The 62875-nt window shown below is 48.8% G+C and overlaps 3 protein-coding genes across 15 annotated transcripts in view; all 3 read right to left on the bottom strand.

Moving 5' to 3' along the window:
• Window positions 1-15070: 15070 nt before the first annotated feature.
• On the bottom strand, window positions 15071-36362 carry ST14 (suppression of tumorigenicity 14). 7 transcript variants are annotated; one of them, XM_027655761.1, is made up of 20 exons: window positions 36232-36362; window positions 35848-35996; window positions 25447-25606; window positions 25091-25218; window positions 24458-24528; window positions 23868-24028; window positions 23404-23439; window positions 22759-22996; window positions 22491-22630; window positions 21974-22071; window positions 21393-21502; window positions 20458-20588; window positions 20105-20209; window positions 18935-19042; window positions 18425-18538; window positions 18104-18232; window positions 17567-17753; window positions 17154-17428; window positions 16738-16874; window positions 15071-16247 (listed from the first exon to the last, which is right to left on the bottom strand). In XM_027655761.1, exons 2-20 carry the CDS (start codon window positions 35851-35853, stop codon window positions 16086-16088), a joined length of 2496 nt encoding a protein of 831 aa, XP_027511562.1. In that variant the 5' UTR covers window positions 35854-35996; window positions 36232-36362; the 3' UTR covers window positions 15071-16085. The 7 variants fall into 7 exon arrangements, with proteins under 7 accessions (XP_027511562.1, XP_027511561.1, XP_027511559.1 ...); XM_027655760.1 differs by having other exon boundaries at window positions 35848-36362; XM_027655758.1 differs by lacking the exons at window positions 35848-35996; window positions 36232-36362 and adding an exon at window positions 33705-34007.
• Window positions 36363-42681: 6319 nt separating this feature from the next.
• Window positions 42682-62875, bottom strand: part of NFRKB (nuclear factor related to kappaB binding protein) — a 22291-nt gene continuing 2097 nt past the window's right edge. Inside the window, exons 1-26 of one of the 4 annotated variants that reach the window (XM_027655363.1) lie at window positions 60395-60445; window positions 59607-59748; window positions 58999-59200; window positions 58792-58919; window positions 57575-57749; window positions 57277-57378; window positions 56683-56756; window positions 56223-56307; window positions 55803-55983; window positions 55494-55602; window positions 54914-55040; window positions 54008-54058; window positions 52980-53059; window positions 52855-52895; window positions 52369-52429; window positions 51462-51636; window positions 51030-51136; window positions 50464-50587; window positions 50070-50164; window positions 49231-49451; window positions 48440-48722; window positions 47549-47767; window positions 46321-47100; window positions 45376-45482; window positions 44490-44625; window positions 42682-43805 (exon numbers count right to left, since the gene is read on the bottom strand). In XM_027655363.1, coding sequence (XP_027511164.1) covers window positions 43680-43805; window positions 44490-44625; window positions 45376-45482; window positions 46321-47100; window positions 47549-47767; window positions 48440-48722; window positions 49231-49451; window positions 50070-50164; window positions 50464-50587; window positions 51030-51136; window positions 51462-51636; window positions 52369-52429; window positions 52855-52895; window positions 52980-53059; window positions 54008-54058; window positions 54914-55040; window positions 55494-55602; window positions 55803-55983; window positions 56223-56307; window positions 56683-56756; window positions 57277-57378; window positions 57575-57749; window positions 58792-58919; window positions 58999-59200; window positions 59607-59729 — 3912 coding nt within the window. In that variant the 5' untranslated portion in view covers window positions 59730-59748; window positions 60395-60445 and the 3' untranslated portion in view covers window positions 42682-43679. Of the gene's footprint in view, window positions 43806-44489; window positions 44626-45375; window positions 45483-46320; window positions 47101-47548; window positions 47768-48439; window positions 48723-49230; window positions 49452-50069; window positions 50165-50463; window positions 50588-51029; window positions 51137-51461; window positions 51637-52368; window positions 52430-52854; window positions 52896-52979; window positions 53060-54007; window positions 54059-54913; window positions 55041-55493; window positions 55603-55802; window positions 55984-56222; window positions 56308-56682; window positions 56757-57276; window positions 57379-57574; window positions 57750-58791; window positions 58920-58998; window positions 59201-59606; window positions 59749-60394; window positions 60446-62875 lie in introns of those variants that run through there. The other 3 variants (XM_027655366.1, XM_027655365.1, XM_027655364.1) reach the window with 3 other exon arrangements.
• PRDM10 (PR/SET domain 10) overlaps window positions 61692-62875 on the bottom strand; it is a 44139-nt gene continuing 42955 nt past the window's right edge. For all 4 annotated transcript variants that reach the window (XM_027655367.1, XM_027655369.1, XM_027655370.1 and 1 more), the window contains one exon: window positions 61692-62875. This exon is cut by the window's right edge and continues 2150 nt beyond it. The gene's annotated coding sequence lies outside the window, so the exon portion shown is untranslated.

Here is a 62875-nt window from a genome sequence, read left to right as displayed (position 1 = left end):
TTCCCTTCCCTTCCCTTCCCTTCCCTTCCCTTCCCTTCCCTTCCCCTTGGGGAGATTCTTCAGCCCTTCCTGCAGAGCTGGAAGCTTTAAGGAGAAGGTGAGGAGCTCTAAATGAGAATATGGTTTTGCAGGAGATTGATGTTGGAGAGCCTGGCTAAAAACCCATCTTATCAGATCCAGGAGACACAACTGTGCTGCTTTCAGGATCCAACACGCAGCAAAAACAAGGTGGGATGTGAGTAGTACAGCATAATGCTCAGGTACAAATGCTGTTGAAATTGGGGTAAGGGGGTGAAGCTATGCAGTGTCTTTATTTCTTCTTAATCACTCTCTGGGTAATGGAGAGTTGGGGATGCAGCTGATAGAGGAGGCAAGGTTATGTGTGTTTTTGAAAAAGCCCTCTTTTTGAGACGGCAAAGATCATCCAGAAAAAAAGCTGAGTTGAGGCTAAGCTCTAAAAAACTTGTAAAAGTAATGCAGGGCTTCCCCTCTCTCCTTAGTTTCCATTTCCACCTCATCCAGCTGTTTGAGCCCTTCCTTGGGTGGCCAAGGATCTGGAAACTTTTTTCTCCCCTAAAGCAGGGTCAGAAACCAACAAAAAAATGTGTGTCCTGATGAACTGGAGCTTTTCTGGAAGCAGCTCTGTTTGTATCTGGATAAGCACGTTGAGAGGACAAGACAACCAGGAGGTGCTTGAAGTGCTGGGGAGAAGCAGCAGGAAGGCAGTGAGGGGCAGGAGTGAGAACTTAGCAGTGTGAGCTGTTTCAGATGCCAGGGCTGGGAGGATGAGGGGGCTCTTAGTTCAGTGCCTTTTGCCTGCAGTATTGAAGTCTGAAGAATTTTAATTTTATTCTGAACTTTATGTGTGTGCACAGCTCATAAAACCAATGATGTAGGTGCCCAGTGGAGGTGCAAGCTGCTCACCTGACGTGTACAGTGAATAACAATGAGACTTAAGTTGCACATTTTAGAGTTGTTCCTGCTGTTTCAGACAGATGAAGCTCTCCCATGAAATGGTGGGTTTCCTTAAGCTTTTGCTCTTTCTTAGCACCCGTGTTAATTTTCGTATAGTCTCTCCATTTGTTTTTCTCAGGTTTTTGGAAACCAAGTGCTCGAAGGCGGCTGCCTGGCACCTATGTCAGCTGGGAAATAAGGAAGATTGTGACCCAAATTTTGACTCAGGGGCACGAAATTGGGCAGATTCCTCTGCATGTGCTGAGCAGAGGTACAATATTGGGGATCTCTGAATTAAGGGTGAGTTGGAGTTCTGTTCCCAGGTATAATTCTGTGCATGGCAAAAATAATGCAGAGCCCTCCCAGGATAGATGGAAACAGGTGGTGGTTGTGGGACCTGTGTCTTCAGGAGTCATTTTTGTTGTCTGCTACTAAGAAATGAGTGGTTGTCATGGTTACCTGCCTCCCTTTCCTGGTCTTGCCAAATGTCTTCTCTAGAGCCTCGGGCTTGGAGCAGGATTCAGTGTTTCTCTTCGGTTGAGATCACACTCTGATCCAAGCACCTTGAATTTCAAATGTGCTGCTTTGTAACACTGGTGTAACTTTTATGTGCCTGAGTACCTGGAGAGCCTTTGGTACTCTTCTTACTGAACCTTCAGAACAAGGAAGAAGTGACTGAAATAAAGTCACCTATGGGTTTATTTAGTGGTGCAGCCCCTGGGCAAGCTGGGCAGAGGTATGGGGTCTCTGAGCGAGGGTCTCCGTTCATAGCACCATCCATGGGTTCAGTACAACCAGTGCCTCCTGCGGAAACTCTCTAAGGGATCAGCCAAGCTCTATCTTCTCTCTGTCTTGTCTTCTATTATCAAACCACAGTGTGTCTAGTTATGAAGTGACCTGAATATGGAAACTCCACAAACCTTCTGTCTTGAATCTGACTTTTTAGCCCCCTCTTAATATCTTTTTTTCTTCAATGCCAGAAGAGGACGATTGAATGAGAAGGGACCAGGTTAACAAATTGTCTCTTTGGGAGTTTTTTGAGCTGGGTTTGGTTGGCATTGCCCTAGAGAGTGAACTGAGCTCTGAAAAATGGCTCATTGAAGTTGTGCAGCAAGGAGATGGTAGGGATTGCAGCAAGCCATGCTGTAGAAATTCTTGGAGCAGCAGGAAGGTGAAGAGTCTCCAAGGAAACATGAGGTCATTTCCCTTTTAGCATAGTACATTTCGGAGATACTTTAACAATTAATCAATATCTAAATGTGCAGTCCATTATAGGGCTTGGCAATGGGTTGTTTCATAGTCTAACAACTGGGAGCCTGCCTGTGCTAACAGGGCTGAATCCCTGAGCTCCAGGGAAGGTGACTACTACATGGAGAGGCATAACTCGCTCCTCCTGGCCTCTTTTGAGATGAGGTCAATGATATTTACCATTTAAGGAAGATATCCCTCCAATTAAAGTGATGAGGGTACAAGGAATCCACTTTGATGTTCTTTATTTTCAGCCTTTATAGCAATAATCTTCACCAAAAATCTGGTAATGAGGGGCAGGGGAATCTCTGTGTGTGGACAGCCAAGTGTTACAACACAGCTCTGGCCTCAGGCTGCTGCTGAGCCCCTTGTAGCCCATGCTGGAACATCTGGTCCATCTCAGGATGGAAGGTCAGCCTGGACAGCTGAGTCTGGTCCCAACTGCTGCATGAGGGGCTGGATTTGGAGGCTGGAGAGCTGTGTCTGGGCAGCTGTGTCTGGGCTGCAAGGCCCAGAGCTCCAATTTGCATTGCTGGAGATGCTCCTGGGGAAACAGCTCGGCTTGTGAGGTCGTGCAGGCCGTGATCCACCATCCACCTGCCTCGTGGATGGATTCAGTGCCTCCCAGCAGAGTGGCTTCCCCAGCCCTCCCAGCAGGGTCCTGCTGAGGTGTTTTTGGCATGACATGTGCTTGTAAGGAGGTGTTGTGGCTAGGATAGGGATTCCTTCCTCCTTTGGCCACTCCCCAGCTATAGAGCCAGCAATGGTTCCTGCTCTGCCCTACTTACCTGGCGAGAAACAAGCCAGGGTCTCTCTTCCTCTGCATTAACTACAGCTGCCCATCATTTTTCAGGAAGGCATCCATTTTTTTGCCCCACTCACTTTACTCTTCCCCAAACCACATCACACTTCTCTAACATCTGCCTGGGAGCTTATTTGGAGCAGTGGACAGTGAGCAACTCGTGTCCTGTGAACTGTCCCGGACCCCTCTGGAAATGGAGGGAATCAGTGCTGCGTGTGGTTTAGGGGTTATTGGTGAGCAGAGTCACAGGACTCTGAAGGCATTAGTCATTTAATTAGCATTAATAGGGCAATTATTATCTTAATAAAATGACTGATTATGACACTGAAGTTGTATTTGAGGTTTAACAGCTGCAGCAGTCTGACTGAATTGTGTATTTGTTAATCCTCAGTGAGGGTGTTCTATTTCACTGAGTGATGTTTATTTAACATGCAATAAGTGTCTTAGTGAATCTCTATTAAAGGCATATGTGGAAACCTTAATTTGAAGCATTACAGAAAAGAGTGAGACTGTTCAATTCACAGAATCCTATTTAAACACTGTGAGCTCCAAAACCAGTCCAGTGCCAAAGCAAACTGTGTCCTGTAAGCTCTGTGCCAGATGTCTCATGTGGGGTGTGCTCAGGGTCCAAAGAAAATAAGGTCTGAAGGGAACAGTTTGGCCATTGACTCTCCAATCCAGCCTATATAAAGGAGTATCGTTTCCATTCAGGAAATAGAAACCTCTTTGAGATGGATCCTATTCAAAGAGTGTTTGCTGAACAAACCTTCCCAGCAGCAGCGATTCTTAGCAACATCTCTGCCTGCGAGCAGGAACGATCTGGTGGTAAGGGTTGGCAAGCATCCTAAACCTCTCTTAAGTTTGAGAAAGAAGAGATAGCAAAACAGTTAGAGGTGTCTCTGGGTGCTTGTTGTGGCCCCAACTAGTGCCTGGTGTCGGACACCCTGACTATCCTCATGGGTGAGATGTGAGATGAAGTCTTGGCCAACCTGAGTTTGTCTTTCTTGTGTCCTATGACTTGAGGTATCATAGCTCATTGTGCTCTGGACAGGGCACTCCAGGATATTGTGGAACTAACCTCTGGCAGACTGGGATGATGTCCCTGGAGAGCCCAACTCTGCTCTGAACCCAACCTGTTTCCTTCTGAGTGCATCTAAAAGGTGTTTTGCAGGTAAATAACATGTTCATTTTGTCTATGTTCAGGGACATTTGAGCGTGAACCATCTGTGAACTGACCCTGCTGTGTCCTCAGGTGAGGAACACCATCTCTGTGGAACATTCTTGCTGGGGTGAAGTCTTCTCCATGGTTGTATGAGGTCACCTGCTATAGCAGTCATGTGTGTTTTCTCATCACTCACGTGGTTCTGAACTCAGCTAAGAGGTGGGAGCTTGAGTGCTGTCTTGGCACTGGGATAATGCAGCCCCAGGACTTGGAGTTGGCTCAGCCACAGGCACAGCACGTGTACAAACATGGTGCAGGCTGCATCTTCCCTGAGGTTTGTGGCAATCCAGTTCCAAATCCAAACGTGAACTCCCTCTGGACCAGGACATGTGCTCAGCTTTCCTTTCACCTATCCCTGAACCCATTCTGGGCGAGGGAAGGATGGGCAGCCTTGGCAGCCCTTCCCAGAGTGAACTGTGTTTGCTTTGGGTGAAATGCAGAAACTGGAGAGGGATGAACTCTTCAGGCTCCTGGGAGCTCCTGCCAGCTCTGTGCTGTGACCCCAGGTGAGGAACATCATCCCTATGGAACATTCTTGCTGGGGTGAAGCCTTCTGTGTGTCTGTATGAGGTCACCTGCTGTATCAACCTGTCTTGTGTGCTTTCTCCTTACAAAGGTGATTCTGGAGCATTGTTCTACCTTGGAGAAGGAAATGGAAGGGCTGAGAGGATCGATCACCTGAGGATATTCCACAAGGCAGCAGCAGGCTGGGATGGAAACTGCCTCTTGTCTATTTGGATCCTGTATAGACTTCTCCCCTTCTGTATCTAACTCATGTTTTTTGGTGTAAGGTATGGTTGGACAAGCTTTTCCAGCTTGCTGAGCTCTCATTGCTGCCCTAGCCTAGGTGCTGTCAGGTCACACTGCTCTGTCCCAGCTTTCCTTGGAGTGGGAGTCTTGCTGGACACATCCTAGGTGCTGTGTGGGGCTGGAAACCTTGCCACTCTTGGATATAAATTTACCCTTCCTTGCTTGTCATCTTTTCAGGGCAATGAGCCCAGCAGCCCCACAGGCATGGCTGAAGCATGGGATCAATGTTCCCAGTGGTTGATCTACAGGAACAAGCACATGGGGAGGGAATGAGTTCATCTCCTCCATGCTCTTGGCCGTGGCAGGGCTGTTCCTATATTCCTGCCGTACTGGGGCGATAAGCTCGTTGCAGGGAGAACACTATCCCTTCCCTGGAAGAAGAGTTTCATCCGAACCTTCCTCCTGGGAGCAGTCCTTGGTAGGCAGCTGAAATTTTCCTTTTCCTCTCATCCCATGACTGCTAGGGAATATCCAGCCCATTGCATTGTCCATATTTCCATGGTCCAGAGATGTTTCAGGATCTGTCAGCTGGTTCTTTCCGTTATTGCAACTTTTTAGCTGCTTTCTCATAGGTTGGTGCTTTAACCCTTAATTTCTCCTGGTTTTGGTACAGCAGGTGATTGCGGTTTGGCTGAACGAATGAATCTAAAATGAACCAACATCTCTGCTCCTTCACTGTAGTTGTGCTCTGGAAGATGCAGCCCCTCTAAAACACCTCTGGTAACAGAAAAAACTGAAGTGGATCCAAATGACTCTGGTTTCAAAGGAGATTTAATTTGGTGACTAAACCAGGCTGCAGGCTTTCCAGTCCTATCAATCCCATTAAAAAGCAAAAAAAACCAAACAAAAAAACCCAAACAAACAAACAAAAAACAAACAAACAAACAAACAAAAACCAACAAAAGATCACAAAAATGCTCAAAATCTTAACAATAGCAGAAGTCATAACTATAATTTTACTGTGTACTGTTGTTTTAACAGGTGGGGTGTAATTGGAGTGAACTTGTGTGCAGCACGTTGGATTGAGTGGCGTAAAAGTCACGGTAAAGTCTTGGATTTCTGGCACGGAGATGTGGGTAGAAGGGTGAGTGAGAGCTGTGTTTGAGGGATTGGGGTGAGGTGTTATGTTTGAGAAGGAAAAAACTTAATTTCTGATGAGAAGTGTTTTAAGTTTCACTTGATGTCCTCCACCTGTTTCCAGCTCAGACCACTCCTCTCTTCCTCCTTGTGCTTGCCCAGGGCTGTTGTATGTGACTGTTCAAACAGCCCTAAGTCTGTTTATTTACTGAGGCTGAAAATCATCTTGCAATCAGAATTCTTCATGGTGCAAATACCTTGTTTTAACAGCCAGGCTGGTTCTCTGCTGCAATAACAGTAACAGACCTCTTGGCTCACCTTTCAAGTCTCTGTCAAGGGCAGGTGTCCTTGCACGGGCAGTTGCTGCCTTCCAGAGATCCAGGCAGGCTCAGAGGGTTGGTTTTTCTCTGTGTTGGAGACAGCAGCCAGGGCGGGTCTCTGATGGACGAACCGTGTGTTCCAGTTATCTTGTGCGTGCTGGGATTTGCCAGGAAACTAATGATCTGTCTGGTCCAGAGTCTTACAGGCACCAGCAGCAGTTGTCTCCTAAGGAAAGCACCAGAGGCAGATATTAATCAAAGAATGAGCTTTTCCTGGCTTTTCTTCCTCACCCCAGCTCAGGTAAGGCTGTTTCTCAAGCATGTGGCTCTCAAACAACATCCAAACCAGCAGTGTGGAGGTACTGTTTCTTGACTATTAGTTTTCCTGAGGTTTCAGACTTAATGAATAACTGTAAGAACTTGCCTGAAAACATATAAACCTCACACTTACACTATGTGAAGTGTGAATTCCTTGTCAAATAACTTCTGTCTGAAGTGTTTGAGCTTGGAGATTTAACCAGCCAAGGCTAAAGGCCACCAAGGTGCCTGCTGCTGTCCTGGCTATTGCACAGGCTGTGGGTTTTCTTGCAGATGCTCACATTTCTCCTCTCCTCAGAAGCTGCTCCTCACCTGAGTGCAGCCCCAGCAGCCCAAATGCTGTTGTGTGAAGTGTGTTGGTAGGGTTGACTCACTCTGGCAGGTTTGGTAGCAACTGTATATTATCTGCCTTACCTGTGCTGTGTGAACCATCGCCTCTGCAAACTTCTGGAACAGCAAAAACTGGAGATGGGATGACCTCAGATCTTTCCAATTCTCCATTTTCCCCCTGTGGAGGAAGGCTTGCTCTCTCCACTAGATTTTCCTGTACTGGCTCCAGTTTTCAATGACTCAAGGCCAGGGTTTTCATTGTTTCCCTCAGGAGCCTGGCAGATTGCTCACCATGAGAGATGCTTTCCTAAGCCTCCACCTGATCTGTTCCCCTCTTTGATTTCAGCCTTGAATTGAAAGAGTGGTCAGCAAAAAGTTACAGTGAGTTAATGCCGATCAAATGAAGTACTTGAGTACCAGTAACTCTTTCTGGGTCACTTTGATGCAGGTCCTGAATAAAAACAATTGAAACAAAGCTGTCATGGTGTCACTTGAAGGCTGACAAGCACTGAAAAGCACGGACAGTGTAGGTAGTGAGGTCCTTCTAGGAGTTACAGGTTAGTGGAAGGTTTTAGTCTATAGAATATAAATGTACCTGCAACTGGTAGAAACTGGAAAGATTACCCCTGAAATATTGAACTACGTGGCCAACTGCACACGTGGTAATTGCTGGTTTTATTCTAGGCTTTGCTTGTGCCTAGTACTTAGTCAAGAAGCTTGACTTTTTTTCTTAACAAGCTGAGGATTTTCCCATGCAATGCTTTCTGTTATGCTGCCTGTGCTGTCAGTGCTGTGCAACCAGTAGCTTGACTGTAATGCTGAAGTAATTCTTAAAATATCATCTGTGAAACAGATCAGGCATGACGGGATAAAGCTCTTTTCCATGAATGATGAGTGGGACCAGACCCTGGATTCACTCTCAAACGGGAGCCCGCACAAGAAGGGAGAAATAAATTCTAAAGCATGGCCATACAAGGGACAAAACTAGAAGTAAATCCAATGTCCACCACTGAGAATTCCAGAAATATTTAGGGCAGGATGGAAAGCCGGTAGTGGTTAAGAGGTCTGTGGTAGGATGATACATCATGGGATGGGAAGCTCTGTCTTTTGGTTAGATTGCTTGGGAAGCTGGTTTGTGGTTTATCTGAAATGAGCGGTGGGCTCTTCAAACAAGGTTAGGGAACAAGGATTGAGTAGGAACAGGGGATGATGCTGCACTTGCACCTCTGCCAGGGAGATGGAGGGGGGTTAGTTAATGCTTCCTCACAGGCCCGTGCCACACACCAGTCCTGCCAACCTCTGTGTGCCAAGGGAGGGACTGCTGCTTCCTTGGGGAGAAGGGGTTTTTGTGCTCTGACAGCACTGGCTGTGCTGGGGGGGCAAAGAGCGTGACTAAGGATAAGATACAGAACCAAGCTCTGCACCTTGATTCACCCCATCCCTGTACAGCTTCGCTCTTCCCCTCCAGGAATGTCTGATAATGCAACACACAGGGCCGAGATCACCCTTCTGGCAAGTGCCTGCTGTGGTGTGAGACCAGTCATCTGACAGCATGGTGTTACTGCAGTCTCCAAGGCAACCCTCCATGCCGTTCCCCTTTGGAAGCTCTGTGTATTCCTGAAGAAGCTGCAAGTGCAGGAGATGTGAAAGACCTTACCTGTGCTAGTGAGCTCTAGACCAGGAGGCTGTTTCTGCCTTGGGTATTTCCTACTGGAAGATACTGCCTGTCCACCCTTCATGTCACACAGTCTTTTTCTCCTGCTTTTTCTTCCCTCCTCTGTGTGCTGTGTGTGCACCCAGCTGTGCTTGCACAAAGTCCGGGCTGCCATGAGGATCACTGGAGATCTCTGCTGAGGTGAGACCTTGCATCATTGGCATGTGCCGGAAAGAGAATTCCAGAGGAGGGTCCCAATTTCCCAGCTCTGCAGTTCTTTGCAGCACTAAAATACTCCTGGTGTAGTGGGTTTCTGTGGCTGGGTTTTGGTAGCGGGGGACTACGGGGTGGCTTCTGTTAGAAGCTGCCAGAAGCTTCCCCTGTCCCGTGGAGCCAATGCCAGCCGGCTCCAGGATGGAATTCCTGCCTCTGGCCAAGGCCAAGCCAGTCAGGAGCGACAGTAACACCTCTGGGATAACACATTTAGGAACAGAAGTGTTGCACAGAAAGAATTCCAGCCAGGGAAGAGCAGAGTGAGAACATGGGAACAGCACTGCAGACCCCAAGGGCAGTGCAGAAGGAGGGGCAGGAGGTGCTCCAGGTCCCTGCAGCCCGTGGGGCAGAGCGGGGGGGGGGAGCTGTGCCCCTGCAGCCCCTGGAGGAGCCCACACTGGAGCAGGGGGATGCAGGAAGGAGGCTGTGACTCCATGGGAGGCCCAGGATGGAGCAGGGTCCTGGTAGGGACCTGCAGCCCGTGGAGAGGGAAGCCCAGGCCCCGGAGCAGGGCTTTCCCGGGCAGGACTCGTGGCCCCTGTGGGGGACCCACGTCAGTACAGCTCATTCCTGAAGGACTGACCCCACGGAGGAGTGACCCACAGGACAGCAGGTTGGGAAGAGCTGCTGCCCGAGGGATGGACTCACGCTGAGAGGTCCATCGAGGACTGTCTGCCCACGGGAGCAGGGGAAGGACTCCAACTCCTCTCCCTGAGCAGCAGCAGAAACAACAACTGACCGTGACCCCCATTCCTGTCCCCCTGCACTGCTGGGGGGGAGGAGGGAGAACATGGAAGGAAGGAGGGGTGGGGGGAAGCTGTTTTCAAGACTGTTTTATTTCTCACTCTTTGGCTCTTATCCTGTTAGTAGTAAATATAAGTACTGTCCTCACTTTGAGTCTGTTTTGCCCGTGAAGGTGATCAGTAAGTGACCTCTCCCAGCTCTTACCTCTACTCAGGAGTTCTTAGCTGGTTTTTTTTCTCTCTCCTCTGTCCAATTGCAGAGGGAGGGTGAGAGAGTGGCTTTAGTGGGTACCTGGTAGCTGGCCAGGGTCAACCCACTACACCTGGTAAGGAATCTCATCTGCAATTCACCATCATGTCCCAGAGTGTCTTCTCTGGGCTTCTCTTCAGCAGTTAGTGTTTTCTTTTGAAGAGGTGAGGAAGGTCAGGGGAAAACTCCTTTGCTATTTGCATGGAAGAACCTCCCCCCGTCAGGTTGTACATGGAGCTGAGACCAGCTTTGTCTAATTAAAAATGGGCATTTCCTGAACATTCCTGATCTTGGGGTCACTGGTGTGCAGTGAGGGACTCCCATCTCTCAGGAGAAAGTCAGAGCTGCTCTCCTGGCACAGCTGAACCATCTGAGAGCAGGAGAGAAGTGAGGTGATGGGAAGAGCTGGCTCAGTCCAAGCATCTCATGTTCCCTGGGGGTGACAGTGCTGCTGATTTATAGAAGCTGCTGTCCCTTTTGTCCCCCACTGTGAGCCCTGGGAAAGTGCTGGATTAGGTGCAAGCTCTGCTTTAGCAGGCAAGTGGTTTGTTTGTCTGCTGTGTGTCAAGTGGAAGCTGCTGGAAACTTGCTCCCCTGGAGCACTTCTACTACAGCCTTTCTGTCAAAGTCTGTGCTCCCAAACCTGGCCAGAGTCTCCATCCAGCACCCCTCAGCCCCCACTTGGCTCTCTCAGCCCTGGGTTTCTCCTGAGATGTCTCTCAGCTGCACCACACAGTTGCTGGCATGTGTTGGATCAGGTGCTTTCCAGGAACTCTGGCAGCTGCCACGTCTGTAAATAGTGTCACTTGATGGCCCCGAGGGCTGGAGGGGAGAAAAGGTGTTTCCCTCTGGCTCTCGGGTTGATGCTGCAGCACTCAGGACATGGGAGCTGGTTCACCCAGTGACTCCAGGGTCTGGGGTGACCTGCCCTCACAGGCTGTGGAGCCGCAGATTAGCAGCACAACCTAGACTAGAGTCACTGAGCAGAGAAACCAAGCAGGGCTGAGGCATTCAGCATTTAGTGAGCCTTCAGCCCTGACAAGAGTTGGAGTAACTGAGAGGCAGAATCTGCCTGGTGGATTGAGATCATTGCTGTTGAAGGATATGACGGAGACAATCCACTTACAGGCTTGGCTGCTGTGCTGGTTTTAACTCTTTCTTTATCTCCCCAGTAGCAAGTTGGGGAATACGTGTGGGAAACAAATCAGCAGCAGACAGTGGCATGTGAAGTGATTCTCCTCACTGGCACAGATGGGGCTGGAGAGCAGAAATACCCGTGCTGATTTAAATGGCAAAGATAACTTGCTGCTTTCTCACTTGCAAGGCCTAAAATGGTTTGGAGGAAGGAAGAGAGAACCTGAGCCTGCTGGTTTGTGAGAGATGTTGGATACTGTACAGATGGGGTTTTTATGTACTTGATTTCTTCAGAGCTCATGAGTAGTGGGGGACAGGCTGTTACTGGCGGGAACTGGTGCTGAACTGGTCAACAGGTACAGGTGTCTGTGTGAAAGGCTCTTGTCTCCCAGATAAGACAAGCCCCAAAATGACTGTAGAGGGTTTTTCCTCCCCTCTTTAGCACTTATCAGGCAACATTCAGGCTCTCCAGCCCCACTGGCTTGGCTATGCATGTGTTGGATAGCAAAGTGAGGTCTAAACCTTGCCATGCTCAGCTGCAGGAGTGAACAACACCTGGTGTAATGAATGTGAGGAAAGATGTGATTCAGGATGGTAGTGGAGGCTGGTTTTGCGAGCACAAAGGAGATCTGCTGGTGGAAGGGCCAAGAGTGAGTGCAGGAGCCAGGGACTCACAGGGAGCATCGATGCCTGGGGCCAGCCAAGAAGGGCAGGGGGCAGAGAAGTGGGGACTGGCAGAAGAGGAGACAATCCTTGATGCCAAAAGGACTTTTTAAGCACCCGAAACTGCTGTGGGTGTAAAGGTGCCTGGAGTAGCCTGTGGTATCCAAAAGAGAAGGGATGTGGAGCAGGATGGTCTGTGGGGCTCAGGGTGCAGAAGCAGAGCCCCAGCCTGATCCTTTTGCTGCCATTCCTTGGGAGCAGCCAGGGGGTGTGAAAGGTTCTCCAAGCAATGTGTGGGATTTCTTCCTTTGGTTCATCAGCTGTAAATTCCTCCTGGAGATCTGGCACACCTTCCTGGAGGCTTGTCTCCTGTAAGTCCCACTGAGGAGCTGACTTCTGGGCAGCCTTGCCTGGGTTCACTTCCAGAGGATGCACATTTCCCCCCCGCCATCCCGCCGCCCCTGGTATCCCAATAACTCCCAGTAGCACAAAACCCTCTCTGCTCCCCGTTTCCTGACCCTGTTGACTGTGTTGGCTTCCCAGAGTGAGAGATTGCCCCCAGAGTGTGTGTTGGGCTCCCTGATCTCTTTACTTTTCTCACAGTTTCTAAGATGACCAGTGCGGTGAGACACAAATGCCAGCCCCTTGTATTTTGTGTGCCTGGGGACAAGCCTGAGCCGCTGCTGGATTACACAAACTCCTGGTCATTGCCACCATGTGATGTGACTCTTGAGTTCATATCCCCAGTTCAGTGGTGTTTTGCCCCTACCAGCTCTGAGCACAAACTGGGACCGGTTTGTGTTTGTGTTCCTGAAATCCTGTGATGTCAGAAGTGTGCTGCATCAACCTGAAATGCAGTTTCTGGGGTCTGACAAGAGGGCTCTTTATCATGAAACAAGTAAAAGAGTTTTCTCTGACACCTCTGAGTGTTGAGAGAGAGGGGGAAGAGCCTGCGAGCTGCTGCTTGCAAGAATGAAACTCGAGCTGGTGACTTCCAGTGAACTCTTGGACCTTTAACTGAGGGATGGGATTTTCCAAACTGATTCAGAACTGCTGTTCCTCCCAAAGTCCTCACTTGGGCACCTTGCAGGCAAGGCCAGCTGCTCTGAGCTGCCTGGCTCAGTTCTCCATCCTGCCTACGCTTGTTTCCCTTTCCTGCCCGCTCATTCTTTCTTTCTCCTCCTGGCTCCCTCCTCTCTGGACTTCGGGAGAGGGATCTGGAACTTGCAGCCTGTTCCTTCCCGCTTCCCTGGACCTCCTTCCTAGTGATGCTGCTTCAGGAGCCCTTCCCTGGGCCGAGAGGGACATCTAGTGGGATTGAAGCTCAGGGACCTGGGGGTTTCTGTATTTCTTGCATTATTTATTTATTTATTTGTAATCCTTATGAAGGACTGGTTCTTGTCGGAGCAGGAACTGAGCTTTCACATAGTCCTGCTGTACTGATGGCCTGGGGGCAAGGTGTACCTTTGGTGGCCAGTTGGTGGGATGTTTCTCTCTTTTCTGGGATGTGTGAGGGGAAATTGTCTGTTCTGTGAGGCTGGTGAGCAGCAGGATCTGTGCAGGGGAGCAGTCAGGTCAGCCTCTCCCCCAGAGCCTGCAGGTATCTCTGTCTCTAAGGTGCCTCCCAGAAGGAAGCAGTGAGGTTTCATGGTTACCTCTTCCTTTCCAGTGTGATGCTGTACAGGTGCAGCCATTCCTGCACCATGGAGCCTGAGGATGGAGGGAGAAATGTGGGGTGAGTGAGGGGCAGCTGCTGCTCTGAAATCAAACACAGAAGAGTCAGGCATGGCCCTTGCTGCTTTATTTGTGCTTTGGTTGTAAGAATATTTTTATCCATGTCCATCCTTGTTGCCATTTTCCATGAGCACAAAGAGCTGTGAAGGGAGGGATAGCCAGATTATACCTTTGTACTTGGCCAGAGGGAAATGCTGTGGAAGCCTGAGCCCTTTCCTTGCAGGTGCAGGACTGAGGATGATGTGGGACAACAGGCTCTTCCTCTGCACAGTAGAAATATTATGATGACAAGAACAAACACAGTGGGTATTTTGTCTCTGCTTCTGCATCAAGTGATCTTACACAAGGCTTGAAATTGTCCCCTCGAGTTGTGTTGAAACTGTGAGCCCACAGCAGTGGGAGGAAGGAGCTCTTCACCCCAAGTTCACTGAGAGGTTACTTGGAGAAGCCAGTGTGCTCTTCCCAGGGAATTGAATCCCAGTTTTGTGCGTGTTTGGGGCTTAAAGGAAATACACCGGCAAAAACAAGGATGAATTTGATGCCTGAGCCAAAAAGGCATTTAGGAAATCTCCCCTTGACCCCCAGTAATTCAGGGCAGGTGATATGAGATCCGAGGAGCTCTGCTGGTCTGTGCACTCCAGCTCACACAGGGCAAGGAAAGGCTGCAGGGCTGAGCCAGCCCCTCAGAGCCCCCCCTGGCTTCCTCAGAGCCCCCATGTGCTCAGTGCCAGCCTGGAATGGGGCTGTTGGGGAGGAAAGAGGATCTGTGGTGAGTGACAATGCTCTTGGTAAAGCAAAACCTGTCTGAACACACTTCTCTTCCAGATTCGGTTGCACAGGATTCACACTTCTGTCTGGAAAAGCATCTCCTGCACCCTTGCTTGGCTCAGCAATCCTTCTGGATGTGGCAGGATCCCCAGACCATGTGTGGGCACAACAGAGAGTGAGTAGACACCGGATCTTGTCCTCAGCAGGTGATGGAACATCCCACTGCAGTTCCCCCGGGTGCAGGTACCAGGGGCTCTTTACTCCTATGGCACCCTGTTATCCCAGGCCACTTCTGGGGATCATCATCCATAATACCTCAAATTTAGGGAAGCTTTTTGTGGGGCTTGTCTGGCAGAGCTACCTACAAACTGGGACACTGGAATTAAACCATTTGTGCCTTATTGGCTGTGACAGCTCAGTGCTGCAAACGGCTGCTCCCTGGGCAACAGTGACCACAGTAAATGCTTCTTTTATGTTGCTGCAGCATCATGTAAGCACAGATATAAAAATGTTCCTTACCTCTGTTTCTCTGCAGAGAGGACTGGGGCAAAGACCATTCTCCTGTGAGCCCTTACAGCTGGTTTTTGTGAGGATTTCTCCCTAGACTCTGTTTCTTCACCACAGTGGAGCTGCTGCGCACAGGGACGCAGTATTCAAGTGTTTTATGTGGAGCAGCTCCACTTCCTCTTAGCACTGGGGTTCTGTGCTGCTGGTTTCTGACTTGGGAACATTTGCACAGAAGCTCAGGAAGAACCACACAGGCACAGTACTAGAAAATATCCCAGTTTATTGGAGCATCTCACTTCAGAGAGTTTTACAAAACAATGTATTTACAGGTGAGGAAGGTACTAACTCAACTGGAGTGGGCTCTGCTGGAGCAAGGAACAGGCTGCACAGGAGAGAGGAAGGAAATCAGCACATTCACAAGTCACATTTTTCTTTACAAAAGTCGGATGAGTGTAAGGCTGCTGTGGGCACAGCTGACCCATGTTGTCCTTGCAGGGAGCACTCTAGGACGGATTCAGTGCAGCCTTTGTGCTCTCCACCATGACTTCAGGCACCTGGAGCTCAGCAGAAGCTGTATCAGCTCAGCCCAGAGTGGAGTTAAGGCACAGTGTGGTGATGCCAATGGCCCTGGGGTCTCCATCTGTGAAAGCAGCTCTTCCCATGGCTTCCCTCAGGGTGAGTGATGGGTTCTCTCTTTCTGGCCTCCAGCCCTGGACTCAGCCAGGCCAGAAGCTGAGTTGGACAGAGGACAGAAGGAGAAGACCACAGCATGGGACAAGAAGGGGACCCCCCTAAAACAATGGTAAGACCTCCCTTCTCCACCCCCCACAACTGAACACCACAGTGTGGATGGCCATTTGAAAACAAATGCAGGACTTAGAATATATTCTGAAAGCATGTTCTTGAACCTGTCCAATAAAGTTTGCCTCTAAACAAAAGGTGTTTGCCTCTTTTTTCTTTTTTTTAAATTTAATTATTTTTTTTTATTTCTTAAGTTTATTATTATACGTCATCTTGAACGATGGCTCATTCAGGTTGTTCATGGGAGCTGCACTAGCTTACCCACCAGGGGAAAAACTTCTCCAAACATGAATTTCTAAGTTGGGAACACTAAAGACTGAACCAAACCATCAGCTCTGGTGCACAGGGAGTCCCAGGCGCTCACAGCGAGGTAGAGGGAGGGTTGAAGTTCACAGTAGAGGCTGTGCATAGCTGGCAGTGCCAAGTGTCTCCAGCCAGCACTGTCCAAGAGGTGTCCAGGCAGGAATCCATCCATCCCTAGAGGCCTGTGTGCTGCTGGATCCAGTCTCGCAGGCTGGTAAGCCGGCTGTACACTCCAGGCTTGTTCCTCTGGGCACAGCCATCCCCCCAGCTCACCACTCCGGCCAGGAACATCCGACTGCTGGGCTCCACACTGACCAGGGGGCCCCCGGAGTCTCCCTGCACACAAACACACAGGAGCATGAGCATCAACCCCCTACAGCATCCTAATGCAAAGTGTTAAAGTCAAAACTGAGCAAAAAATAATCAGTCAGTAAAACTCCACATCTCAAAAACAATTCTAACTCAGCACAAGTTTTTGGCCGTTCCCTGAAACAAATAAGTCTGGCAATAAGAGTTACAGGGCCAGAACACAGTTATAAAATCAAGCAGTCTGTCCTGCTAACTAAGAATAACGAACAGCCAGAAGCTGGATGGGGTTGTATCTCCTACTTGGTCAGATGTTTTTTAGTGTAAGTCCTGCACTTTTTGAGACTAAGTCATGTGTCGACACAAGTTGCTGCTTGCACCCATTCCAATCTGTCTGTTGTCTGAATCTAGGAGGATTCACATACATTCGTTGTAGGTTAAAAGTGTAAATATAAGTGCAAATGGCCTGTCTCCCTAACGAATAAGCAGCAAAGAGCACTAACTCCAAGTGCTGCCCTACCTGGCAGGCGTCCACACCCCCAGTCAGGATCCCCACACACATCATACGTGGCGTCAGCTGGTCCGTCAGGAGCTGGTTACACACAGTCTGGTTGATGAGCCTGATCTCTGCCTTCTGCAGGATGGAGGCTCCAGTGCCTGTGAGGGTAAGTAAAATACATATTTTGAAGCAGCTCCACACTTTTTTACCCTCAAGAAACACAAAAATCATAGAATCACAGAATGGTCTGGAAGGGATTAAAGCTCATCTCATTCCACCCCCTGCCATGGGCAGGGACTCCTTCCACTAGCCCAGGTTGCTCCAAGCCCTGTCCAACCTAGCCTTGGACACTTCCAGGGATTGGGCAGCCACAGTTTCTCTGGGAAAACTATACAAAATACGTAAGTGCAGCCCCAAATTCCCACACCAGCGCTCACCTCCTTCTGCGGTCGCTCCCCAGCCAGTCACCCACAGGTCCTTGCCCACAGGGAAGTTGTGGGTGGCATCGGGCAGGCAGATGGGCTGGACGACGGCTGAGAAGGTGACGGGGCTCTGCAACTCCAGCACGGCAATGTCATAGTCGTAGGTGTAGTCATTGAAGAAGGGGTGGGAGATGATGCGCTTGATCTTCCGTGTCTGCACGTTGGGGCCGCTGAGGTCGCCTTGGTCGGTCAGGCCCAGGTAGGCTGTCCACAGGCTGGGGTCTGAGTACCTGCGCAGGGCACGAGACACAGGGTGAGGCCCCATCTCACAGCTCGCTGCCTTAAACAGTTTCCTCAAGAAATGCCTCTCAAAATTGGTGATTTCCTATTGAAACGCCTGAAAGGGGACGGACCCGGCTCTCCTGTACCTGATGCCCTGCAGGGGCAGGAAGCAGTGAGCTGCTGACACGAGCCAGCTCTCCGAGACCAGCGAAGCCCCACAGATGTGGCCCTGGCCCTTGACGTGCAGGCTGACCTGCCATGGCCACTCTCCCACGTCCGAGTTCTGCCCACCGACAATTCGCGACTTCCTGACGTAGGAGCGGGTCCCGCAATCTGGGGTGGGGAAGGAAAGGGGTGCTTGGTTACTCCTGTTCCGATTCCATACCTCCCCTCTGTTCCTTGGGGATATCTGACAGCACGAGTGCCCCGTTACTCATGTCAGGGAGAGCTGATGCTACATTAGCTGTAATATTTACTTCCTAAATACATAAATGTGCAGATATTCCTGTATTCCCCACCTTAAACAACGTAGACACTCCCCAGGTTGATATAGAACACATCCTGGTATTTCCAGATCAAGCCACCGCACAGAAATACCCAGAGGTTCTCTCTGCCACACTGGGGTGTTTCTCTAAGAGGCCTGGCCTAGAATCCAGTGTTCCCCCCATTCCCAGGGCACTCACTGCAGCTGTCCTCGTCAGAGTTGTCCTCGCAGTCCTGCTCCCCGTCACACTCAGGGTTCTGTTTGCTGATGCAGTGCCCGCTGCGGCACTTGTACGTGTACTCCTTGCAGGGCACTGTTGTCTGACCTGCTGCAGGCAGGACAGAGAGACAGGGGTCAGACCCAGTTCTGGGGAGGTCACACCGCCCAGGAGTTCATCATCTCTTCCCCCCATCTCCAGGACATGCCAACCCCATGAGAAAACACACGTCAGGATGCCCAGCCACCAAGAAATCCATCAGAGGCTGCATCCGAGGGAGGTGCCCCCACAGTCCACCCTCACCTGTGCTGCAGCTGCCCTCATCGCTCCCATCCCCACAGTCATCCTTCCCGTCACACTTCCGTGCGTTGGGGACACACTTCCCGTTGTCACACTTGAAGCTGTCGGCTGCACAGCCTGGGGACAGAGAGCAGCAGCTCCTGAGGGCAGGGCAGGAATCCTGCAGCGCCTCGACACACAGCTGTGCCCACTGCCTTCCCCAAGTAAAGCCTCTGCAGCTCCAGTATCCTGTGTCTCCAATCTCTTCTCCAAACTGCACACCACCACCCAGTTACTCAGTCCTTTCTTTCCCCAAAACCCACGTTTCCTACACCTCTGCACATCCTTCTTTCCTCCAAGCTCTCGCTCGGGGCTCAAGGAGGCTGCATCAGATGAGTCCTTGCCACGTCCTGTGCCTGGCTGTTATTCTGGGTTTCTTGCCCACTCATTTCCAGCACAGCACTTGCTTCCCTCCATCCCACAAGCCTCCACACTCCCAGTCCCCTTTACGCCATCCCTCAGCGAGTCACTCACTGCACTGCAGCTCGTCACTGTTGTCACCACAGTCGTTCACGTTGTCACAAACCCAGAACTTGGGCTTGCACCAACCATTCTGGCACCTGAACTGCTGCTCAGTACAGCCTGAAAAAGGGCAGTGAGAATCACAGAATCATTAGGGCTGGAAAAGACCTTCAAGACCATCGAGTCCAGCCTGTGACCGATCCCCACCTTGTCACCCAGACCGGAGCACTGAGTGCCATGTTCAGCCATGGCTTAAACACCTCCAGGAATGGGGACTCCATCACCTCCCTGGGCAGTCCCTTCCAATGCTAGAAATCAGGGAAGAGACCTGCAAAGGCACCTGTGGAGTCACCAGCGACCCATCCACCATGGCAGTTCTCCCAGTGGGTGTGCAAACACTTGGGAACCCACCAAACAGCTCGAGACCATGCGCATGTACATAAATACACGACGCACTCGGGCTACAGCACAGTATTTCCATTTTTCTGGAGAACCAAACCATTTGGAACTGTCCTGTCTCAGGCAGCAGAGGCTGAAGCTGATATCACTGCAAGACAGCCTCAGGCAACAACTGAAGCAAAGCACTTGCTACAAGCAGCAAGAAAGCACCTGAGAAACCCTGATCATGGGTCACTCTTCCTCAGAAAACTACCACTCCCCTGGGAACCAGATCCCAATCTAGGGGATTCCATCCTCTCTAATGAACCGCAGACCCTGGACAGTAACACTAACTACAGGACAGCTCTGCTAATTCAGGAGGAAAACTTGTTGCGCAAAGACACAACTCCATGTATCCCACAGGTTTTCCAGATGTGCTCTAAAAAGCCTGCCCGGCTGGGTAACAAAAGGTGTTCCTTCACAACACCCAGCTCAGCCAAACCCACAACCAGGAGGATTACACAGAAAAACACATTCCCAGCTGAGTGGGACTGGAAATGGAGAGAGATGCCACTGGGAGAGGGCCGGATTAGCAGGAATTCACAGCTCCTAGGCTGGGAAAGGATCCCAAACAGATCCCACATTGAGTGCCTCTCACTGCAGTCTGGAGAACAGCGGCAGCGCTGGTTCCAGGTAGCACCGAGGCACACTGCCCAGAACAAATACCCCCAGAACAGCCACCCCAGGGCATCATGACCCTTCCCATGCCATGCCATGCCAAAGGGAAACCAAGGATGGACTTACTGCAGGATCTCTCGTCGCTGCCGTCCACGCAGTCCAGCCACCCGTCACAGCGCATGCTCCGGTCGATGCAGCGACCCGTGTTGCAGGTGAACTTGCCAGGGCAGGCTGGGAGGGGGAAGGGAGCAAAACCGCACGTGAGCCCTCCAGTTGTCCCCTCTACATCACCTCCCCAAAGCACACAGTGCTCCCTGTGCCTGCCTCCAGCAGAATATAGCAGGGACACAATGAGGTTTGCAGTAAAATAAGACAAGCTGCTTATGCCCCTGGAAAAGGCTATAGGGAAGCACGGAGGAGGAGCAGCTCTGGATCTCAGGGAAATCAGTTTCTCCCCCAGCCCCAGGGTTCCAACTCACGGTCGCTGGAGTCGTAGGACAGGTACTCTGCAGAGAAGCCCGTGTCCGTGTAGGACTGGTCTGAGTGGAACCGGACCTGGATTTTGTTGGTGCTGCTGGCCACTACAAACTGGGAGCGCTCCCCACAGTACCTGCAGGGCAAAGGGGAGTCAAGCGCTGTAGCAAACTTCCTTCCATCCCTGACGTCCCATCGGCACAGAGCTGAGGGGGCAGGAGAGCAGGGAGCAGGTCTGATCCCAGCACAAACTGCTGGGCCTCAGGGTCCAAATTCTGCTCCCACTCACAGTAGGTTTGAGCCAGTTGCAAACACCAGCTTGTGACCTTAAGAACGACTGCGAACAAGTTTTTCCACATCCCTGCCTGCCTCAGTGATGTGTCTGATCTCAGATATGCTGGACTTGTGCAGGATCCCACCCCACCACGGGCAGGTGTGACCATGTACACAAGCAGCACTGCAGGAACTCAGGACTGTAGAGGCAAGTGCTGCTACTTAGAACCCTCTCTCTGAGGCAGGGTCAGCTTCCTTGCCCAAAACATTGCAAAACAAGACTAATCATGTCCCTGTGCAGTACCAAGTTGTCTGGCCCAGGTTCCATCACACTGTGTAACAGTACATGGCCAATACATCAGGAAAGGCATCACAGAACACAATGCAACTGCCCTGAGAACAGAGGGCAGAATCCACCCCAGAAGTTTCTGCCTTCCCTCACGTGAGCCATGTGCCATGACAGAATCTGGGGAGATTCAGCTGCAGCTGGGTCTCATCCCCAAGCTTGGGGTTCCCCTCTCACCACAGGGTAAATCCCAGCACCCTCCTGCCTCATCCCATCCTAAAGAGCACCAGCACACTTCCCACAGCAGGTTTAAGGAAAGCACAAAGTTCTGTGTTACTAAACAAAGCCCCTCGCTGGGTCAGAGAGCACCCAACAACTCACCTTGTGCTGTTGATCTGCACATAGTCCTTGGTGCAGGAGCTGACGGGGATCCCGGGCTCCAGCACAAAGAACATGTTGAAACGCACCTTCACATTCTTTATAGAGGGAACCTGCAAAAGCAAGCAGAGTCACTGGGGATGCTGTTTTCTGGAGCAAGGAAAAGGGAATAAGCTTCATGGGAAGAGGACAGAAGATAACTGAAAACAGGAAGAAGTCAGTTTTCCAGAAGGAAAAGAAACACCTTCATAAAAGTCACCATGAGCCACTCCAGTCCCAGGATCTCTGATGGAACAGGCACACAGAGGGGGTGGAAGCCAGACCTCTGGTCATCAGCCAGTGACTGGACTGCCCCAAAGCTCCCACTCTCAAGCCACAGTTTTTCGGGGGGCTACTATAAGTGTCACGTGGGGTTCAGGCCTCTCACTGCCTCTTCAGCCTTTGCCCCCAGCTCTGAACACCTCCCTCAGCCACGTCAGACACAGAGCCTCTGGGCAGCAGCTGCTGCGAGCTCCCTTGGACTGCGTCTGCATGACCAGAGTCATTGGACAGCCTAATGAAGGGACAGAGATGGCCCACCTCACCTCAATGTTCCACACACAATCTGTGTCTGGGGGGTAGTGCGCCGGGTAATAGGGAGTCGTGAAGGTGCCGCTCTCTCCCTTCAGGGTCCCACCACAGGCTGAAGATAAACACAAGAGGAAAACAGGTTAGAGATTCAGAGATGTGGTTTGCCCAAGCCTCAGCTGGCTGTCACCCGAGGTAGGAAGGGAGGCAGAGGCAACAGTGTCTAACAAGGTTAAGTCACCCTCTGGAGAGACCAGCTCTGCTCCAAGGCTTGAGAGAACCCAAGAGATCAATTAGGTGCTTCCCGCATACATCAATCTGCATGTCTAACCCAACGTAACACCTATTTTGGCCTCCTCAGGGACATCATTACAGCAGCCAAGAGTACTGTGGGCAAAGCCAAGATGTGACCTGTTTCCAGTTGCTCCAGCCCTGGAAACATCCCTGACAAACTGACCGCAGCCACACCCACCTCCCTGTTCAGCTGCCCCTGGCAGGGAGAGGTGGGGGAAACAGGCCAAGGGCTCTGCTCACCTTTCATCTTTGGGAGCTGGAAGAACTCAGCCTTAAAGCCAGGGAATCGCCCCTCCTTGTTGGTAACCAACGTGATGAGCATGACGTTCTGGGAGGACAGGAAGGTCAGGTTGTAGGACGGGGCGTAATTCCCACAAAGCCTAGGAAGGAAAGGACAGAATCCATGAGGCACAGCTGCACAGGTCAGCTCTGAGCAGGGACAGGAGCTCGGGTCCCAGCAGGAATCTCAGTGCTCAGTGCTGTACAGGAACATCCCGGGGACACTGACCGGACCAAAGTGTGGGGCTCCACGGGGCTCAGGGAGTCGTAGACCTTGATGTAGTCACTGTCATCTCTGCAGGGCTCCAGCTCCAGGGTCTTGAAGGTGAGGCTGATCCTGGAGCTGGCATCTGCCCTCAGTGCCCAGTAGCAGAGGGCATTGTTGGGGTACGGGCTGTTGGGGAAGCCTGGCGTGGTGAAACTGGTGACCTGCCCTTCCTTGGCGTGGAGGGAGAACATGCAGCTGTCTGCCCGGAGAGCAGGGAACAGTTAGCAAGGTGTCCTGGTTCCAGCCAGGGTACAGGTCATTTCTTCTCAGTAGCTGTTACAGTGCTGCGTTTTGGATTGTGAATGAGAACAGTGGCTCCAGCTGGAGCCAGGAAACAAGGCAAACGAGGAGCTTCTGCCCTGCCTTTCCCCGGGATGCAGAGACTAATTCCTCCTCTGCCTGCAGGCTGTCCCTGAGCAGATCCCTCTGCAGGGAACACGCTTGCTGGATAACGGTTGTGCCACACTCTGTCTGACCCCACACCAGCTCCAAGGAGCACACTGGGGTCTGCCTTGCATGCAGAGCACCCCTCTCCAGACCCTTCCCCATCCTGCAAGGGAAATCACCACCCTAAAGAGGCAACTGAGATTGAAGAACTGTACTTACTGTCTCGGGCCGAGTGAGCTATGCTGGGGTCCACAGCTGCAGGAGAAAACAGAGCTGGTGTCATCCTTCGGGCTATGGAAAACCCCTGGGCACAAAGCTGAGGTCGTCCCCAGGACCTGCACTGATCTGGCCTTGCTTGTGGGGTCTCTTCCTCCAGGCTGGCCAGGGCAGGCTGCTCCTGCCCAGGCTCTGGGGAGCTGAGGGACTGAGCTTTTCCTCAGCAGACGGAGGATTCATCCCTGTCCCTCTGCACTCAGCTCAGAGGAGAACACAGAGCAGGTCTGTGCAGCCTTCCCCAGTCTGTACATCCCATTAAGCCATGCTGTGAAATCCAGGTCCTTACACCCACCCTGAGGGTTGTCTGAAGGCCCCCAGAGGAGGGCTGTGGCCAGCACCTTCCCTCTCCAGTGACATATCCCCCCAGTCCCACGCGGAGGCCCAGGGACGGCGGAGCCAACACTCACGGAAAGCGATGACCGACTCCACCTTCAACAGGGGGTTTCGCAGGCGGGGGTTCCACCTCTGCACCAGGCTCTGCTTGTCGGCCATTGCCCTGTCCAGGCTCTGCTCCCGGTACTTGGGGACAAGGAATTCGGACCAGTAGTAGGCAATGACGCTGCCTTCGCTGTGGGAAGGGTAGTTGTTGGGTTGAGGGCAAGGACAGACATGGGAAGGCTCAAGTACCACTAGCAGAAGGGGCCAGGCTACTCGATGAGACATTTTTGGATTTTAGCCGTGGGGAAGGGAGAGTCTCAAGGGTAAGTTGAGCAAACCATGCCCAGGCCACTGCCACCCCGGGGAGTCCCTCTCAAAGCTGCCAGGTACCACCCACTGCAGTTCACTTCACCACACCTTGATTTTCCCAGGACATCTGCCAGAAAACAACACACTTTTGGGTCGCTTTTCACTGCCCATCCTTTCCTGTGTCACTCACGGTGACTACTGGGGTGCCTCCACCCACAGCACCCCAGGAATGACGGTAAATGTCTGTGTGATATCCCAGCATTGCCCTCCTCCACTCTCAGACCTGGCTCAGGCAGCACTGAACACTCACCTGAAGGCAGTGATCACTGTCTCTTTGTGGTAAGGGCCAATATCTGCATGATTCCTGTAGATCTCCTCCACCTGAAAGGGTTGAAGGGAGGGTTCAGCACGTCTAGAAGTGAGGAAGGAGGAAAGGCTACAGACAGACAGAGCTTCAAGCCCACTGTGGAAAATCAGGGCACGTACCCGGCATCCCTGGCTGCAGGAACCTGCAGAGCCAAAGAGAGGAAGAAGGAAAGTTGAGAGTCCCAGAAGAGCCCAGACCCAGCATAGCACAGCCTCCTCTGACTCATCTCTCCCCACTCTTCCCGGGGGAAGCACAAATCTCTGTCTCTGAGGGGAGAGACAAGACCAGCCACGGCTTCAGCAGGCAGGGTAGACACCCTCCTGCCTCAGCTCCCAGCCCTGATTCATCACTGACCCTGGGATGTGCCCTGGCAGCTCCTATGGCACCAGGCTGGAGCTGGGATGCCAAGACCCAGCTCCAAGGCATGTCCCTACTCCCAACCAGTGTGTCAGAGGGAGTGAGGAAAGCTGAGAGGAGCCAGGAAGCTCCAAGGAACCTTACACGAAATATCCCCATGGGCACAGGGAAAGAGGAAAATTCCTGCTTGCAGGAGGAGGGATGCAAGAAGCCTCTTACCGTGCTTTTCACCTTCTGGGCCAACATGCTGAACTCTGGAGAGCTGGAGTCCTCATAGGCATCCAGGAATTCCCAGTTCAGAACCCGCAAGTGGCCATTGAAAACCTTCCGGACGGGCGCGTTCCTGTCTGGAAGGGAAGAGTTCAGGGTCAGGAAGGGCAGCGAGGGCTGGGATTATGGCACAGCAGGTCCCCAGTGACAGCAATCGGGGCAGGGGGGTGGAAGTGGTGTCCTCCCACCTCCTGGAGCCTTCCCAGAGCTAGGAAGGCCACATGTGAGCAACACCAGGTAAAAAAGCTGGTAACAACACCAGGGTATGACCCTCGATGCCACCACCCTCCTGATGTCACACTCACATTTGAAGTGCCAAATCAGGAGGCCAGCGGTGAGGGAGACGAGCAGGAAAACCACGACCAGGATGGTGACGACCACGCGTCGCTTCGGGCCACGCTTCTCCACCTTCTTGGAGTTCATGGCAGGGAGGAACTCCACCCCTTCGTCCAGGTGGTTCATGTCCTGGGAGAGGAAAGAAGGCAGGACGGTGGGACGGCTGTTCCCAAAGCCTGGTTTGGAACCACAGAGCAGCCTGGAGCAGGTTTGTGGACAGGGAACGCGGCAACTCCCCAGCACTGAGGGCACAGGCAAACCTCGGTGTCACAGCTCCACAGCCACCCCACAGCACCCTGAAGGCTTCTCCTTTGCTTTTCTGCACACACCTAATTCCTTTCTGGACCTAACACAAGGTCACGAGCTCAAGGGGCACGTCCACACACCCTCCCGTGACCATGGCAGGTCACAAGCCCACAACCTCTGAGATGTGCCTGCCAGCAGATGAAACGACAGAGAAAAATTCACCCCTTTGCTGGTGGAAGGTGTGTCACTGCAGCTTGTGGGGCACAGCACACTATAAATAGCATTTCTCTAAAAGAAGAAATCAAGCCACTTCCTCCCTGAAGGTTTTCACAGTGCTCTGTGACGTCTCCCAGGCCAACAGCCCTCCTGTGTTTCTGCTTGGAATCTCCCATCCAGCAGAAACACCCATGAAAAGAAACAAACCAAAAAAACTAAGCTGAACACACAAGACATCCCCACAGACCATAGGCAGCCAGACTCTCAGGACAAGATGTGGAAGAGCAGATCCCAAAAAGAGGAGGAATGACACCCACATCACACAGCTCTTGCTTCCACCTACCCCACACTGGGCTGGGTGAAGAAGAGGAAGGCCTGTGCGGCATCAGCTGTGAAACCCTCGGTTCCCTGGGGTTTCACTTTCTCCAGCCTTTGGTTCCCTCCCTCCATCCTTGCCCTGCTCATGTACCTGCATCTCCAGCCCAGGGGGAGTCAGAAGAGCTGCAGATCCAGATGTTTTCAGAGGATGCCACACAGCATCCTTGGCACAGGCTGATGTCAGGGGCCTGGATCCACACCCACTCTGGCACCTCCTGTCCTCCCAGAGCTGGCAAACCCTCGTGGGCAGAGCTGACCACATCTTCTACTTTCATTCTGTGCTCTCTCAAGTAGGAAGGGCTCCGTACCTGCTGCAAACAGCCCAAACCATAGGGATCCCTCACCTTTCTGCTCACCACCCTCCCATTTTCCCCTTACCAGGCATCTAGCAGCTCCCTGGGCTCTGATGACAGCAGGGACACAAAGCGCTGACTCACCCAAATCCATGCCAATCACACACACCCCTGTGCCCCGGAAGGGGTAAGGCTGCCCCACAGACATGACCCTGGGTCAGACACTGCCTGTCCTCTCCCAGCCCAGAGCTGACACAAACCTACTCTAATGGCTCGTGTTCATTTGGTGCAAATGTCACAAGCCCCTAACGGTCAGAAAAAATAGGGACAAGGGGGATATGGCTTCATAGGACACGGGGCAGTGGCTTTACACTGGTAGAGGATGGGGTTGGATGGGATATTGGGAAGGAATCCTTCCCTGGGAGGCTGGTGAGGCCCTGGCACAGGCTGCTCAGAGAAGCTCTGGCTGCCCCATCCCTGGAAGTGTCCAAGGCCAAGATGGAGTAACCTCATCTAGTGGAAGGTGTCCCTGCCCTTGGCAGCAGCGGGGGGTGGAACAAGGTGAGTTTTAACATCCCTTCCAACCCAAACCAGCCTGTGACTCTAGGAAAAACAACCAGCAAAGGGGATGCTGTTGACAAAGCCTTCTGCATTCTCACGCAAACTCAAGCAACCTCACTGCACTTCCTTTATGTGCCTCACCATCTTATCTTTCCCAAGCCTCACCTGGCAGGAAAGCCCAGCTCCCACTTGCACCATTCCCCCACTCCTTTTGGCCTTTTCTTCACCCAACCCCTGTCCTCTCCTCCCACCTCCTGCAACCCACCACAGCCCCTCCTCCCTGTGGTATTTGCCCGGGGCCCTTCTCAACAGAAATTGAAGTTACAGGCACCTTACCCTGAGTTTTTGTTAAAGACTACAAGTTTAATCCTCTGCAAACACCAGAAGGCCACCACGACCAGAGCAACAAACCAGTTTTCACATCACCTGCTCTCGAAATCCTCTGAGTTTATCATTTGGCAACACAGGGAAGGAACCTTCATTCATTTGTGGGATTTACTGCCAAAAGCTGGGCTGAAAGAACTGTTTCCATCCCCAGAATAAACAGACCTAGCAGGGCCACAGAAGACAATCCCATTGGGAATATTCTGAATGCTGTTTGGCCTCTGTGATCACACAGGAAAAGCTTGACAACATAACCCAAGGAAACTTTAAAACAGTCAAGATGCAAAATAAAGCTTAAATACATACAGACATCCTAAATAAAGAAACTCTTCAGTCAAAGTCAAGACTACCTGAAGTTTGACATATTGTCTTCCAAACAGCCATCTGGCTCCCCTCAGGTTTCCAATCATGCAATAACCCCCCTCCAACCAGGTAAAGAGAAGAAATTGGCCACAAATCTTGCAAGCACCTTCCCTCTCCCACCATGGGGCTGCTCCCAGTGTTGAGCCTTCCCAGGACTTCCAAGACATTGCTGTTGGTAGCAGAAAGCAGAGTATTTAATTCCCAATTAACATCTGCAGGAGCCTGTGGCAAGAAAACCACCTCAGGGGCTTAAATGATGTATCTGTTCACACAGCAGTAACTTCCCCAGACTTCCTGGGGGCAGTGAGGAAGAACCACAAAGAAAACCCTATTTTCCAATAGAAAACCCTTCTGCTGAGGGGACTCTCTGTAGAATTCCCAAACTGGAGTTTCAACAAACTGCCAGAAAAAAACAAGGCTCAGTGGCAAGCAGGAGCTGCTGCTGTACAAGGCCAGGCTGCACAACACTGGGGCTGATGCATTTTAACATCCTCTTTGAGCTAAGGTTGTGTCTTTGCAATGAAAAAACTCTTAAAGGGAGAAACTCATCAGTGGGATTAAATTAGAAGGCAAACAGAGGTTCCCTCTGCCTCCAGCATGAACAAACACACACAAAACACATGCAGTACTCCAGTGGCTGAGGTGTGACCAAGGAATTAGGCAGGAAAACTCACCATCTGATCTTTCTTTAGACAATTCCTCTGCTTTTCTTGGAAAAAATAAGGATGAAACCTGTGAGTTTACAGCACACCTTTGTCAGTTTGCTCTTGCTTCAAAGCTGAGACAGCAGCAACACCCACAGCACAAGAGAAATGACGGGAGTGTGGGGACTCCCGGGGAGCTTATTTTTGTCTCTCCTCCTGTAGAAGGTGCAGAAGCAGTCACTGACACTGTTACCTGCCAGAAATTACCCAGTGATTGGAGGCAGATACGAGACCGGATCCAAAGAGGTTTCCCTCTCTCCCTGCCCTCTGTTTCGTATTCCAGTTCTCGTCCTCGCCCATCTCAAACCTTATGGAGGCCATTATGTTCCCTGGCCAACGCTGACACTTGTGTGAAGCTGCTTTGAGGAGCTCTCACCCACAGCCTGGGTAAGCAAGAGCCATTCCTGCAAACTCTCTCCCCACTACCCCGGGGATCTGAAGCATCCCCCAAACACTACTGGAATGCTGAATCAGGCCCTGCAGGAAGGTCTCAGACGAGGCCCCGTGTCCCAACCTCTGAGTAAGAGGCTGAATCCTCCCTGCCCAAACACAACACGAAACACACCCGTTTGACCTTAGAACCAGACTTGTCTGAGCCCAAAGCGAGTGGCTCAGCCTCTGCCTTGCTCATCCCCTGTGCTCCACATTCCCTTCACTGCCACCACTCCTGCTTTGGGGAAAAATTCCTGGTCACCATCCTCTGAGCTGAGTGGAGACCAGATAGAATCACAGGCAAGGCCAGCTCAAAGATCACAGTTAAACCAAGAAAATAATGACTACAATGTTAATCTCCTTTAGTTAATGGCTGCTGCACATTTCCCTCACGTCTTTGGAACAGCCCAATGCAGCAGCTCTAGACCAAGAGGAGCTGAACATGTCCTGCTCTCACCTTGTCCACGGTTCCTCCAGAAACCGTCTCCAGCCCGAAGTGATTCAAGGTCTGACTCTCTCGCCCTTCTCGAGGAAACTGCTCCAATAAACATTATTAACAGAAAACCTCCCTTGATATTCTCTCTGTCTTAGTCACTGGAGCAGTTACTTCCTCCTGCTCCTCCTCGCTCAGCCCTCACTGGCACTGCCACGGCAGGGTTGGAGGGTTCTGGTCACAGTGGCAGGAAAGCCACATGCCAATCCAGTGAAAGGGTCAGGCAGACACTGCCCCAGTTCTTCCATGCCTCAGTTTCCCCTGGAGTACTACCTTCATAAGGAAAGTTGGAAAAGGAGCACTCACAGATTTATAGAGCTCTCAGAGGGCTCCTGAACACAATTCCTCCATGCAGAGTCCCAGCTCATTCCTGTGAAAAGCAGACCTCCCACTCCTCCTCCGTAAGCCACACAATGTATTTTTAACTGTGCTCTGCCAGACTGGACAAACCAGATGCAGAGGTGACTAATTCTGTCAGCAGGAAATTCAGAAGGCACACAGGGATGGTGGGAACGGCCACACAGTCAGTTCTGGAGATCTTCCCAGAAAGCAGAGAGATCCTCCTGCAAAAGGGGGATCGTGGAAACGCTGTGACATGCCACGGAGTAAGAAGATTCCTGGGATGTATACAAAGCAGTGGTCTATCTGGTATGAACATCCCCCACAGAGGCTAGTTTCTGGCTTGTTTGGCAGTTCCAGCAAGACGATGTGATGTGTCCCGGGCACCCAAATCCTCACTGCTCCCCTCTCGTCCAAAGCAGCTGCTCCATCTCTCCCTCAGTGTCTGCATCTGTTCACAGGACACCGACTCACAGAAGGACTGGGCTCCTGGCCATTAGTTTCATCTGTCCCTTATCACCATCAGATAACTTGTTTGTATAGAACCAGACTACGAGATTCAGCTTCTTCCCTTGACCTTTCCCAACTCCAGACTCAGCTGGTCTGCCACAGGGCCAAAGCTGCACAGATCACAGAAGGTAGGAGCAGGTGTGCAATCAAAGCAAGTCTCACAGCAAAAAAACCCATTGTCTGACACCAATATACACGTCCAAAAAAAGAAACCCATAAAATGCCACGCTGGAGGTGGCCTGGGGAGGTCTGAGATGAAGCAGAGTCACGAGACTCTGTTAGGCTCTTGAGGGTAATTACACTCTGCAGATCCTAGTCCATGTGTCCAAGAGGCAATTCCCACCTCCCCCTTTCCAGCCACACCCGCCTCAGGTGGTGTTCAATAAAAACTAAAACAAATACCACATGAGAAACGAGAGGAATGAAACCTGTCGGCTGATCAAGCAGCTCAGGACATGGGCTCAGAGCTTGGGATGCCCCAGCTTTGAGATCAACAGGGTGGGCTTGTGTGGCAAAAAGAGCCAAGAAAGTTAGATTTTCAAAACCTGAGTTTTCCTGGATCACACTGAAAGCCAAAGCATGAGGGGAAACAGCCTATTTCCCACAAGAAATAGTGAAACAAATCCAAAAGCTGCTGACACACGGTGTTTACAGCTCCTTCACCCAAGGAGCTCAAGTACAGCTACACCACTCTTGAATCAACTCCTGAACCAATTCTTGCTGCAAAAAAGATCTGATAAGAATCATCTCTTCACTCCTCCTCTTACTCTTGATAAAGAAATAACGTGAAAGCAGCATATGAGAGCAAAGCTTCCCCAAGGCTTATTCATGCAGTGCTGCCCCACCATGGGCAGTAATGCACTGAAGAAACTTTGCCAATGTGTTATTTTTCGTCTCCAGTTCTGTATTAAGGGCAATGGAGCTATAAAATGATGAATAAACAGGGAATATGGGGCAAGAACTCAAGGCCAGAGTCCTCCAGACTGTGTATGTCGCAGCAGAGAGGGCAGGTGCCAACAGTGAAAGATATGTCACACACACCTACTTCACGTACCAATTTTGAGCTAAACCCTCTACAGCATTCGATTGTCTTGTGACCACCCTGAGTCATATGAGAAACCAAATTCCTTTGGGTTTATTACAGAAGAAACTCAAGTTAATGTTTGCAGAGACAGCATAGGCTTGGCTTGAGCCCCGCTCCAGGCTTATCACTACAGCTGTGTCCTGCATCTCAGCAGCTCAGAAAAAGCCACCACACTTTTGTGTGTCTTTACACTTAAGTCTTAGCAATTCTTGGGAAGAAGTGGGGAATAAAGCTACATTATAGCCCTGATCCATGTAGCTATGAGCCATGAAATTCCTCCTTACAACATACTGATGTCCCAAGAGCTGAAAGAAACATGCCACAGATGCAAACAGCTTATTTAAATCACTCATATGTCTTTCCTGGTACAGACAGCACTGTCTGGAAAACAAAACTGCCTCCAGCAGCTGAACTAAAGCAGCTGCACCCCAGACGTGGATCAAATGCTCCTCTAGACATTTCACTCACACTCTTCACCAGCCCCTACAGTTCTGAGGTGGATCTGGCCCTTGAGTTTTCAATGTTTGGATCCAAGAGCAAGGAAAACACCAGCACCTCTGACAGGGCAAAGCCTCTGCCTGGCAAACCCAATCCTGTAGGCTGCTCTCTCTCCACCCCAGCCCATGGCCCAGATAACACAGGCTGTTATTTGCCTGTGTATTCCGTGGCCTTTGGATGGAAAAGGCACATTCTACCCTGGGCAAGGGGAGAACTTTGCTCCAATACCTTCCCCACAGCCAGGCCCTCAAGACACTCTCACTGCTCCCTCAAGGGTTTTACAAAGTGAACTTTTGTTTGCTGAGCAAAGGTCTGGTGAACTCTCAATTGGCCTCAGCCCTTTTCTCATCGTGTCTTCCTTATCCCTGTTTGCCTTTGGCACCAACAGCAGCCAGACTGGCCTGAGCAGCAGCTCACCCACCAGCCACTACCCCAGAGAGACACTCTGCACCTTCCCAAGGAAGACGAGCAGCTTCTCCTCAGCCCAAGAACTGCCACAGCTCCTTCCCCGACGCAGGAGGAGACAGACATGGCAAAAACACATTTCCTCCAATGTCATGTTTATAGGGGGCCAAGTCCGACAACAGCCAGACAACAGCCAGTCCACGAGGGACAAATTCCTCAGGCTGTTTCCTGCCAGGAGGGCAGATACCATCTTCAGGGAAGTCCTCTTGGATCAGATCAGTCCCTCTTGCACTAATGCAGGGGGAGAAGTGATCCAGAACCAGGGAAAGGACTTGTTTGAGCCCTCAGCCCTGCGCAAAGACACACCAGAGCACAAACCTACCCCCTGCCAGGAGAACAAGGCAGGCAGGGAAGATCATGTCACACAACAGTGTCACCCCGACCCAGCTGGGAACAAGGAGCTCCAGCTGAACCACATCAGCGAGAGCATCTCCTTCCCACTCCTGGCAGTGCCCATGGCCCTGGCACACACTGGACAGCGGAGCTGGAGGCAAGGGAAACGTCTCTTGCTGTAGGCCAATTTTCTGATCAGTGCTAGAATGGCAGCTCCTTTGTTGCTGCCAGATAACAACCACTAAACCAGGCCTTGGAGACACCCAAAGCCTGCAGGTGAGCTGGGAAGTGCTGCTGTCCTGCTTTAACCTAAAACCTGTTCTGAAACAGCTCTGTGGCACAGAACAGGCTCTGGAGGTGCAACCCAAACCCACCAGGCCCTGCCCAGCCCTCAGCCAGGAAGACCTACATAAAAAAGCCAAGACTGTGGTTTAAACTCGCTCCGGTCTCCAAACACACTGATAAAGCAGAGGTTAATTAGCAAAGCCCCACAGCCCTCCGTTAAAATGAGCCCTTCCAATGCTTGTACAGGTTCAGTTGGATCTGTTGCTAAACAACCCGACCCCCACGCTCTGCAAACAGTTCGCCTGCGCCGAGTTTCCTTTTAGTCCCAACCCCAGAGCCCAGTTTAAGGCGAAATCAAAACCTTGGGAGCGACAGCAGCGCCGACACCGAGGAGATCCAACACCACCACAGATGGGTGGAGATTTCCACGTTCCCAAAGCTGGTTTTCCTTTTCCTGCCCCGCTGAGCTCGGCACCGTCCCCCAAACAGCTTCTCCTGCGAGCTGGAGTCCCCCCCCTTCCCGAGGGATGCGGAGCCGCCCCGGTCAGCCCTGACCGGTGACGCTCCAAGGGGCCGGAGCGAGCGGAGCCGCGGCAGCTCGGGAAAGGCTGGAGGCAGCGTGGAGCCCCCGCCGTGCCCTCACCTGCGGCTGGGCGCTGTACCTCATGCCGGCCCCGGCGGCTGCCGGGCCGTGCTCCATGGCCAGGGCGGTTCCGCGGGGCTCAGGCCGCCATGGCGCGCTGGCTCCGGCCTGGGCACCGTGCCCGGCTCCTCCTTCCCTGTCCTGCCAGGTGTGGAAACGCCCCGTGGGCCCTCCGAGGCTCCGTGTCCCGCTGCAGCTCCCGCCTCTCCTCCTGCACAGGGACAAGTGTCCGCAGGTGCCCCAAAAGCTGTGCCCAAAAGTCCCGCGCGAGCTCTGCGTCATCCAAGGGCCCCTTCAGCCGCGTGCTTTGCTTTAGGAAATGAAACCAAAGAAATCTTTCATCACCAGAAGCGAGAGGACTGGCTGGCACCCAGGAATTCACAGCTCCTTGGGAAAAGCTTTGTGTACCCATGGTCTCATCCCTTCTGGGGTGACAGCACTGTCGCACTATGAAACCCCCCTGCAAAGGGGATTTTACTCTGCTGTTCCCAAAAACATCGGTGCGCTCAGAGCCTACCAAAGCAAAATGTTCCCTTTACGCCAGCCTGAAACCTGCCCTCAACCAGGCTGCAGTACTGTAGGAAGGAGCCTTCTCTCGGCAAATGCAGACCAGATGCCAAGTGAAGGACAGAGCAGTGCTGCAGAAACTGCACGTGTGCCCAAAGGTGGCACCCAGGAGGTGCTCAAACATCAGCAACAGCCCCCGGCACTGTGTGGGTTAATATAAAACGGAGAGGAGAAGGAGGGACCAGCAGCAAAGACCGGGGTTCTGGGAATGATCTAATGCAGGTTTGAAAGAGGGTTTCTAACACTGAAACTGCACTGGCTTACTCCATCGTTTTCCCCTTCTTCGAAAGATGATTTCCCCACACACGCTCCAATATTTAGGTTTCTCGCACTCAAGAGCAAGTCAAGATTAAAATATCTGGATCAAACTTCCCTTTTTCTATCTTATATATGACAATCCAAACCAACATATGATATGCCCATCCAAGATTAAACTGGCCATCCCACTGCCGACCCAAACCTCTTTACGCCAACTGCATACAGCCCTGAAACTGATTTTTTTCCACATTTGAACACTTAAATTTCCCAGAACTCTCGTTCTGGTGTAACAGGAGCTGCCCACTGATCACACCCCGCAGGGATTCAGTCACTTGCTGGGTCACTTTTGTTTTAAAATGTCTCCTGCAGAGCATAAGTTTTGCAGCCCTTTTGCACGTGTTTTTGGGGGGAAAAAAGAGATGGTGTGAGTTCTGTGGTCCCGCTGTTGTTAAAAACACAACGTAACTTCTGGGCTCTTGTAGAAATACATCCTCCACCGCCTTCCGTGCCCCCTCAGCAGCTGCCAGAATCCCACCCATCGCACAGCAGGAAATATCCCTAGATTTAAGGTATTCCCCCTCAAAAAGGTGCTGTGTTAGTCAGCCTGGTGATGTCAGAGTATTCAGCCCTCCCGCTGGTGCCCAGCCCTGCCCAGCACTGTTTTTACAGCCACTCCCTACCTGCCGGACTTAATACCCCCCTGGGTACAAAGCAGCTGGTCCCGGCTGAGCCACTGCCCTTGGATTCTACACATTTCTCCTGTTCAGTGTACGGACTGATCTCCACCCGTGCTCCGGGATGTGGCTGATGAGGGCAAGAGGCAGATTCACTCTGGTGTCTCCTGCAAAGATCCACAATTCCTGACTTTCCACAGAGCTGTGAAAACTCAGCGTGTTCTGTCGTTCACACCACTGACATTTTACAAACTAATTCACGAGCCCAACTGGCTCTTTGAACAAGGCGACGAAATACCCGTAGGGAAAGACAAGCAGTACACGTGCTAAATATAAATATTATGTAGCTGGGAGGCTGATGGTTTAGAGTCCTAAATAATGCCAGGATTCCCGTTTCTCTGCTGCAGAAGCACAGGGATTTCCTTCAGGCTGTGCTGTAGCATTTGCAGAGTCACCGTGTGAGCAGCGGGTCCCCTCCTTCTGGGCACTGTACAGCCCTAAAACACAAAACAACTGTTCCCAGCCTGTCCGCCACGTGCTTTTGTGACGAGATTTCCCGGTGTCCTTCCAGTGGTACTGAAGGATGCTGAGCCCAGCCAAGGCACTTTGAAAATGTAACAAAGCATAAAGTTCGAGGCACTTACCCACATGCGATGGCAGCAGTCAGCGACAAAGTCTCTGCTTGTTCCCACTGGGACCAGTTTATCCAAGAAAAGCCGTCGCCTCCCCCTCCTCACGTTGTCTCAGTTTGGCCACAACAGCATCCTAAGAGTATAGCCGGGGTTTAACACACCTTTGGGAGGAAGGAGAGCCCTGAAATCTGAGAACCAAGTCCGGCTTGGTCAGAACTGCGTGCGAGTTGCAAGAGCTAAATCGCACTGAGCTCGAGCCCCAGGAGAATCCCAGGGGAGACAGGGATCAGCTGCAGGAGCAGCAAACTCTCGCTGGACAGGGAGGATCCTTCTGCATCAGCTCCCAGCCCTGGGAATGCCATCCACGTGAAAGAAGGGAAGAGCGTAGCTGCTTACATAGGAAATGAAGGCCGGCTGCCTGCGGGGCTTCTGGTGGAGGCAGTTCCCAGGAATTCTAGCAAAGGAGCACCATCCATCCACACCAGGTTCAGTCAGTGCCTAAAGCTTTTCCTCCCGCAGTGTGACTCAAGGATCCTGCTCTCAGTGTGACTCCCAAATTCAAATTTCACTGGCAGTGCCCTCCCACCCAGATTCCTGCCAGACAACCCCGAAACCACCCCATCTCAAACGCTCAGTCCGGTCCGGCAACTTCCACGGCATTACAAAAGATTGGGAGAGAGATAATACACACAGGGTGTCCTGTTACTTTGCATTCCAAAGAGTAAATAAAAGGCTGATTCAGTGGGAGGAGGGGAGAACGCCACCCAGCAGCGCTGTGGTTTCCCGCTGAACCGGCAGCCCCCGAGAGCACAGGGGAGCGCTGGGCTCTGCTGATGGGCACAGCGGCAGCAATTCCTGCTCCGGGGCCCCAGGCCAGTCATCTTGGGCTGATTCAGCCTCTCCCTCTGCAATGCAAGGGGAATAATTACTGGCTGTGGAGAATGGGAGCTGTAAAAGTGCAGTGAGTTGCCCTCAATTGGCCACACGCTGCTTTGGGGCAGAGCAGGGGTGGTGCTTCCCTTCCGAAAGCTGTTCAGGGATTACGGTGTCATTTGGATGGGAACTTCTCCTTTGATCTCGAATGCTTCTCAAGAGCTCAGGAGTGAGTCCTGCTCACAAAACATGGATCAGAAGTAGCTTTGCCTTCCTGAGATCATGAAAGCTGGGCAGAGCCAAGGGCAGTAGTTATCTGCTCCATCCCGGGGATGACACGGGCATGAGAGGAGGCAAAGGATGTGACTGTGCAACCAACACCCTCAGCCCTCCAACACACCCCAAACAGCTCCGAGACTCGCTTTTCAAATCCAGGGGGATCATTTCCCATGCCCTTGCTCCTGGTGCCAGCCACTGCCAGCCACAGGACTCCAGAGGGAATCCAAAGCCCTAGGAAACGCTCCGAGGATGTAAACTCGGTCCCGGGCCTATAGAGAGAGCTAGGTCTCTTTCTTCAAAAGCTCATGAAAGCAGAGGACCCCTCTGAATCAGCAGCAGCAGTGTTTGCCTGGCAGAGTGGCCAGGCCTGACTGCCTGGTTTCTGGCACTGTTGTGAAACCCAGCTGCACACTCGGGCACGCCCAAAACTCTAAGTCAGGTAAGGTCCTCTCTGCTAACGAGCTGCGAATGTCTCAACTGGTTTAGCTGGGCAGAGAGATGCAGACAGTGTGCTGGAATTGCCCATTTCTCTTTGGTTTATTAAAAACAAGTAGAGCTGACCCGGCTCACCTGCATTGCCTCCTTGTTCTCCACACAAAGCACAAGTTCGGACTTAGCGTTGGTGTTACCACCAAAGAAAAAGCATGCAGCTTTGACTTTTCATCTATTTTCTTTCTTATTTCCCTTATTATTCCCTTATTGCCATTTATTATTCCTCTTATTTCCCTCGCTTTGTTGGTGCAGAGGGCCAGGGATGTGGTACAATATGGGGTTTTTTGCTGTTTTGTGGTCCAGCTCTTGCTGTCTTTCAGACAACGAACTGCCTGACGTTCCAGCTGCCCCAGTAGCACGGGACAGTGACGCTGGGGGGGTACAGTGACACTGCACATGCTGTTAATGCATCCACCTAAAGCAGGAGAATGTCAGAGGTGAGGAGCAAGCCGTGCTCCCCTGGATGGCGCCAGAACTCCCTGGAGGAAATGTCAAGCTGGAACAAGGACACTGCTTGGCTGGGTCAGGCTTGCAGACCTGTTCTAGGCCATCTTCCACCCCAAAAGCAGCATCACGGGGTATAATTGTCTGGAAACTCCGCTCCTCTCAAGACAATCATTAAGGGATCTTTACTTTCTGTGACTTTTCCTAACATCCCAACTACATCTTCCTCACTGCATGAAAAACTGGTAAACTGTGATGAATTCTTCAAATGTCAGACACTTGTCGCTGACCCCCAAGTACTTGTGGGGCAAGGGTTGTCCATGAGCTGAAGGAGAGCCCTCGGATTCCTTCCCCCAGATGGCAGGGAGATGTGGGCAAATCTGCCTCTCCTTGCAGCCCATCCCAACTCCTGAGGGAAGAGAGCACTGCCCTTGAAGAATCAAGGAGCTAGGAACCACTGTTCCCACCCATTAGTTGTTGCTCTCTCTTATGCTTGTCTCAGAGCACAGAAAAGCAGGAAGAACGTAAACAGGGGTTAAATCCAGCCCTAATACAAACTCTGTAATTCTCAACAAAACTGTTAAAATCCAGGTGGGTGGACATAGTCAGTGAAAACTTTATTCCCACTGGAAGGAGTTCCTGGGTTTGCTCGCTCTGAACAGATCCTTTCACGCTGCCCACATCACTTTGACTCACCTCCACAACACAAGTTGAAAAATTAAAAGGGAATAAATCCTATCAGCCAGCACTAACTCACATTCTAATTACAAAGGACTCCTCCCTCTGACCGGGACTCTCCTGCTCACAGATGCCTAAAAACACAGGCAAAGCTTTTGAGCTGCCCTTCAAAGGAAGAAAGTGCTAATTTTGTGCCAACTAAACACTTTGGACTTTTGGAGAAGTCCTGAGCTTTGCACATTAACACCTTCCCACTCCCAGCTGTCCCAGCACAGGTTGGAACAACAATACAGTCAAGTTTTTGATTTTTGGTAAAGTACCAGTTTCCTACAGAGGCGGCACATGACATTGCAATGCTAAAACTGACAGAGAAGATAACTTCATTTTAGCAAGATAACTCTCTGTTTTTCACCAGCACCAGCTTTAAAACCCTTTCTGAGCCATTTCAGGGGCCAACTCAAGTTGGAAGTCACCCTTAGTACAGTAACACTGACAGAAGCAAACCTCAATACAACAATTTATGAGGTTATTGCTTGTCATTGAGCTACTCAGGCCACCCCAGCCACGAAACAGAACTTATTTCCTGACACAAACAAAGCAGTGCAAAGGGAGGTCAGTAATTCATAAAGCTGCAGTGACTCGAGGGCTTGTGACTGTCTCAGACCCATAATTTCCCTGTATAACTGAGCACACAGGAACAATTCTCACCACAGCCTGACTTAAAAGCAACTTGCTTAAGCACTTTAAAAGTCCTCAGTGCAAATACCAATTTTTTTTTTTGAGTAATCAAGCATATGATATGTATATGATATATATGATATGCTGTGTATAGCAGCACATTTTTCTATGCATGTTGTGTAAATACCAAGCAGCCACTGCTTTCCTGAGCACAAAATGAAAAATCTTCCGTTGTTGTAAAAATTAATTCAGAATGACACACAAACTCGTTAAAGCCATTCACGAGGTTTCAAACACTGCCAGGACCTTTGCAGGTCCGTGTTAAGACTTCAAGAAGTATCAGAACACAGGTAGAACAAAATGACGTTCTGTTTTCCAGGCTTTGACCACCTTGCTCTGGGTCAATACAGCCACTTAGTGATGCTCCGCCTGGATTTTATTGCCACGTTCTGCTCCTTCTTTAAGTGTCCTTGTGGAACTCCTGATCCTGGAGCTCTGAAGGACCAGCACACTTCTGCTTCTGGAAAGTGTTCTCATTTGCTGTCAAAATTAATGCAAGGCACAGATAAAACAACTTTAATGGGAAAAGTACCCTATGAGAATCCAGTTTTTCTTAACAATTTTTTGTTTACTTTTTAACTACTGACAGTTTTTGCTCACTAATAATGTCTCAAAAGGCAGTTAAACACCAACATATTGAGATGCCCAGTCAAATTTTACTTTATTTCCTTCCTCATTGGCCTATGCCAATTGGAAGTTTCCTTTCTTTTTCACTTCCCTTCAGAACTGGTAATTTACTGTGTTTCATGGACACAGCAGTTTTGATAAAAACAAACAAACAATCAAACAAAAACTATTGTTAAGAAATCTTTCAAGGAGGTGGTAGCGCTTTCTGTCAAGTTACATCTTGGAGGTGACACCCTTTGCCCCTTTAATTAGAGCAGAATTTAAGGCTTTTTTTCTTTTCCCTCTTGAAATACATGGTGCAGGTCCATCCCATTTTCTAATTTACAGATTTTGACTCTTAAGTAACACAAACAGCAGGGCTTTTGGGAATTAGATTGTTTTCTTTCAATTATTTTCATATATGATAAATAAGAATTTTGGTCCTGGCAGGTGAGTTATTTTGCTCCAGGTGTTGCAAACTGGAGGACAGTGAGAAAAAAATAACATTAGAAGATATGGATGCAAAGGCTCACCAGGTTGGTTTGGTGAATACCTCTAGACATAAGGAAACAAATTGGTTCTTAAAATATTTACCTCTATGTAGCAGTTTTCAGGCCTCAGTGCAGGATGCCATGTACAAGATTAATCAGGTTCAAGTGACGTAATCCACATTGAAGGGGTCACTTGACAGATGCTGTGTCATCCCTAAATTAAATCATTAATTACCACAATTTGAACTACTCATGCAGAATTCATTCTATAGTCCACAAGACAAAGTGGTTATACCCAGAGAGTGATCCACCTGCAGGAACAGGGGGGAGCTGGATTGAATTGACTTCTGCAGGGATCAGCAGCTGCAAATGCAGTGTAGGGTGAGAAATGCAGATTTATCTGTTGAGAAGTTCAAAGCACCAGTTAAGAAAGATGATTCCAGTTAAGAAAGATGATCCCTCCTCTGGATCTACACACATCTGATCCACCCAGATAACTAGGACTCAAGTAAACCTCAGACTGAGATAAATCAGCATTAAACCACGTGAAAAACAAGTAACAAGGTTTTGTGTTTACTGAAAGCTATGCCAGTGTTTTCCAAGGTATTTGGAAAGCAAAAATCACCTGCTAAAACATGCAGGTTGATGTCCAGTTAACCATTCATTTGAAGGAACGCTTGAGGTAACCTCTAGGTGCGTTGACTGGGTTATGAGGGTGTCCTACTGAGGTTCATAAATACAGGTTTTCACCATGGTTTAAATAAAACAGAGCAGTTGTCAGAATAAGGGTTTGAAAGGTTTTAAGTGGCCTGTAGCTGTTTGTGTAGCGTGCTCAGCGCTTGTTAAGCAGGGCTTACACAACATCCTCTTGGTAGAAATAAACATCTAATCCTCACGTTTTAGGAAATAAGACTCTTGGATAACTGGAACATCTCACTATGGCAAAAACAGGCTGTACTTCTTTTTTCAGTTAAAAACGGTAATGGCAAAGATGCATCAGGCTGATAAGCCCTTTAGTTTCAGGCAAGACAGATGGAAAATGGGTAATGGCAGTGCAATACTTTCTCCAAGCCCTCTTTCCCTTCATGCTGCCCTTGCAGCTCTTCCTCCAGGATGGCTTTCAGGCTCCAGAGCAAGAGGACAGAGGAGCAAACACTACCTGGAACACAGTTCAGCTTAAATATCCCCTTAGTCAGTCCCTGCCCAAACCACTGGAGCCCCTCTCTGCCCTTCAGCCTCCTGTATAAGAGTTAAAAGTTATGTATTAAAAACAAGGGCTCTTGACTTGCAGTAGTTGAAGGGTTATTTTTCAACCAGGTTGTTTTTCAGCTCAGCAGACGGGTGGCAGCTGAACCATGACAGGCTGTACTTTGCTCTTGAAAGTTGGGAGCAAACACATCCTACCTAACCCAGCATCTGGCCATTCAAAATCAGAAGCATCAGAGCCTGATGCTCTTTCCCCAAAAATCAGACTTCAAAAGTGAAGAGAAGGGACCTAAGAGAAGCAGCAATAAATGTTCTTGTTGGCAACCAGTTTAGCAAAAGCAGGATGGTGATGATCAACAGCAAGACTCTTCAAAGCAGCAGCAACCACCTGAGACACACTAAACTCCTGGGATTAGATGCAGGTTTCTTGTTTTGTTAAACTTAATTCTGCCAAAGCCTCCTGTGTCCCGTGAGAAATACAGGAGGATTGACAGAAATTGAAGGGACTTCACCCTGTGACCATTTTTCAGCACTTGATTGTAGGTTAATATGAACAGAATGTAGCAGGATTATCTTGATTTTGAATTTAGAGGCTTTTTCACATAAGCAATACTAGGAAGTTGCTTTTCTCTTTAATTTCTTAATTTAACTTCCCAACTAGAAGGACTTAAGAACATCCCCACCTCCCTCCCAAACCACTTTCTGGTGGCTCCCTGAATGTACAAAACAGGTACAAAACCTGACAAAGCAGGACAGCTGCTCAGAAAATCTTTACCATTCCACATTCTGTCCCTGAAGCATATAAACCATAATTCCAGTGCTTGCTTTCACATGCTGACCTCATGTGTCCTGCTTACCCAATATTTACACCCAGACACTTCTTGTGGAGCAAACCACATCTTCAAAAAGAAAACTACAAGAGAAACCAGGTTATAAAGAACCATCTTACCAAAAGATGGACAATCTTTTAGCCAATGGCAAGCTGGACAATGACTGTACACAAAATGTGCTGCACAGAACTGAAAGAAGATGGCAAAGATCTGTGAGGCTTTCTACATTTTTATTCTTCTCCTGGTCCAACACATCTTCAAGGTCATGTCAGAACAGTCACAAATTCATCTCTGTTATGTGCAAAATTCAAACAAATTTACAAAGATAAAATTGGAAGGGTAAAAACAAAACTAAAGGTGGGGGTCACCGGTTAAAGTATTTCTTCAGAATCCAAGAGACAACAGTTTAGGTGTATTTGAAAACATATTCCAAACTTTTAAAATAAACTGCAGTTTGCTTCCACTGGGTTTATTTGTTGAGGAAAAGAGGATCTTTCTGGTGAACATTCCTTTCTGCTACATTCCCATTTGCTGGCAGACTTGTTCACACAACAGCCTCCTCCTCCTTTCCCTCTCCCCACCATGGTCACTCACTTTGTTACAGCAAAAACCATCTTGACTCTCATCCTGCCTTGGACAGAAACCTGATGTGGATGTGGGAGCTGTTCAGGAGTCTGAGGTCAGAGAGAGGGGAGAGGGATTTAAAGGTCTATAAATAGGACACTGAACGTGTCAGGGATCTACGTCCAGGTAATGTTACAAACTCTGATGTCCAAGCCACCGTAAGTCACTTGATAACAGCAGAGACAGCCAGACTCCAGCAAAAGGAGGCATCTTCTCCATGGCTTTGAGAAGCCACTGAATCACCCCTCCCAAGTGAGTTTCCCTGCTTAAGGAAGACCAGAGGCAACTGATTTGTCTACAACCCAAATGCACAGAAAAAGTATTGGCCAAAAGCCCTTTGGATGGGAACAAAGATCAGGAAGACATTTCTTCATGCCACAGAATCTGGCTTTACACATCTGGACTGAATTGCAGGTACAGCATCTTTTTCTGTGGAATTTCTACCCAGACGTCCCAGTGCTGAGCCCAGACAAGCACGGGACAGAGAGCCCAGTCCAATCCCTATCCATGACTGTGGTTGGATGGATGGAGGACAACGGGCTCGGGGAGGTTCTCAGAAAGTGATTCATGTTCAGACCAGTGTTCACAGCTGATCCTGGGTCTGCTTTGGAGACGGAGCTGTTGTCACAACCACAGTGGAAACTGCTTTAGTAGAGCCAGAGACTGTTCCCTGCTGGAGATGGGAGGCTGGAACTGTTTGAATTCGCACCTGTTTGAAATAGAAAGCAAAAACTCAACTCGTGTCAAGAACAACATAGTGACACAATGGCGGCACGTGCATCATGCTCTGGTAAATGATCTGCTTCTGCTGCCAACAAAAACTCCATTGTATGAATAAGACCAAGCACTAAAACACCTCAGGAACAGAATCTGTCACAAGATCATTCCATCCACTGTCCACAAGGGATGGTGGCAAGAGATTTCCATATTAGAGGGGAAGACTTAAAAACTAGTTTGAATAAAAATCTACAGGTCAACTGCTTTTACAAGTTTTCAGAAGGACTTGGATCCACTGGATCTACAGACTTGTTACTAGCAGCTCTCAATGCAGATTAATTCTTTGGAATTACTGAACACTACTTTTCCAGATAGAAGGATGGATTAGCATAGCAGTGATGTGTTTTCTTCAAGAAACAGTGACCCACAGAAGCCAAAGCACAAAGCACTATGAAAAGTGTTGAGTGTAGAGAAAAATCCTGACAGGATTTTTGGTTTTACAATACTATCAATGCTTCAAAAACATTTAAAACCTTTATTTGGATGGAGGAAACAAATAGGTAATGATGGACTTCATGTGCCAAGCTGTGTGCCTGTTCTTCTGCTGGAACCCCATGTATCAAGTGTAAAGCCCTCATAACAAAGCAAATAAAATGATCATTCTAGGTGCCCTTACCTGTGTGGCCTGGCCTTGCTGCTGCAGCTGCTGTAGTTGCTGTGCAGTCAGAAAACTCACAGGCTTGTTCCCAGCGATCAGTTTAGTCCCTGCTGGCATTGTAGTCAGGATGATATTTCTACCTAACCCACTGATGCTAAGGAAAAATGATTGTTGAAAGGTTAGTAAACAGCACAGCAGGCTCACAAACTGTTCTGCAGTTGCTAGGAGATCACAGTTCTTGCCTAATTTACTAATGATTTTAAGTAGTGGGGGTTTTTCCCCCCACAAAAGCGGCAAATACAGAAGTGACAAATTTATGCCAATATTTATCATTGATAGAGAAACAATTTATCACACGAATGACACCTCTGACTCTGGACTGAACATATCACTGGGTTAGTCTGATCCGACCTGAACCCTTCTCAATGCAGAAAACAGCTAAGCACTCACTGTTCTGCCTTGAAATATTAACTAAGGGAGACACTATCAGAATTCATGGAAGAATAAACAAGAAGACTTTGACATCTGAATGCCAGAGGAATTTTCACCGAGGCAGTTAACACTTCCCATGCCTCCTGAATGGAGAGATGGTTTCAGATTATATACGTTTTCCAGTGTGTCCCTGGGTTAATTCTTGCTCAAACCCACAGAACTAATCTAACAGCTGGTTTCAAAGCAAAGAATGTTTTTCTTTGGTGTACTTGCTAGAACCTACATCTCAGGGTACCTAAATAAAGACTATAATCTCATTACAGACACCATACTCAGTTTCTTGCAGCTAATGGACCTATTACAGACAGCAATTCTATTCCACCCTCTGCTTGCTCGCTCCCCAGGAACCTACTGAACACAGACCTTCCCCAGCCTACCTCTAAAGCAGAACTATGGGATGCAAAGCACTCACTTGGCTCCGAGGTTGCCCTTGATGATGGGGGCAGTCACCACACTCTTGCCTTTCACTGGCTGGCTGATCACCGACAGAGGCACCGTTATCCGGGCTGGCAGTTTACCCTGGGGAAGTTGAAGACACATGAGGAGCCACAGGGAGTTCGGCAGAGAAACTGCCTGACAACACACAATTACCACTCAGATGCTTAGTGGGAGCCCTGGGAGTGCAAACCAACAGCAGCTTTGCTGATGAAATCTGTGCTCCTTTTCAGGCTCATTAAAATTCACCTCTATTTCATTCACTTCACAGCTGCCCGAGCCCTGAAAACCAACATCATCTTTGCACTACAGTATCCATGATTTTTATCCTTAGTAAACTATCATAGTGTCATTTAGCTTATGTAACTACCATGATACAGTTTATGGTGCCTTCAGCTTTGGGCATTAAAGGAGGACATCGGTAAAAAAGTCAATACAAGCACTTCTAGTTCTGAGTATTCTGTGACACCATTCCAAGGGAAATTATTCCCAAGGTTTGAGGCAAGACACTGAGCTGCATGAGGCAGAACTTTAGATACACAAAGTTTATTTCATTCACTTGAAAGAGGGGATAAGAGAAGCTGTATCTGACTTTTCTGGGGCATTTAGCTACAACTCCAAGACCATGAAATGAGTTGCAGACCCACATCCAGAACACAAGTTGTGGCTGCCCCATCCCTGGGAATGTTTAAGGACAGGGTGGACAGGGCTTGGAGTAACCTGGTCTAGTGGAAGGTGTCCCTGCCCATGGCAGGAACGAGACAAGATTTAAGGTCCCTGCCAACCCAAACCATTCCATGACTCTAACATACTTAATTTGAGCCTTTGTGGATGTAAAGAGAAGTTTTTGGCCATACACCATCAATACATTTTGGTGCTCCCCTTTGCCTCCCACCCCCAGTGAAAGCCCAGCATTACTCACTGCCTGGGACGTGGACACCACAGTGGTGCTGACAGGGACCTGCCGCACGGCCGTGGCTCCTGTGCCGAGGGTGATGGGGGTCCCTGCAGCTCCCGAGGCCACTGCCACTGCCTTGGACACTGTGGCACTCACAGTGGGCAGGGACACAGCTGAGGTGTGGGCTGTGCCAGCAACGCTTACTGCTGAGGATGAGGACTTGGCGTGAGTAGCTACAGTGATGGTCTGCCCAGCCTTGGGGGGCATCACCCCCAGCCCCTGCACGATCCTTATTGTGGCAGCCGGCTTGGCCTCTGTGGATGCCACCGTGGTTATGGCTTTGCCCTTCTGCTCTGCCACAGCCATGCCCAGGGCAGGCATCAGGCGGAAAGCAGAGCTTGCTGGCTCTGCAGTCTTTAGGTCAGGAGTCACTTTAACCACCGTGCTCCCAGCTGGGCTGGAGGAGGCAGGAGTGGCCGTGCTGGTCTTGGCTGGAGAGTCAGCAGTCTGCACAGGGTTGGATGTCACGTGCAAAGTGGCAGAGATGCCTTTCCCACCAGCACTGCTCCCCGCTGCTGCTGTGAAGAGGTCCTGGGTGAGTTTGACAGTAGTGACCTGGGACTTGGCCAGGGTGGCCATCATGTCCGGGGTGATGCGCAGCACCGTCTGCCCCTTGGCATCCGTGGTGATGGAGGACGGGGGCAGGCGCAGCACGTCCTTCCCCTGGATGCGGAAGTTGGTCGCTGTGAGCGGGATGCCACCGCCAGCCTGGGCCTTCATGCCAAGTTGTCCTGTAATAGCCACCTGGGAGAGAGCAGAGAAACGGCTCTGTCAAACCAGGACACAGCCCAAGGCACACTCAAAGCAGAACTTCCCAACAGGATGATGTTTGCTCACATTAGAATCAGGGTGGAGTGATGCTGGCACGCAGTACACTACTGAAAACAGTTCTGGTTGTGTATCAGATGGCATTCCCAAACTCACATAAAATAGGAAATACCGTGGTGCTGGTTTCTTTTCCAAGCAAGACGAATGAGAGATCACTAAAGAACCTCTACAAACACATCTTTCACCTGTACATGGAAACAGGGCTCAAACACAACCAACCAGCAATGCCTAAATCTGCACAGTCCATAACTCACACGCCACTCCAGCTCACACCCGTGCTCACACCTGCATAACACGTCTGTCCGAACAAACAGGCAACAACGGAGTTGTGGAGTCCAATTCCTTGTCTCTCCCTCCCTCTCACCTGCTTGATGATGTTCTGGCCAGCCACATTCTGGATGACAGTGGTGGAGGAGGTGCTGGCAGCAGAACTGCCCGGGGAGCTGGTCACTGGCTTTACAGCAGGACTGGGGGCTGCAGGCAGCCCTGTCACAGTGAGACCTGCCTGTCCTGCCACAGAGCCTCCTGCTCTCTGCACCTGCACAGGGCTGCTCTGAGCTTTTACTGGCAGAGTCATCACAGCCTACAGAAGACAAGGAGGAAGACTATGAGCAGAATAACGCACTGTGAACAGTCTAGTAATTCTTTTTTGTATTGTGCCTCAGCTTGCAAATTCAGGGAGACCTTACTACTTTCTACAACTATCTGAAAGCAGGTTGTAGTGAGGTGGGGGCTGTGCTCTTCTCCCAAGTAACAAGTGACAGGACCATAGGAATTGGCCTCAAGTTGCACTGGGGAGGTTTCGGTTGGATATTAGGAAAAATTTTTTCACAGAAAGGATTGTAAAGCATTGGGAATGGGCTGCCCAGGGCAGTGGTGAAGTCACCACCACTGGAAGTGTTCAAAAAAACATGTGGATGTGGCACTTGAAGACATGGTTTAGTGGTGAACATGGAGGTAGTGCTGCGTTGATGGTTGGACTTGGTGATCTTGGAGGTCTTTTCCAATCTTAACGATTCTGTGATTCTAAGTTCTATGGACTTTCTGTGTAGTGCACAATTTAATGATGTCAAATAAACAGGCAGAGGGGTGAAAAACAGAGCACTGAACAATATTATTTATGTAAAACTGTTTCTGTGCTCTTGCTCTGCAGTTACTGCATGCTCCAAGTGTGCACAGAATCCCTGTGCACCACATCAGAACATCAGAAGAAGTCAGATTAGATGTCAGAGCTCCTCCACCACTTCCAACTCACCTGAGGGAGCACTTTGGTTTGTGTGGCTGTAGCTGGAACGCGGATTTGAGGCACTGACGTGGGCTGCTGCTGCTGCTGCTGAGTCACCACTGGGGCCTGCTGGGACACTGCTGGGAGGCTGGACTGGGCAGTGACCACCCGCACCTGTGGCAGCCCCGAGGAGCCTCCGTGACCCACCACGCGTGGGGCGGGCGGTGCCGGCCCCGGTTGTGCCTGAGAGCTCTGAGCTGTGGAGAGCAACGTGCCCAGCTGTGGCATGGTGGGGGACGATACCAGAAGGACACTGTGGACGAGAGAGGCACGAGGTCAGCAAAGAAATGTAGGAAATTCACAGAATCATTTAGGTTGGAAAAGACCTCTGAGATCATAGAGTCCAACCTTTGCCTGATCCCCACCTTGTCACCCAGCCCAGAGCACTGAGTGCCACGTCCAGCCATTCCTTGGACACCTCCAGGGACGGGGACTCCACCACCTCCCTGGGCAGCCCCCTTCAGTGCCTGACTACCCTTTCAGTGAAGAAATTCCTCCTGATGTCCAACTTGAACCTCCCCTGGCACAACCTGGGGCCATTCTCTCTCATCCTGTCCCTTGTTCCCTGGGAGCAGAGCCTGACGCCCCCCGGCTCCTCCCTCCTGTCACGGGGTTGCAGAGAGCGAGAAGGTCCCCCCTGAGCCTCCTTTTCTCCAGGCTGAGCCCCACCCAGCTCCCTCATAACTGAATTACACAATTTTGAAATTTACTGAAAAACAACCACCAACGTTCCCAAGTGATGTAGGAGACAGAAGCAGTACCTCTGGCTGGGTTTTGCTGGCTCTGCCCCAGCACTGGATACACTCTTGCTGACTGCAGACACTGGAGGGGGTGAAATGGGTGTTGGTGGCAATGCTGGTGCAGTTGGTGTCACAGGGGTCACGGGAGTTGGTGGCATGCTGGAGTCACTGAGGCTCAGCTGGCTGGGCTCTGCTGTGCTGCTGGGAAGGGCTTTCACAGCACTCTCCTTGCTGCTCGACTTCTGCAAAGGAACCACGGCCAGTGTCTCAAAAACTGGTACTGCTGCACCCTGGAGTGGGCTCAGCACTTTAACATGAGTTCTGTATGGCTGTGAATGAGGAAATCAAACGTGGCTGACTGCCTTCCCCACCTGCAGTCATGGATCACTTGGGGTGTTTGGCTGCTCCTGTTCTCAGGGAAAAGTGCACCTCAGCTGTGACAAACATTCAGATTTCCACCTTGGTTAATGTGCCAGCAGAAAGGACTTTAGAGAGATTTGCTATCAGTAACAACAAAAAGATATCCAGACCCTGGCAGCTCCAGCACAGCAAGGGAGAGTGTGTGTTCCATACACTCTGCTGCATATTAACCTCAAAACTAGATCTGAAAGACCACCCCTACGATAGGGAGCAAAATGAATTCCATTGCCCTTTCTGCTGAGTTAACAAGGATAGCAGTGGAAGCTGAGGGGAGAAGTTCCCTCTTTCCCTCTTGATTTTGTGCACTGGTGACAGACATTCATATACATCATGAACTGCTAACTCAAATGTGGGAATTTTCATCACCCACTATGGATGCAGAATTTATGGATTAATTTGAGCCCAATCTCCTTCCCAGTCCCCAAAGCAGCTGTGCAAACCTGAGCAAAGAAATCTACCATTTTAGCTGGAGGTTTTGGCTTCTGAAGAGCTTTCTTGGCCTTTGCTGCAGCAGCTTGAGCATGATGGATCCGTTCTGCAAGGACAAATTAATGGTTAGAGCTCCTGAACACAAGCAAACTGATTTAAGGAGGAGGCTAAATCAGACCTGTAAACTCATCTTCAGACAAGGAATTACACAGCCTTGTAATAATGCAAAGAAAAATACCAAGTAAAATTAGTCAAAAAGGTTGACAACAAGACATAAGAAGTTGTGAATGAACATACACCTTCTACATGGGATATTGTTTTTCAAACAGACACTTCAAAGTGTCACACTGCTCTACAAGACTGGTTATAAACATTTTCAATTCTTATGGGATCCCCAAGGCTTACCAAACTCTTCCTCACTCCTGTCTCGGTGCAGGTAGATCCACAACTTGCGCCCAATGTCGTATTTCACACAGGGATCTTTCTCATAATGCAGTCGATCCAAAGCACCACTGACAACAGTGTTAACCTGGAAGTTCAGAATTCACACATTACAAGATGTCTCTGGCTGGGCTGGTCAAAATTCATGAATAAAAAAGCCATCCTATTTGGCAGAAAACCTGTGTAAGCTGTGAGCAGTGTTAGGTCCAGCTGAGAGCAGATGTTGCAGCACAGGATGCTGTTTGTCATCTTGCATTAAATGGAGCTTCCACCAAAGCTAAAAGCTTGGAAAATGGACTGAATCTAAAATGTGAGCAGCTCTGTGAAAGAGTGTTAATTCTGTGGTTTTTCTAGCTGTTTTTTCATCATCCAGAGTTTGGTGGAGATTTGCAGCAGCTCAGAGTGGTACGCAGTTCTCTTCTGCTAATCAGAGCAGCATAAAATTATTGGGACTTAGACCTTGAATGCTGCCTGGGTCTGTGCAGTGTATTTTTAGGAGAATCCGAGGCCAGACATGTCATCCAACTTACCTGAGCACTGGTGACATCTGGAGCTAGGAACTGGGAATCTTTGAGCAGCTCACAGATTTCAGCACGAGTTCCTTCTCCATTAGGAAGGCGAGCAGCAGCATCACGAACTGGAACACAAAGCCAGAGCTTAAACTTCCAGTCGTAAGTAGGCAGCTGTACTCAGGTCCTCCAGCAGGTGCATTTTGGGATTGCTTTATTCCCCCTGCTCTCACAGTGCCTACTTGATCACTAAAATCTAGTTCCTAAAATCCCTCAGAAATATGAGAGGTTATAAAGGACTATTTTAAAATACATCAACTGTGCCAGCTTTGTGCTAGGAGTGATAAACTTGAGTAACAGCACTCAACACCAATTTAGATTCCTTAAGTCATTGTTCAGAGGGTCGGGGGGATATTTTTCTTATTTAAAGTAAATTTTTGGCCATCACCTTACCAAGGGACAGGATGGTGACATATGCTGGTCTGTCTGAGCGCAGGAGAGAATGTTCTCGAGCTTTGTTTAAGGAGGTTTCCTTGTCAAACACCCCCTTCACAGGACCAACAACTGACTCAAAGCCATGCATGCGGAAGGTGAAGGCTTTGTGGGGTTGGCTGTAACGGTAACGCTCCTGGGTGGAGGACAAGAGCACTCAGTTTAGCAGGCGACATACACAACAGCCTTATATACTTGTTACCATTCTCTAGAGAAAGCTTTTTTAAATTTAAGGCTCAAATACTGCTGTATAAACTTGTTTTGGATCAAGAAAAGCACAAACTACTTCAAACAAAATACTGAGCACCCCCTAACCAAGGTGTGCAGGTGCAATACAGTAGGTTTATTGTCAAGCAGTTGCTCAGATTAGAGGTGCCAGAGATACAAGAGATATGCCTTCTGCCCCCCTTCTCCTCTACTCCAGTAAAATTTAAAGAACCCCCATCATGTGTTTACCTTGTAATTCCCACTTGCATCTACTGCAAACAAGCTAACTCAATGTATGGGTGTACTTATTGACACTTATTTTCTGCTTGTACTCATACATGCCCAAAAAAAGAGAAACAAGTCATCCTCCTATGCTGGGGGATGGAAAAAAAGACAGAAATATTGGCACTACCAACTGACACCACCAATTTCAATTAATTTTGCCCAATACCCACTGGAAATACTGGTTTTGAAGCAGCTACATTGTCATCAAGTTTTATGTAAGGCCAAGATACCAACTTCAAGGTAGAAGAAAAATACTAGTTCTTCATATTAACAAGTCTGTGTAGAGTATAAAACTGCCATCCCACACAAATTCTCCTGTTTTAGTGGACAACTGTTTCAACATGTGCCTTTAAAATTAAGAAGATTCACTTCTTACCTGCTCCTGAAACACCCGTTTCTCCTCTCCAGTGCTAGGCCGGACTACATAGTCAGTCCTTCTGAAACAAAGGGCATCATCAGCTCTGAGCACAACAAGCCCACAACAGCCCTAAAGACATCCCAAAGGATTAGTCATCTCATCCTTCTCCAAATTCCTCTGAACAAATTCTGGAAGCATTTATGGTAACATAAAGCAAGCCCTGCAGAGATCTTAAAATATGCACCTGAAGGCAAGCAAGGACTGTAAATAATCCCATTATCAGGACCTAAGGTAGATTACAGCTTTGTTTGATAATCTATACAAAGCTGGAGAAAATCAGTTGACTTTATGAAATCCAGTTATTGCATTTATAAAATCAATCTATCAAGTTTCCTCCTGATCCATGATGTAATATTGTTTTATTTTAAGATCCAGAGGTGCAAGGACCAAACCTCCCAGCTTCAGCAGCACTGCCAAAGCTTTCAAGGAGTGTTATACACTTACACTCTGGGCAGTGGCATGGCATCAGAGCTGTCTTCATTTTCCTACAGAGAAAGAGAGAAATGTCAGTGTTGGAGAGAACTCAGTAAGGTTTTGTGCTGCTAGGAGGTGATTTTTGTCTGACTCACTTTGAAGAAAGTCTGGTCTTTAGTCTCCAACCAGAGGTGAAAGAGTGCTGCCAATTCCTTCTCATGATCTTGGTATGTACCTAGTAAGAAATCAGGAAAAATTAGAAATAGAAGTCTTATTTGTTGCAAAGCCAATTGCTTGTACCTCCCAGTCATCTCCTGCTCCTTTTCCTCCTCAGTGCATGACCAGTCACAGATGCTCCAGTTGCAACACTTGAACACATCCAGGCTTAGGAAAGTACTAAACCCCAGTGATTCTCCTGTGTTAGTACAAAGGATGAAGCTTCAACTCCTGGTACAGCAGGCAAGATGCTGTTTGAGACACAGACACCTGGTTCCCACTCTCCAAAGTAATCCCAGTCACTGAGTCCATGAGCAGAAACACGTGCCTACAAAACCTCCACCTAAATTAGGGGAGGAACCAGAGGAATATATTCCTGACTCCAAATCTCTGCCAGTTTAGGCCTCCAAATATGACCACTAGAATCACTATAGTTAAGAATGAAAAGCTCTGCCTAGTAGCTAAAGGAATGAACATAAACATAAGACATCTGTAATTCAGTCAGTATGAGCCTGGGCATCTTGATTGTCAGTTTGCTCTTTGGTGCCCACTTTTAAGAATTGGAATAGTATCAGTTTGCTCCACAGAGAAGCTTAATTAATTTGTAATTGTAATAATGAATAATTACTCTGAATAGTCAGAAGGTACGCTCTACAGGAGGGAAAATATGAAGGTGTTCAGACCAATTTGAAAGGTGACAAACATATTTAAGTCAGCAACATGAAGAAATACAGCCCAGTGCCTTCGCTCATTTATGATCTGTCTGCTGCTGATACTGACGTCTTATGAAAACCTCGAAACCAAAACATATTTTAGCTCAGCTAAAAGAAAAGAAAAGGCCTAACCATGGAATTAACAGCTCTGCTTGTGCTTCTCTGCAGGCTTCAGCACTCTGAAAAGTAAAGTCCTACAGAAAATAACAAACCTTTGCCATAGCAGAAACCATAGCAGAGCACCAGGTACTCACCAACCAATTTCCACTGCTGAGTTTTTTCCTTGAATTCAACAAAAGGAGCATCTACAATGAAAAATGTGCATATCAGAGACATCAGCCAATGGTCCAAGCCCAACATCCTGCTGCGGTAATGCAAACGGTCGAGTTGGGCTCACAATGACAGAGCATTTGAAGTGATTATGTAAGTGCATCTCTAAATTTATCCTTGCCCAAAGGGAAGGTGAGCATTTCAGAGTATGAGGGCAAGCACAAGGAAAGAACAGAACAGAATAATAAGCTTTCCATCAACAGGCTGTCAGCTGAGAGCCTGTTCATGCTGTGAGTGTCTATTCAGGCTGTTACTGTGAGTGACTATTCCTGGGCTCATGGGAAGCAAACAGCATTCACCAGCATTATGGAAAACATGCTGCAAGGCCACTGCAATCTACTCTGTCCCTGCCTTTAAAACTTCCCACTAAGCAAATCAAAACCACAGAATAATTTAGTTTGAAAGGAAGGCCTGAAACTCAGCTGGTCCAAGTTGGGCCAACTCCATGTTGCAGTGGATTGCTCAGGGCATTATCTAGTTTTTTATCATCTCCAAAAACAAACACAATGACTTCACACCGTGGAGGAAGAAACTAATCCCTTCCAGCTTCAAACACCCTGCCTGAAGCCACGATCTGAACAGGAGAAAGTGTCTATCTAGAGGCAATTTCACACACATTTTCACATGCTTGGGAATCAAGCAGGGGCTTATCTACTATCCACATGCAAAACAAGCCAACCACAATCAGGACATGCAAGTTATAAAGCTTATCAGAAATACAATGATTCATTGTGGTGATGAATTAAAAGTTTATTTGAGCTATAATATAAACCAGCACTGATTGGAACAGAAGAACAAGCATCATTAGTATTTTTAACAGCTATTCTTACCTCTGCTGTCACCTGCCAAGTACTGCAAGGCAGGTAAAACCAGTTCAGACCAGTTAGGGGCAAATGAGAACCAGTTATTTAGTGCACTGGCATGAGAAGATTGCCAGTCGAGAACTTTATCTTCAAGCTGAACAGGAAAAGGAAATATTTCATTAATGACCTCACGCTTTAAACTGTGACTGTTTCCACAGAAAACAAAGCAGCTAAACACATTCAGGAGACAGAAAGATGTTTATGTATGTAAAAAAATGACCCAACCTTTTCAAGTAACTGTAACGTGGTATTTTAAACAAACACTTCCCCATCTCTGCCCTTAATAGACAGAGTATATCTAAGCATGATCTATAGAATGGGTATGGAACGACTTACGGATTCAACTGATTAAATTCATGAAACGTGTTAAAAACAGAATGTGGTAGCACTCCCATATGGTTTAATTTCTTTAATATGTAATCTACATATTAATATAATTTACAGCAAGACAACTCTGGAGAAAAATCGCTATTACATAGCTATAAACCCCTCTATCCTTCAATGTTCCTTCCTGCAAAGATTCTTAGATAACTGGGGGGTTCCTTACCACCGAGAGAGTAGCAGGTCCTTCCAGAAACAGTATCTCCAAAAGAAGGAAAAAGAAGCTGGATGATATTTCATTTATTTCAAGGCATGGTTTCATGTCTTCAAGAGGTCTTCAAATGAAAGAGAACACAAGCAGACTAAATTCTCTGAGTAAACATTCACCTTCATATCCAAAGATGAACACCACACATTTCACACATCCCAAGCTGCACAAAAACACAGCCTGCAACAGTCCCACAAAAATCTGAGCTGTAACATCTGCTGCTCCCTCCACCTGTGCAAGGTGTTCAGGGCCCTCTGCAGCACTTACTCCTCTTTGACAGATGACAGAGGGATGGGGGAAAGATCCTGAGGCATCGGTGGGATTCCATCTGCATTGCCAAAAGAGTCAGCCAAGTCTTCCCCCTCAGATTTAATAACCTTCACCTTCTTTTTCTTCTTATCCTCCTTTTCCTTCACCTTTTTCTTGAGAGTCGCGAGGTCGTACAAGGCTTTAGATATAAGAAAAGGTAAAGAGAACAATTAGAAAGCTTCTTACAATATTTCAATGAGAGTCATTAACTATCTATATAAACATAAATCGAGAAATGTACGTTGCGTGCACTCATTCATACATAACTCATTCCACCTTCCCAGTCATTGCCATGAATCTTTATTTTCCCCTACAAAAGAAAACCTCTATTTTTTAAACCAATGTATATAAAATTAAAAAGGCAAAGGATCCACTGACCTGCTAAGGAGCCTTTCCTGCCAGCATTCACTCGAGTCATGATGTCCTCCAGAGTCAGGTCTGTCGTGACCAGATCAGGGTGATCCTACACAGGACAGTGGGGCAGAAATTAAACTGGGAAAGGACACGGTGTTAAGATAGTAACAAGGGTGCAGAAGTATGGGAATGCCCCAAACCTAACCGGGATCGGCTTATAAAGTTATTTACTGCAACAAAAGCTGGGAAGTCTTCTAACTCTGAAAGGAAAAATTTTTTCTCTCCAAAACATGTAATTAAAATTACAAAATTTTAACCGGATAAGCATAAGCAGGACCTGCAGCTATACACTGGCAATTAAACTCAGGTTATGGCAAAGAGCTGGAGGATGGCTGCACACAAAAAATAGCAATCATATTGAACTTTATGACTAACAGATAAAAGACTAAAAGATAACATGCAGTCCCAGAGTTTGACATCTTACAGGCTGACGTTTTCGTTTCTCATGGTGCTTCTTCAACATCATCTTCAAATCACTTTCCCCAAGTTCTATCTTGTCTGCAATGAAAGAGATTTCAGATATTATTTGCACAGTACTCCCCTACTGTTACTTTCCAGACTTCTTAGAATGACATTTTCTATCCATTCTCACGTCCAGCAATCTCCAAATTTCAATAACTAATTTCTCCTTATTTGCATTTCATTCACTCCTTTGTTTCAGTGCTTCCTTGGTTCATCAGATTTCATTGCCGATGCAGCCATGGAAGTGAAAAGAAGCCAGAACCAGCCTGAAGGGTTTGCAGACTGGGATTCCTAAATGTTTTGAACTGGACTATGCTAACACTTCAACCATTAAAGCCAGAATACAATAGAGCAATTGGTAGTATTACACAAACTGTGACCCTTGTGTTAAAATACTACTGCTATAAAACTGAGAGAAGAACCAACTGTCGTGTTGACTGCAGAAATGAAGAATTACAAGTTTTCATCGAACAATACATTTTCAAGATGATTTCTTGCAAAGTCTCAAAGTAATTCTCCCCTCTAAATCTGTACTGGTCCCTAGTTTGGTTCTCACCTGCTGTTTTCATGTCCAAGGTTGACAATGTGGGGATCACTCTCAGGGGAACTGGTGGACTTGAACAACGTGCTGGAGAACTTGGAGGCCAAGAGATTAGTTCTGAAAGAGAAAAATAAATTTACTTCTGGAAGACTTAGAACCAATCTATGTAATTCTATTACCTCGTGTTCATTAGATCACAGCCAGTAAAACTAGAGTCCAGATTTCATCGCTCTATCAGAGACACTGTCCCCACATCAAAAGTGTGTCTTTCTCCATTCACACCTCGAGACTTTAGTTCAGCCCAGGGCGTTACCTTCTTCATCAGAAGACAAGGCAGTGTCTCCACACTCCTCTTTCACTTCCCTCAAGATTTTCAGGTAGCGCTGATGTGTCCGTCTGTCTCGTTCTTCCGAGTCATACGTCGGTGGGAAGTGCCTTCTCCTCAGGGTCATGTCAGGGCCTCCTTTCCTGGCTAATTCCAGCAAGTGCTGGAAGAAGAGATTCATGTGACATTAGCTGTGTCAGCTATGGGTCTTAAAGCCAGGACAGGTAAGCTCAGCTCAGGTACTTCCAGCAAGGTTCCCATGCGGAGCCGGTGCTGTCAGCACCTCAGTCCTGTATAAGGGAACCCTTAGGAAGGATCAGTATCTGCCACATACAGGATTTTAAACCCAAGATTTTAAACCATCAAAAAAGCAAGGCAAAGTTTCTGCCCCTTCATCTGCACACACAACAGTACCTGTCATTTGAGAAGAACTTAAAACATTGGTGTGAGATGTAGTTTCCTTGCCAAAAATGTAACACAGACATGGAATATTGCCTCATTTAAAGAAAACATTTTACCCCTTATGGCTACAGAGGAAATAATGTATTCTGTATTGTTGCCCAGAAAAGCTGTAGCTGCCCATTCCTGGCAGTGTTCAAGGCCAGGAGCAACAAGGTCTAGTGGAAGGTGGATTCTCTGATTCTATTTCCCGTAACACTACAAGGCATTTTATAAGACAGGCTTTCACCTTCATCCATACATCCCATATGCTTCAATGTCTTAAATGCAATAAAAGATAAGTGAGTGAGTATTTACAACAAACTGATTTCAGTTGGCAGCAATTAGCTCACAGAAGTATCCATAGAGGAAGACTTCCTCAGGGATTTACAGGCATTAGGATTAGAGTTTTGTATCTACATATTTTGTAACTATGCATTTAGCAACTGTACTTGTTTCAGAGTGACAGAAATGGTTGAAAACAAAGGCAAAGTGACTTGTTAAGAAGACAGTAAGTCATAAAGGGGCAAATGCAGGAAGTGGGGGCAAGGTGGGCATGCAAAAAAAGACACTACACACAACTAAGAGCTATGAGTTACAAAACCCAAAATCTGCAAACATAACAATGGGTCTGGTGTTCTCTCTGGGCCACTGGAAAAACCAGAAACATTACTCATTAAATTCATTAAAGGAGAGACCTCAAAGAGCTGTGAAGGCACCACGGCATATTTTATAAAGCCAAACTGTCAGTGGCAGAGTAGACTCACATTGCGGGAGGTGAGGATCTGCTTGAGCAGCCTGTAGAAATACTGCTGCTGCGCCCGCAGGTAACGCTTGTACTGCGACTTGTAGCACAGCTGTCGGTACTTCACCACCTCGGGGTTGAAGTGTCCATCTGCGACAGAGACAACACACACTTGAGGTGTCACTGCTGGCTCAGAACTTCCCCCAAACTCACCCAGAAGCTCACTGACCCCGGAAGAGTTTCTGGGCAATGTGCAGCGGGTTCCCAAACCGAAAGTTCTGCCCCCCAAACAGTGCCAAGATGAGTTTGTTCTGATGCTCCCGGTTGTTCTCAGGGAAGTGAGGCAGGAATTTTTTTAGGTGCTCTTGCTGCGCATCTGTCAGGACCTCCTGCCACGTGGACAAGCTGACAACGTCAAAGAAGATCTCAGGCTAAAGGAAGCAAGAAACAACAGTGAAGCAAATGCATCCAGGTCCTTGACAATCATCTAGTCCTTGAGGCTTTCTGTGGTGAATTAGCACCAGTTATGAGACAGTGTCTCATCAAATGCAGTAACAACACAGCATAAAGAGGAAAGGTGAGGAAATTGATACTAACAACCAGAAAAGTCATTCAAAGCTTGTAACAGTTTTCTTAAAAGCAACTTCAAAATAAGAAAATAACAGAGTTGATTCAAAAGATGTTTTCCTGAGATTAATCAAAGCCCTTTTTGACACCTTTCCCAGGCAGTCAGAAACATCTCCCCTCTTTTCAGTTTGCTCTGTAACCCCCAGAGAGGGAGTTAAACATGTTTTTAATCCAGATTATGAAAAGTTAAATTGTCTCAGCACTACTCACGTCCTCCAGCAGGTCCTCAGGCAGACTGACCCTGGTGGTGCCCAGCATACAGTCCTCCATGATCCTACTGCCATTGCCCTCCAGCTCCAGGGGGTCCGTAAGCATGTGGTCCAGGGAGTCCATCCTTCACCCCCTCCTGCTCCTGCACAAGGAGAATAAAGCCCTGAACAACCAAAAATGCCAAACCCAGACAGACCCACTCCCGGGTGAGCAATGGCTGAGAAGCCACCTTTGATGGGTGGTTGTTGAAGTGCAAGCTGTGACATTGGGCTGCAACATATATACATATATAACAAGATATTTTTAATACATATACTTGCATTAAAATGTAATCTTCAATTACAACGTATATATTATATATATATAATTTTATATAAAATTTCCTCTTCAATTACAACACAGGTCACGCCAACGGAGCCGTCACAGGGTTGTTTTTTCCCTGCAAAAGCCCTCAGGTTTTTCCAGACAGGTAGACTGGGAAGCACAGGTGACCCATTCGCTTCCCACCTGCAGGAACTGCTTTCAGTAGTGCAAAACACCATGAAAATCTGCATGTAAACCCTGAGAGCGGTTTTGAGGCGCAGAACCGAAGGTCAGGTGTGAGGTGGGGTTTGTCTCAGGCTGAACGTGCAGCTGTGACAGGGCCAAGCGGCACGGTTTGCAACAGCCGGGCAGCTCTGGGCTGGGAGAAAACGCATGAAACACGCGGAATAAGAACGGGACAATATAAAAAAGGCTTAAACCCTGGTGGGAGGTGGGAAAAGAGAGAAAATCGGTCTATTTCATACCCTCACGCGGCCCGGCCGAAGGCGGAAGGCGGCGGGCGCTGCCCGCGCCTGCGCGACCGCCCCGTGCCAGCGCGCCTGCGCGGGGCCGCCCCTCATGGCGGCGGCGGCCGCGGCTCGGCTGTGGTCCCTGCTGGGCCCGTCGCGACAGGCGAGACCCGCGTCGCTGCAAACGGGAGATTTCCTCGAACCCGGAGTGCTTAATTAGGCTGTACGCGCCCCGGGAAGGCCGAGGCGATCGTGCCCGCTGTTCCATCCCCTCATGGGGACCCTCCACCGACTTCACCAGATCGGAGGGTTCCACTGATTCCACAGTGATTGCTGTGATTTGTGATTCCCCTTGGAAGTTTAGGTTGGAATTCATCTCCAACGCTCAGAGGATCTTCTGAAAGAAAATGATTCTCTCTCAGGAAAAAAAAAAGTATTTGTGGAATTCTGAAGCTGCATATCAGTTGTAGGTTTCTATGGCTTGATTGCAATCCTATTAAGTGGATTAGTCATTGATATGCTGTGCTAATATTAATTGTATTTTAAATTTTAATGCAGCAAACAGAGAGACCCGTCCGGGGTCTCCGCACCTTCACCCACTGACAACACCCTTGAAGGACTCAGTTAACAGTTTACAGAATATTAATAACATTTTGATGGGTTGAGGTTCGAGGACTGCCAGCGATAGTGTCTGACTGCAAAAACATGTTCGAAGCAATACAGAGACAAGCTCTAATCCCCAGAGAAAGGGAGCTCAAGATAATCATTCATGCAGTTTTTACCCAAGGGGTACTCATGAGGGAGAGACACATTCACCCCAGAATGAATGGTCCCAGAAGTTACAATGGAGTCTTCCATAACTTCTCCCCAATCTTAACTTTTCTTTACATTTAGGTGGAGGTCATACATTTTACTCAGTGAGGAGTGGTCATACTTTGAGGGCAGATATCTCAGGATAGTACCTGTGATAACCTTGGGATGGGGACGTGTGTCAGTCCAAGGATAGGGATTTCACCACAGTTGCTGATTCAAGAGGACATCTTCCTGTAGTCCTTAGTTTTCAGCTGCTGTGGGGTTGATCAGCTGGAAAATACTACCACGTTCCATCCTCTAAAAGGGTTTCAGAGGCAGAGCCATGGGGTCTCCACCTCCCTTTAGCCCCCCTTGGACCGTGTTGTGGGACATCAGGAAGCAAATGTATTTTTCCCTATAACTTCCATATCTTTATCTACACTGCACTTTCACTCACCCCCCACTGAACACATCTCACCCCCTCCACCTCCCACCCCGAAAAGATCAATCATCACAAGTGTTTAAAAAAAAAAGAGAAAAAGATTTATTAATTTCGGGGGGGGGGGGTTGTTTTTTACACCTGCCAGGTTGCACGAGACTCTGAACACAACAACAGTCACCAAATGTACAATAAACATACACACTTAAATAAGAGATGGGGCCCGAGCAGTCCAAGAGGTGCACGGTCAGGGTGCGTGGGTTGGGGTTGTTTTCTTTTTCCTCCAGGAAAATACAGGATCTGACCTAAAAACACCTCCAGGGGACAGCATTAGACCCTGAGGAGCCTGAATCCCCGAGCAAAACATAGACCTTGCAGGCAACCAAGAGGACTCTGGAGTTACGCTCCTGTGGGACATGACTGGAGAGATCTTTGGGTTGCTCTGGTTTAAAAATATAATAACAATAATAATAATAATAATAGTAATAATAATAATAATAATAATAATACATCCTATACCTTCTGCACTGCAGAAATGGGAAAAAAAGAATCCATGCAATCATTGTCTTTTTTTTTCTTGCTTGCTTTTTGCCAACTGTGCAATCAATGTAGTTCCTTACTTTGGAAGGAAAATTCATAGTACTTCCATTTCCAGGGATGCTTCTTCCATAACAGGGCATTAGTTTAACTTGGGACACTTGGAATCACTTCAGTTATGTCAGGCTGATGGCCTGACTATGCTGCTGAGGGACAGAGTAAAAACTTTGATGAGGAAGATTTGAGTTCAAAAACTTAAAAAGATTTGAGTTTTAAAATGGTTTTCTGTTGTAGTTTTCCGTTTTAAATAACTGGTACAACTGTCCTTGTTCATAAACCGTTCCAACAAAGGTGAATAGAGCAAAATAGTTTTAAACTCCACATGTGCAACACTGTTAATGGGAACAAGTCTGATGTTCATCTATTGTCAAACATTTAAGACTTTAAAACTGCTGCTGTCGGGCAGTATTGCCCTGGATATTTCCAAGTCTGCTATTTTCCTACTAATACTATTTTTGGCTCTTTATTAAGTAAGCAGCAGCATGAAGAAAGCCAAGACAAGATCTCCCCCTTCTCCCACACCAACATCATCACAAGGCCTGACATTGTAATTCCAAAGTCCTCAGCAATAGAAATTCAAATTAATTAGTAGGCATTGTGGTCACTTGGCCACGCTACCACAGTCAATAGGCTCCCAAATCGATGAAATTTAAAGTCACTCATCACTG

Source organism: Corapipo altera, unplaced genomic scaffold (assembly GCF_003945725.1).
Source record: "Corapipo altera isolate COAL_440 unplaced genomic scaffold, ASM394572v1 71, whole genome shotgun sequence".
In the NCBI taxonomy this organism is placed as follows: domain Eukaryota; kingdom Metazoa; phylum Chordata; class Aves; order Passeriformes; family Pipridae; genus Corapipo; species Corapipo altera.
The sequence above is the reverse complement of the archived record's forward strand: the minus strand, read 5'-3'. Positions and strand labels throughout refer to the sequence as shown.

Bases quoted from the DNA above. Each gene is read 5' to 3' on its own strand.
- ST14 (XM_027655758.1), bottom strand. From the start codon at position 33,986: ATGACGCAGAGCTCGCGCGGGACTTTTGGGCACAGCTTTTGGGGCACC. The intron at 22,997-23,403 runs GTAAGTACAGTT...CTCTCCGGGCAG, and splicing joins AGCTCACTCGGCCCGAGACA to ACAGCTGCATGTTCTCCCTC. The intron at 18,233-18,424 runs GTGAGGGTGGAC...TCCTGCCTGCAG, and splicing joins TGAGGGCAGCTGCAGCACAG to CAGGTCAGACAACAGTGCCC.